This window comes from Arachis hypogaea, chromosome 18 (genome assembly GCF_003086295.3).
Source record: "Arachis hypogaea cultivar Tifrunner chromosome 18, arahy.Tifrunner.gnm2.J5K5, whole genome shotgun sequence".
In the NCBI taxonomy this organism is placed as follows: Eukaryota; Viridiplantae; Streptophyta; class Magnoliopsida; order Fabales; family Fabaceae; genus Arachis; species Arachis hypogaea.
The window spans coordinates 55,861,137-55,933,225 of record NC_092053.1 but is presented as its reverse complement, the minus strand read 5'-3'; the positions used below and the strand labels follow the sequence as shown (position 1 = coordinate 55,933,225).

General features: G+C 37.7%; 1 protein-coding gene, 1 long non-coding RNA gene, 1 other non-coding gene and 1 pseudogene across 5 annotated transcripts; all 4 read left to right on the top strand.

Annotated features, from left to right (window-relative positions):
* Positions 1-6,662: 6,662 nt before the first annotated feature.
* LOC112773384 (small nucleolar RNA R71) lies at positions 6,663-6,770 on the top strand. The gene has a single exon (XR_003187936.1). It is a non-coding gene; the product is annotated as a small nucleolar RNA R71 (small nucleolar RNA).
* A 45,816-nt stretch (positions 6,771-52,586) lies between these two features.
* On the top strand, positions 52,587-53,184 carry LOC112772239 (novel plant SNARE 12-like). Its single transcript, XM_025817142.3, has 4 exons — positions 52,587-52,664; positions 52,740-52,796; positions 52,884-52,976; positions 53,065-53,184. The coding sequence occupies exons 1-4, from the start codon at positions 52,587-52,589 to the stop codon at positions 53,182-53,184; spliced, it is 348 nt and encodes a 115-aa protein (XP_025672927.1).
* Positions 53,185-59,413: 6,229 nt separating this feature from the next.
* LOC112772440 (uncharacterized) lies at positions 59,414-62,493 on the top strand. Of its 3 annotated transcripts, none has more exons than XR_003187496.2 (7): positions 59,414-59,524; positions 61,220-61,282; positions 61,366-61,454; positions 61,537-61,622; positions 61,733-61,892; positions 61,976-62,096; positions 62,271-62,493. It is a non-coding gene; the product is annotated as an uncharacterized lncRNA (long non-coding RNA). The 3 variants fall into 3 exon arrangements; XR_003187497.3 differs by having other exon boundaries at positions 59,427-59,524; positions 61,216-61,282; XR_003187495.3 differs by lacking the exon at positions 59,414-59,524 and having other exon boundaries at positions 61,145-61,282.
* Positions 62,494-64,002: 1,509 nt separating this feature from the next.
* Positions 64,003-64,753, top strand: LOC112770027 (receptor-like protein 35; annotated as a pseudogene).
* The last annotated feature ends 7,336 nt before the right edge of the window (positions 64,754-72,089 follow it).

Here is a 72,089-nt window from a genome sequence, read left to right as displayed (position 1 = left end):
GATCTCAGGCAACGGTGCCAAAAACTCTGTACGCACGTCTTAATAAATCGTTTTTCATTCACAACTTCGATACAACTAACCAGCAAGTGCACTGGGTCATCCAAGTAATAAAACCTTACGTGAGTAAGGGTCGATCCCACGGAGATTGTTGGTATGAAGCAAGCTATGGTCATCTTGTAAATCTCAGTCAGGCGGATAATAATTAATTATGGAGTTTTCGAAAAATGAAAAATAAATAGACAGAAAATAAAGATAGAAATACTTATGTATATCATTGGTGAGAATTTCAGATAAGTGTATGGAGATGTGTTCATTCCTCTGAACCTTTGCTTTCCTGCTGTCTTCATCCAATCAGTCTTACTCCTTTCCATGGTTGGCTTTATGTAAGGACATCACCATTGTCAATGGCTACTTTTCATCCTCTCTGGAAAATGGTCTGATGCGCTGTCACTGCATGGCTAATCATCTGGAGGCATCACCGTGGTCAATGGCTACATCCTATCCTCTTGTGAAAATGGTCTAAATGCTCTGTCACGGCACAGCTTATCATCTGAGGTTCTCGATCATACTGGAATAGGATTTACCCTCCTTTTGCATCTGTCACTATGCCCAGCACTCGCGAGTTTGAAGTTCGTCACAGTCATTCAATCCCTGAATCCTACTCAGAATACCACAGACAAGGTTTAGACTTTCCGGATTCTCATGAATGCCGCCATTAATCTAGCTTATGCCACGAAGATTATGATTAAGAGATCCAAGAGATACTCATTCAATCTAAGGTAGAACGGAAGTGGTTGTCAGGCACACGTTCGTAGGGGAATGATGATGATTGTCACGTTCATCACATTCATGTTGAAGTGCGAATGAATATCTTAGAAGCGGAATAAGTTGAATTGAATAGAAAACAGTAGTACTTTGCATTAATTCATGAGAAACAGCAGAGCTCCACACCTTAATCTATGGAGTGTAGAAACTCTACCGTTGAAAATACATAAGTGAAAGGTCCAGGCATGGCCGAATGGCCAGCCCCCAAAACGTGATCAATAGATCAAAAGATGTTCTAAAGATCATAAGATGTCTAATACAATAGTAAAAAGTCCTATTTATACTAAACTAGTTACTAGGGTTTACAGAGATAAGTAATTGATGCATAAATCCACTTCCGGGGCCCACTTGGTGTGTGCTTGGGCTGAGCTTGAATGTTACACGTGTAGAGGCTCTTTCTGGAGTTGAACGCCAGGTTGTAACGTGTTTCTGGCGTTCAACTCTGGTTTGTGACGTGTTTCTGGCGTTTAACTCCAGACAGCAGCGTAGAACTGGCGTTCAACGCCCTTTTACGTCATCTAAACTCGGCAAAAATATGGACTATTATATATTGCTGGAAAGCTCTGGATGTCTACTTTCCAACGCAATTAGAAGCGCTCTAGTTTGAGATCTGTAGCTCCAGAAAATCCACTTTGAGTGCAGGGAGGTCAGAATCCAACAGCATCAGCAGTCCTTCTTCAACCTCTGAATCTGATTTTTGCTCAAGTCCCTCAATTTCAGCCAGAAAATACCTGAAATCATAGAAAAACACACAAACTCATAGTAAAGTCCAGAAATTTGAATTTAACATAAAAACTAATGAAAACATCCCTAAAAGTAACTAGATTCTACTAAAAATATACTAAAAACAATGCCAAAAAGCGTATAAATTATCCGCTCATCACAACACCAAACTTAAATTGTTGCTTGTCCCCAAGCAACTGAAAATCAAATAGGATAAAAAGAAGAGAATATACTATAAATTCCAAACTATCAATGAAACATAGCTCCAATCAGATGAGCGGGACTTGTAGCTTTTTGCCTCTTGAATAGTTTTGGCATCTCACTTTATCCATTGAAGTTCAGAATGATTGGCATCTATAGGAACTCAGAGTTTAGATAGTGTTATTGATTCTCCTAGTTTAGTATGTTGATTCTTGAACACAGCTACTTTATGAGTCTTGGCCGTGGCCCTAAGCACTTTGTTTTCCAGTATTACCACCGGATACATAAATGCCACAGACACATAACTGGGTGAACCTTTTCAGATTGTGACTCAGCTTTTCTAAAGTCTCCAATTAGAGGTGTCCAGGGTTCTTAAGCACACTCTTTTTTTGCTTTGGACCTTGACTTTAACCGCTCAGTCTCAAGTTTTCACTTGACACCTTCACGCCACAAGCACATGGTTAGGGACAGCTTGGTTTAGCCGCTTAGGCCAGGATTTTATTCCTTTAGACCCTCCTATCCACTGATGCTCAAAGGCTTGGGATCCTTTTTATTTACCCTTGCCTTTTGGTTTTAAGGGTTATTGGCTTTTTGCTCTTGCCTTTTGGTTTTAAGAGCTTTGGCTTTTTCTGCTTGCTTTTTCTTTTTCTTTCTATTTTTTTTTCGCTATTTTTTTTTTTTGCAAGCTTTGTTCTTTGCTACTTTTTCTTGCTTCAAGAATCATTTTTATGATTTTTCAGATTATCAAATAACATTTCTCCTTGTCATCATTCTTTCAAGAGCCAACATATTTAACATTCTTAAACAACAACTTCAAAATATATATGCACTGTTCAAGCATTCATTCAGAAAACAAGAAGCATTGTCACCACATCAATATAATTAAACTAAGTTCAAGGATAAATTCGAAACTCATGTACTTCTTGTTCTTTTGAATTAAAACATTTTTTTTAAGAGAGGTGATGGATTCATAGGACATTCATAACTTTAAGACATAGTTACTAAATACTAATGATCATGTAATAAGACACAAACATGGATAAGCACTTAACATAAAGAAAACGAAAAATAGAGAATTTAAGAACAAGGAATGAATCCACCTTAGTGATGGTGGCATTTCCTTCTTGAGGAACCAATGATGTCCTTGAGCTCTTCTATGTCTCTTCCTTGTCTTTGTTGCTCCTCCCTCATTGCTTTTTGATCTTCTCTAATTTCATGAAGGATGATGGAGTGCTCTTGATGTTCCACCCTTAATTGTCCCATGTTGGAACTTAATTCTCCTAGGGAGGTGTTGATTTTCTCCCAATAGTTTTGTGGAGAAAAATGCATTTGAGGCATCTCCGGGATCTCATGGTGATGAGCTTCATGCGTCTCTTGAGCTCCATGAATGGGCTCTCTTGTTTGCTCCATCCTTTTCTTAGTGATGGGCTTCTCTTCCTCAATGGAAATGTCTCCTTCTATGTCAATCCCAGCCGAATTGCATAGATGGCAAATGAGGTGAGGAAAAGCTAACCTTGCCATAGTGGAGGACTTGTCAGCCACCTTGTAGAGTTCTTGAGGTATAATCTCATGAACCTCCACCTCTTCTCCAATCATGATGCTATGGATCATGATGGCCCGGTCTATAGTAACTTCAGACCGGTTGCTAGTGGAAATGATTGAGCGTTGAATGAACTCCAACCATCCTCTAGCTACAGGCTTAAGGTCCAATCTTCTCAGTTGAACCGGTTTGCCTTTTGAGTCAATCTTCCATTGAGCTCCTTCCACACATATGTCCATGAGGACTTGGACCAACCTTTGATCAAAGTGGACTCTCCTTGTGTAGGGGCGTGCGTTCTCTTCCATCATTGGCAAGTTAAACGCCAATGTTACATTTTCCGGACTAAAATCTAAGTAATTCCCCCGAACCATGGTGAGATAATTCTTTGGGTTCGGGTTCTTACTTTGATCATGGTTCCTTGTGATCCATGCATTAGCATAGAACTCTTGAACCATTAGAATTCCGACTTGTTGGATGGGGTTTGTTAGAACTTCCCAACCTCTTCTATGGATCTCATGTCGGATCTCCGGATACTCATTTCTCTTGAGTTTGAAAGGGACCTCGGGGATCACCTTCTTCTTGGCTACAACATCATAGAAGTGGTCTTGATGAGCTTTGGAGATGAATCTTTCCATCTCCCATGACTCAGAGGTGGAAGCTTTTATCTTCCCTTTCCCTTTTCTAGAGGATTCTCCAGTCTTGGGTGCCATCAATGGTAATGGAAAAACAAAAAGCTTATGCTTTTACCACACCAAACTTAGAATATTGCTCGCCCTCGAGAAAGAGAAGAAAGAATAGATGAAGAAGAAGAAGAAAATATGGAGGAGAGGAGGGAGAGGTGTATTTGGCCAAGAAGAGAAGAGAGGGTTGTGTTGTGTGAAAATGAGGAAGAATGGAGGGCTATATATAGGGAAGGGAGGGGGTAAGGTTCGGCCATAAGGGTGGGATTTGAGTGGGAAATTGATTTTGAATTTTGAAGGTAGGTGGAGTTTATGAGGTAGGTTTATGGGGAAGAGTGGATGGATGTGAGTGGTGAAGTGGTGATAGGGAAGAGAGATTGAGGTGATTGGTGAAGAGTTTTAGGGAAGAGTGTTTATTGGGAAGAGAGGATGAACATTTAGAAGAGGGAAGAGAGTGAGTGGTGGTAGGTGGGGATCCTGTGGGGTCCACAGATGCTGAGTTGATCCTGTGGGGTCCACAGATCCTGAGGTGTCAAAGAATTGCATCCTGCACCCATTAGGCATGTAAAATGCCTTTGCATGCAATTCTGGCGTTTAAACGCCGAATTGATGCTTGTTCTGGGCGTTCAACGCCCAGATGCAGCATATTTCTGGCGTTGAACGCCAGCCAGATGCTTGTTTCTGGCGTTCAGCGCTAGCTCTTCTTCACTGTGCCTTTCTGGCGTCTGAACGCCAGGATGCTGCTTGTTTCTGGCGTTCAACGCCAGAAACATGCTCTGTTCTGGCGTTGAACGCTAGACAGATGCTCCTTACTGGCGTTTAAACGCCAGTGAGATCCTCCTCCAGGGTGTGATTTTTCTTCTGCTGTTTTTGATTCCATTTTCAATTTTTATATTTATTTTGTGACTCCACATGATCATGAACCTAATAAAACATGAAAAACAATGAAAATAAAAATTAGATAAATAAAAATTGGGTTGCCTCCCAACAAGCGCTTCTTTAATGTCAATAGCTTGACAGTGGGCTCTCATGGAGCCTCACAGATGTTCAGAGCATTGTTGAGACTCCCCAACACCAAACTTAGAATTTGGTTGTGGCCTCCCAACACCAAACTTAGAGTTTGACTGTGGGGGCTCTGGTTGACTCTGTTTTGAGAGAAGCTTACTGTGCCTCTTTTCCATGTTTATAGAAGGATGACCTTGTGTTTTAAACATAAGGGAGTCCTTATTCATTTGAAGGACTAGTTCACCTCTGTCAACATCAATCACAGCTCTTGCTGTGGCTAGGAAGGGTCTTCCAAGGATGATGGATTCATCCTCATCCTTCCCAGTATCTCGGATTATGAAATCAGCAGGGATGTAAAGGCCTTCAACCTTTACTAATATGTCCTCTACTTGTCCATAAGCCTATTTTCTGGAATTGTCTGCCATCTCTAATGAGATTTTAGCAGCTTGTACCTCAAAGATTCCTAGTTTCTCTATTATAGAGAGTGGCATGAGGTTTATTCCTGACCCCAGGTCACACAGAGCCTTCTCAAAGGTCATGGTGCCTATGGTACAAGGTATCAGGAACTTTCCAGGATCCTGTTTCTTCTGAGGCAATCTCAGTTGATCCAATGCATTCTGTTCATTGGTGAACAGGGGAGGTTCATCTCCCCAAGTCTCATTACCAAATAAATTGGCATTCAGCTTCATGATTGCACCAAGGAACTTGGCAACTTGCTCTTTAGTAACATCTTCATTCTCTTCAGAAGAGGAATACTCATCAGAGCTCATGAATGGCATAAGGAGGTTTAATGGAATCTCTATGGTCTCTAGTTGAGTCTCAGATTCCTTTGGTTCCTCAGAGGGAAACTCCTTATTGATCACTGGACGTCCCAGGAGGTCTTCCTCCTTGGGATTCACGTCCTCCCCTTCTTCCTTGGATTCGGCCATGATGGTTATATCAACGGCCTTGCACTCTCCTTTTGGATTTTCTTCTGTATTACTTGGGAGAGTACTAAGAGGGATTTCAGTGATCCTTTTACTCAGCTGGCCCACTTGTGCTTCCAAATTTCTAATGGAGGACCTTGTTTCATTCATGAAACTTACAGTGGCCTTAGATAGATCAGAGACTAAGTTTGCTAAATTAGAGGTATTTTGTTCAGAGTTCTCTGTCTGTTGCTGAGTGGATGATGGAAAAGGCTTGCTATTGCTAAACCTGTTTCTTCCACCATTATTAAAGCCTTGTTGAGGCTTTTGATCCTTCCATGAGAGATTTGGGTGATTTCTCCATGGGGAATTATAGGTGTTTCCATAGGGTTCACCCATATAATTCACCTCTGCTATTACAAGGTTCTCAGGATCATAAGCTTCTTCTTCAGAAGATGCCTCTTGAGTACTGTTGGATGTAGCTTGCATTCCATTCAGACTCTGAGAAATCATATTGACTTGCTGAGTCAATATTTTGTTCTGAGCCAATATGGCATTAAGAGTATCAATTTCAAGAACTCCCTTCTTCTGAGGCGTCCCATTACTCACAGGATTCCTCTCAGAAGTGTACATGAACTGGTTATTAGCAACCATGTCAATGAGTTCTTGAACTTCTGCAGGCGTTTTCTTTAGGTGAATGGATCCACCTGCAGAAGTATCCAATGACATCTTAGCTAATTCAGACAGACCATCATAGAATATATCCAGGATGGTCCATTCTGAAAGCATGTCAGAAGGACACTTTTTGGTCAGTTGCTTGTATCTCTCCCAAGCTTCATAGAGGGATTCACCTTCTTTCTGTTTGAAGGTTTGAACATCCACTCTAAGCTTACTAAGCTTTTGAGGAGGAAAGAACTTGGCTAAGAAAGCTGTGACCAGCTTATCCCAAGAGTTCAGGCTATCTTTGGGTTGAGAGTCCAACCACACTCTAGCTCTGTCTCTTACAGTAAAAGGGAAAAGCATGAGCCTGTAGACTTCAGGATCTACTCCATTAGTCTTAAAAGTATCACAGATCTGCAAAAATTAAGTTAAGAACTGAAAAGGATCTTCAGATGGAAGTCCATGGAACTTGCAGTTCTGTTGCATCAGAGAAACTAATTGAGGTTTCAGCTCAAAATTGTTTGCTCCAATGGTGGGGATGGAGATGCTTCTTCCATGTAAATTGGAATTAGGTGCAGTAATGTCACCAAGCATCCTCCTTGCATTATTATTATTTTTGGCTGCCATATCCTCTTCTTGTTCGAAAATTTCTGTAAGGTTATCTCTAGATTGTTGTATTTTAGCTTCTCTTAGTTTCCTCTTCAGAGTCCTTTCAGGTTCAGGGTCTGCTTCAACAAGAATGTTTTTATCCTTGCTCCTGCTCATATGAAAAAGAGGGAACAGAAAAATAATAATAATAGGGATCCTTTTTACCCAGGTATAGAGGTTCCCCTGTGTGAGTAGAAGAAGAAAAGAATGTAATGTAAAGAAGAGAAGAGGAAAAACTCGAACACAGAGAGGGAGGTAGTGTTTGAATTTTTGGATGAGAGAGAAGTGTTAGTAGATGAATAAATAAATAGAAGGAGATGAGAGAGAAAGAGAATTTTCAAAAATAAAATTTTGAAAAGAGGTTAGTGATTTTCGAAAATTAGGAATGAAATCAAGTTTAAAATTAAAAATTGAAACAATTAGTTAATTAAAAAGAATTTTTGAAAAAGAGGGAGATATTTTCGAAAATTAGAGAGAGAGAGTTAGTTAGGTAGTTTTGAAAAAGATAAGAAACAAACAAAAAGTTAGTTAGTTAGTTGAAACAAATTTGAAAATCAATTTTGAAAAGATAAGAAGATAAGAAGTTAGAGAAGATATTTTAAAATCAAATTTTTGAAAAAGATATGTTTTAAAAAGATATGATTTTGAAAAAGATAAGATAGAAAGATATTTTTGAAAAGATATGATTGAAATTAATTTTGAAAAAGATTTGATTTTTAAATCACAATTAATGACTTGATTCACAAGAAATCACAAGATATGATTCTAGAACTTCAAGTTTGAATCTTTCTTAACAAGTAAGTAACAAACTTGAAATTTTTGAATCAAAACATTAATTGTTGATGATATTTTCGAAAATTATAAGAAAAAATTAAGAAAAGATTTTTGAAAAATATTTTTAAAATTTTCGAAAATAAATAAGAAAAATGAAAAAGATTTGATTTTTGAAAAAGATTTTGAAAAAGATAAGATTTTTAAATTGAAAATTTGATTTGACTCATAAGAAACAACTAAATTTTGAAAAGTTTTGAAAAAGTCAACTCAAATTTTCGAATTTATGAGAATAAAAAGGAGAAGATATTTTTTTGATTTTTGAATTTTTAATGATGAGAGAGAAAAACATGAAAAAGACTCAATGCATGAAAATTTTGGATTAAAACAATGAATGTATGCAAGAATGCTATGAATGTCAGGATGAACACCAAGAACACTTTGAATGTCAAGATGAACATCAAGAACTTATTTTTGAAAATTTTATATGCAAAGAAAATATGCAAGACACCAAACTTAGAAATCTTTCATGTTCAGACACTATGAATGCAAAAATGCACATGAAAAACAAGAAAAGACACAAAACAAGAAAACATCAAGATCAAACAAGAAGACTTACCAAGAACAACTTGAAGATCATGAAGAACACTATGAATGCATGAATTTTCGAAAAATGCATAAAAATTTTTAGAAAAAATGCAATTGACACCAAACTTAAAAATTGACTCAAGACTCAAACAAGAAACACAAAATATTTTTTTTTATTTTTATGATTTTATGATTTTTTTGGATTTTTCAAAAATTAATGTAAAAAAGAAAAATAAGGATTCCAAAATTTTTAATATGAATTCCAGGAAACTTGTACTCTTAGTCTAAAGCTCCAATCTGAGGGTTAGGCATGGCTTAATAGCCAGCCAAGCTTTAGAAGATACAAATCAGGCATGCAACAGCTGATGTTCAAATTAACTTGCCTCTATGCTGATGGTTGGAAGCCCCTATCCAAAAGAATTAGACATGGCTTTACAGCCAGCCAGGCTCCAACATTTTTCATGAAACTCTAAAATTCATTCTTAAAAATTTAGAATAATTTTCGAAAACAGATGAGAAATTTTTGAAAGATTTTTGAAAAATTTTTGAAAATATTTTTTTTTCCAAAAAATTTTTGAAAATAAAACAAAAAGAAAATTACCTAATCTGAGCAACAAGATGAACCGTTAGTTGTCCAAACTCGAACAATCCCCGGCAACGAAATACAGAGTATCGTACTTAGGTCATCCTCGGAAGCAGAATACAGAGCCTTAGCTGCAACCACATGCCAACATCAATGGCTGTCCTTTGTGATGAAAGATTGGTGCACGAAATTGTGATCTTAGGCAACGGCGCCAAAAACTCTGTACGCACGTCTTAATAAATCGTTTTTCATTCATAACTTCAATACAACTAACCAGCAAGTGCACTGGGTCATCCAAGTAATAAAACCTTACGTGAGTAAGGGTCGATCCCACGGAGATTGTTGGTATGAAGCAAGCTATGGTCATCTTGTAAATCTCAGTCAGGCGGATAATAATTAATTATGGAGTTTTCGAAAAATGAATAATAAATAGACAGAAAATAAAGATAGAAATACTTATGTATATCATTGGTGAGAATTTCATATAAGTGTATGGAGATGCGTTCGTTCCTCTGAACCTCTGCTTTGTTGCTGTCTTCATCCAATCAGTCTTACTCCTTTCCATGGCTGGCTTTATGTAAGGACATCACCATTGTCAATGGCTACTTTTCATCCTCTCTGGAAAATAGTCCGATGCGCTGTCACTGCATGGCTAATCATCTGGAGGCATTACCGTGGTCAATGGCTGCATCCTATCCTCTTGTGAAAATGGTCCAAATGCTCTGTCACGGCACGGCTAATCATCTAAGGTTCTCGATCATACTAGAATAGGATTCACCCTCCTTTTGCATCTGTCACTACGCCCAACACTCGCGAGTTTGAAGTTCGTCACAGTCATTCAATCCCTGAATCCTACTCGGAATACCACAGACAAGGTTTAGACTTTCTGGATTCTCATGAATGCCGCCATCAATCTAGCTTATACCACGAAGATTCTGATTAAGAGATCCAAGAGATACTCATTCAATCTAAGGTAGAACGGAAGTGGTTGTCAGGCACGCGTTCGTAGGGGAATGATGATGATTGTCACATTCATCACATTCATGTTGAAGTGTGAATGAATATCTTAGAAGCGGAATAAGTTGAATTGAATAGAAAAATAGTAGTACTTTGCATTAATTCATGAGAAACAGTAGAGCTCCACACCTTAATCTATGGAGTGTAGAAACTCTACCGTTGAAAATACATAAGTGAAAGGTCCAGACATGGCCGAATGGCCAGCCCCCAAAACGTGATCAATAGATCAAAAGATGTTCCAAAGATCATAAGATGTCTAATACAATAGTAAAAAGTCCTATTTATACTAAACTAGTTACTAGGGTTTACAGAGATAAGTAATTGATGCATAAATCCACTTCCGGGGCCCACTTGGTGTGTGCTTGGGCTGAGCTTGAATGTTACACATGCAGAGGCTCTTTCTAGAGTTGAACGCCAGGTTGTAACGTGTTTCTGGCGTTCAACTCTGGTTTGTGACGTGTTTCTGGCGTTTAACTCCAGACAGCAGCGTAGAACTGGCGTTCAACGCCCTTTTACGTCATATAAACTCGGCCAAAGTATGGACTATTATATATTGCTGGAAAGCTCTGGATGTCTACTTTCCAACGCAATTGGAAGTGCGCCATTTTGAGTTCTGTAGCTCCAGAAAATCCACTTTGAGTGCAGGGAGGTCAGAATCCAACAACATCAGCAGTCCTTCTTCAACCTCTAAATCTGATTTTTGCTCAAGTCCCTCAATTTCAGCCAGAAAATACCTGAAATCACAGAAAAATACACAAACTCATAGTAAAGTCCAGAAATGTGAATTTAACATAAAAACTAATGAAAACATCCCTAAAAGTAACTAGATTCTACTAAAAATATACTAAAAATAATGCCAAAAAGCGTATAAATTATCTGCTCATCAAAGATCTTAGTATGCTATTAATTGAACCATCACCCTTTCTTATGATAATTGTTCTGCCATTCACCTTGCTACTAACCCCATATTTCATGAACGTACAAAGAATATAGAAGTGGATTGTCACATTGCTCGAAACTAACATTTGTAAGGTCTTACTCATTTGATACCAATTTCTTCTAGTAATCAACTTGCTGATTTCTTAACCAAGGCCTTGGCTCCAGGTCCTTTTACAGTGAATGTTTCCAAACTAGGTCTTTTAGACATTCATATTCCTAGTTTGAAGGAGGGTGTAACTTGAGTAATTGTAACTGCAAGTTGGTATTTAAGCTTGCCGTGATTAGCTAGGAAGTTGTTAGACTGTTGATGAATGGAAAATTGGTTAGTAAGGAATTTCACAAATGAAATCTTGTTGCAAGTATAATTTCTAAACCAACAAATAATCTTCTCATGCAAAAAATTGTTTGTCACAAGTACAAATCCCAATAAAAATAACCGAAGTATTCAAACCTCGGGTCGTCTCTCAAAGGAATTGCAGGGAAGTGTTCTTGTTATTGGTTATGAGATGTATATTTTGGGGTTTTGAATAAGAGACATGAAGGATAAATGGCAAGAAAGTAAAGGTAAACTCATGATAAAAAGATCTTGGCAAGGAACGATGGTCAAGGATCTATATCCTTGCTACTAACCACAACATGATAATTGTAAGGATTAATCCCATTAAGTCATCCTCTAACGAATAAAGGAAAGTCAAATGAGTTACACCAATCCTAATCCATAAGTCCTAACCTTCTCACTAATTAATTTAGGGAAGGCTAGAGTCAATGGACACCAATTATCAAGACTTGGACATTAGTAAATCAAGTTCACCTAAGTTACCATCCCAAGCCAAGAACACAAAAATCTACTCTAACATCCTTCCAAGCATTTTATCAAACACTTGGAAGACATAAAAGGAAACCAAAATAAGATTGCAAGAAAAGTAAATTTACAACTATCAATTGCAAGAAAATTAACAACAACAACTCAAATCAACAATAAAAGAAATCAAACATAAATTGCATTAAAGAAAAATAAGAGAAACAAAAGTGCATCAACAAGGTAAAGAATTTCAAGAAATAAAAAGCTAAACTAGGAAAGCAAGGGTAGAAGAAGAAGAAATTGTAGAGGAAAAGTAAATCAAAGCATGAGATAAACCTAGATCTAAGAAATCCTAATCTACCTCTAACCTAATTCTAGAGAGAAGAGAGAGCTTCTCTCTCTAGAAACTATATCTAAATTAAACTATGTGATCCCCCCCCCCCCGATACACGCGGAAACTTGTCTCTCAACAATTTTCCTTCGGCAAGTGTACCGAATTGTCGTCAAGTAATAACTCACAAAAGAGTGAGGTCGAATCCCACATGGATTAATGGATTAAGCAATCAATGGTTAATTGATTATCCTAGTTAGATGAATCAGATTGGAGTGATAAGCAACAAGGAAATGTAAATGGCATAAAAGTAAAGAAAGCAATAAAGTGCAGAAAAGTAAAATGGCAAGAAAAGTAAATGTAAGAACTAAAAATAAAATGAACATTGGGATCAAGAGATATTGCAATCCTCCGGATCAAGTTCATTCTCATCTCTTCCTCAATCAATGCGTTCATTGATCTCCTTGGCAATCTTAAGTGATCGAATTACAATTCCTTGTAATTCAATCTCTCAAATATTGATCAATAGCCAATTCCTTGGTCAATTGCTCATGAGAAGAGATGAAGTATGGTCACTGATTATACCACATGCATTCCCAAATCAAGTGTTGGAGGATTATAGTCACATATCCTTCCAAACCCAATTTGGTACAACATGAGAAAGCATTTCTAGCATGATCTCTTCATTCCTCTTCCAAGGTTCAGAAGAGATCCAAGTATGAATAGCTTCTTTTCCAAGATAGCTACCCAATTGGATGAAGATCGAAAGCTCTCTAGTAAAATCAAGAGAAAAGAAAGAAGAAGAAGAATAAGAACTACACTTAATCCATTGAATCACAATAGAGCTCTCTAACCCAATGAAAAGAGTTAGTTGATCATTGCTCTACCAAAATAGAAAAGAAAGAAAGTGCAGAAAAGTAAAGATGAAGATTGAAACTGAAATTGAAACTTCAAAATTCATAAATGAAAATTACAACTAAAATGAAACTACACCTAAGGAAGAAAAGAAGAGAAAAGGAAGAAGAGTGGTTGAGGGGAGGGGTCCGAAGACCCACTCCCCTTGGAGTGTGCCAATTCACAGACGTTCGAATTGGTCTTCACTCTCTCCCTCTTCCTTCAATTCTCCAGAATGCCTTTAATGTAAAAACTAAGGCCTTTATATAGGCTCTCCTAAATTACAAAATGAAATTAAAAGAAAATTACAATTAAATGAAAATTCCTATTCTAGATGCTTCTTGTGGCCTTGATTGGTTGACAGTTGTGGGCTTGCTTGCTTGAGCTTTGAAGTGGACTTGAGAGAGAAGTGAGTTAAGTTGAGGTCCAGGTGCTAAAGTTAGTGCTAAAGTTAGCCACACTAACGCTACAAGTGTGGCGTTAGTACTAAAGTTATTGTGGCTAACATTGCACTTGCTGCCCAGTTGGTGTTTTTGGGGTTTAACAGATGCCTCTTGTTTGTGCTCCAATTTCATGCCCACTATAGAGTATTATATATCGTTGGAAAGCTCTGAATGTCAGCTTTCTAACGCAACTGGAATCACCTCAATTAGATCTCTATAACTCAAGTTATACGCCTTTGAAGTGGACATGGTCGCTGGCGTAGTTGCTAGCGTTAATGGAAAACGTGAGTCCCGATAACGCTAGCGACCAGGGGCTTAATATTTCCAGATTCTGGAGCTCAAAATCAATGTCCACCCCATACTATTATATATTGTTGGAAAGCTCTGGATGTCTACTTTCCAACACCTTTGGAAGCGCATCATTTGGAGCTCTACAACTCGAGTTACACTTCTTGGAAGGTGAAGAGGTCAGCTGGCCTTACTACAGGTTGATACCATGTTCATCTTTGCACTTTCGGGGCAGGTTTTCTCCCTCAAATTTAGTGTCCACCATGTAGTTCCATATATGCTTGGAAAGCTTTGGAATCCTACTTTCCAATTCCACTAGAATCACCTCATTTGGAGCTTTGTGGCTCAAGTTATTCTTGTCTGAAGAAGGCATGGTCAGGCTGCCGGGTGAGATTTTTGCCTACGTTAATGTCCACGTTAACTACACTAACGTGGCCATTAACGTGGGTCTTCCTTTGCTTCGCCAACGTTAGTGGCACTCACCTTTTCCACTAACGTTGGCGTTTCCCTTTCCTTCCACGTTAGTCCCCACGTTAATGTAACTAACGTGGAAGCTAACGTGAGTCTTCTAGCCTTCGCAAACGTTAGTGGCACTCACTTTTACCACTAACGTTGGCGTTTCCCTTTCCTTCTTCAAAGTTAATGCCATTAACTTTCTCACTAACGTTGGGGCTTCTCTTTTCTTCCATGTTAGTGCCCACGTTAGTGAAGCTAACGGGGTCGCTAACGTGGGTCTTCTTGCCTTTTGCTAACGTTAGTGGCGTTAACGTTCTCACTAGCTTTCCAAGCTTTCCTTCCTTCCACTTTAATGGCCACGTTAGTGGTGCTAACGTAGCCACTAACGTGTCTCTTCTCTGCTTCTTTTGGTCTGGAATCAAGCAAACAAAGTGTATCAAAGTAACATACAAGATAAACTTTACTATACTAAGTGTGCTAATAATGCTCAAAATCATACTTTCACTTAGTGTGATCTATTTCATCATATTTACCATGTATATTAACTAAAATTCACCTATGCTTGGGATTTTGTTTCATGCAGAGATTTATCATGCTTTTACTCTTTTATCAGTAGAAATTGTATGAAAATTGAATTAAAATCTACTGAAAAAGCATAGAAAAATAGGCCATGATGCCCTGGCATCACAACACCAAAATTAAAGCTTGCTTGTCCTCAAGCAAGAAGAGAATCATACAATAAGGTTTGAAATCCAAGGTAAGAAGAGTAGCAGTGTAAATGGTTAGCTAGCTTTCTATGCATGCAACAATCACAAAAGAAATTCAGATGATTGATGCATCTATCTAGCTCATTTTATGAAATCTTTTCTGTATGTTTCTTCCTTGAACAAGCTTGTCATTCTCTTTTTATCTTATCTTCTCAGGTGCTTTGCACCATGATTTGAAAGCTACGACTCTAAGTGCTTTGTTTTCAAGTATTACCACTTGATACATAAGCACCACAAGCATTTAATCAGAGGACTCTTTTAGCTCATTTTGTTTTCTTGTCTTCTTGATTCTCTAATCATTGATGCTCAGAGCCTTGAGCTTTGAGGGAGTGCTTTTGCACTTGAGCCTAGCCTTGACTCTAAATGTTTTGTTTTCAAGCTTTTTGCTTGATACATAAATACCACAAGCACTTAACAATTGAATTGTCATTGGTACTCAGAGCCTTCAACTTTCTCATTCTCTCCCTTTTTCTTTCCTTGCCTTATTTGTAATTTCTTTTTCAAGGTTTTCATGATTTCAAAAATTTCATAAAATGTCCTAGATGAAAACTTCAATTAAATAAATTCAAATATAATTGAGCAACAATAGTCATGCTAGCTTCCCAATACTTATATGCTCATGCTAACTTCTTCTTAAATGACCTTGTTTGTTTATGATCATGAAACTTCATTGCTTTGGACTCACAAAAATTCAAGGTGGCAATCATAATGTCACAGCAACATATTGTAATTCAAAAATCAAACTATGCTTATTCATAAGGAGCTAGCACACATACATACAAAGAAATTAGAAGACAATCATGTAATTGAATGTACTGGAAATAAGTAAGAGGAAAAAGGAACTTTACCACCTTGTAGTTCATTTTCATTGTTGTTGCCCTTTTTCTCCTACTTTTCTCCCTTCCCATACCAATTTAGACTAATTGCTTGTCTTCAAGCAGCAAATAAAACAGTGGTGGTGGGGTCTATGATGGGTCATGAACGTCTTACATACTGAATTGTAAGTGATGTATGCGGTTAAGCAAGCAAAAATTAAGGATAACACTGCAGGCCAAACAAGCAAAGGCATTATGATTGTACAAACAAGTGGTGTTGCTGGATACATTGCATAGAAAAATAAGTGGCACACCAAACTTAGTGTGACACTTTCTCTTGGAATCGATGCAAGTATCCAGAAAGATTGAAAACAGATTGTTGCAGGGCAACACCAAACTTAGAATATGATCATATGCCAATTTTATTTGAAAAGAAGCTAAGTAAAAGGAACTGTTGTATTAATAACAAAATCACCAAGAGCCAGAGCTGTCACGAACAGGGGCTTCTTGGTGAGGCATTAACACAAACAGTTGCAGAGCATAGAAAACAAAGAACAAAAATAATTACATGAACAAGCCAAAACAAAAGAAAATGTCTAATCTAGGTAATCAATTAACCGGTAGTTTGTTAATCACAACTAATCCCTGGTAACGGCGCCATAAACTTGATACACGCGGAAACTTGTCTCTCAACAATTTTCCTTCGGCAAGTGTACCGAATTGTCGTCAAGTAATAACTCACAAAAAAGTGAGGTCGAATCCCCCAGAGATTAACGGATTAAGCAATCAATAGTTAATTGATTATCCTAGTTAGATGAATCAGATTGGAGTGATAAGCAACAAGGAAATGTAAATGGCATAAAAGTAAAGAAAGCAATAAAGTGCAGAAAAGTAAAATGGCAAGAAAAGTAAATGTAAGAACTAAAAATAAAATGAACATTGGGATCAAGAGATATTGCAATCCTCCAGATCAAGTTCATTCTCATCTCTTCCTCAATCAATGCGTTCATTGATCTCCTTGGCAATCTTAAGTGATCGAATTACAATTCCTTGTAATTCAATCTCTCAAATATTGATCAATAGCCAATTCCTTGGTCAATTGCTCATGAGAAGAGATGAAGTATGGTCACTGATTATACCACATGCATTCCCAAATCAAGTGTTGGAGGATTATAGTCACATATCCTTCCAAACCCAATTTGGTACAACATGAGAAAGCATTTCTAGCATGATCTCTTCATTCCTCTTCCAAGGTTCAGAAGAGATCCAAGTATGAATAGCTTCTTTTCCAAGATAACTACCCAATTGGATGAAGATCGAAAGCTCTTTAGTAAAATCAAGAGAAAAGAAAGAAGAATAAGAATAAGAACTACACTTAATCCATTGAATCACAATAGAGCTCTCTAACCCAATGAAAAGAGTTAGTTGATCATTGCTCTACCAAAATAGAAAAGAAAGAAAGTGCAGAAAAGTAAAGATGAAGATTGAAACTGAAATTGAAACTTCAAAATTCATAAATGAAAATTACAACTAAAACGAAACTACTCCTAAGGAAGAAAATAAGAGAAAAGGAAGAAGAGTGGTTGAGGGGAGGGGTCCGAAGACCCACTCCCCTTAGAGTGTACCAATTCACAGAAGTTTGAATTGGCCTTCACTCTCTCCTCCTTCCTTCAATACTCCAGAATGCCTTTAATGTAAAAACTAAGGCCTTTATATAGGCTCTCCTAAATTACAAAATGAAATTAAAAGCAAATTACAATTAAATGAAAATTCCTATTCTAGATGCTTCTTGTGGCCTTGATTGGTTGACAATTGTGGGCTTGCTTGCTTGAGCTTTGAAGTGGACTTGAGAGAGAAGTGAGTTAAGTTGAAGTCCAGGTGCTAAAGTTAGTGCTAAAGTTAGCCACACTAACGCTACAAGTGTGGCATTAGTGCTAAAGTTATTGTGGCTAACGTTGCACTTGCTGCCCAGTTGGTATTTTTGGGGCTTAAAAGATGCCTCTTGTTTGTGCTCCAATTTCATGTCCACTATAGAGTATTATATATTGTTGGAAAACTCTGAATGTCAGCTTTCTAACGCAACTGGAATCACCTCAATTGGATCTCTATAACTCAAGTTATGCTCCTTTGAAGTGCACATGGTCGCTGGCATAGTTGCTAGCGTTAATGGAAAACGTGAGTCCCGATAACGCTAGCGACCAGGGGCTTAATATTTCCAGGATCTGGAGCTCAAAATCAATGTCCACCCCATACTATTATATATTGTTGAAAAGCTCTGGATGTCTACTTTCCATCGCCTTTGGAAGCGCATCATTTGGAGCTCTACAACTCGAGTTACACTTCTTGGAAGGTGAAGAGGTCAGCTGGCCTTACTACAGGTTGATACCATGTTCATCTTTGCACTTTCGGGGCAGGTTTTCTCCCTCAAATTTAGTGTCCACCATGTAGTTCCATATATGCTTGGAAAGCTTTGGAATCCTACTTTCCAATGCCACTAGAATCACCTCATTTGGAGCTTTATGGCTCAAGTTATTCTTGTCTGAAGAAGGCATGGTCAGGCTGCCAGGTGAGATTTTTGCCTACGTTAATGTCCACGTTAACTACACTAATGTGGCCATTAACGTGGGTCTTCCTTTGCTTCGCCAACGTTAGTGGCACTCACCTTTTCCACTAACGTTGGCGTTTCCCTTTCCTTCCACGTTAGTCCCCACGTTAATGTAACTAACGTGGAAGCTAACGTGAGTCTTCTAGCCTTCGCAAACGTTAGTGGCACTCACTTTTACCACTAACGTTGGCGTTTCCCTTTCCTTCTTCAAAGTTAATGCCATTAACTTTCTCACTAACGTTGGGGCTTCTCTTTTCTTCCACGTTAGTGCCCATGTTAGTGAAGCTAACGGGGTCGCTAACGTGGGTCTTCTTGCCTTTTGCTAACGTTAGTGGCGTTAACATTCTCACTAGCTTTCCAAGCTTTCCTTCCTTCCACTTTAATGGCCACGTTAGTGGCGCTAACGTAGCCACTAACGTGGCTCTTCTCTGCTTCTTTTGGTCTGAAATCAAGCAAACAAAGTGTATCAAAGTAACATACAAGATAAACTTTACTATACTAAGTATGCTAATAATGCTCAAAATCATACTTTCACTTAGTGTGATCTTTTCATCATATTTACCATGTATATTAACTAAAATTCACCTATGCTTGGGATTTTGTTTCATGCAGAGATTTATCATGCTTTTGCTCCTTTATCAGCAAAAATTGTATGAAAACTGAATTAAAATCTACTGAAAAAGCATAGAAAAACAGGCCATGATGCCCTGGCATCACCCCCCTTGACTCTTCTTGATTTCTGCATGTAATACGCTCAGAATTGAGTTGGATTTGGGCCTGGGAAGCCCATAATTTGCCCCCAGCATTTTCACTTTAATGGAGTCACGTGCGAGCATCGACGCGTACGCGTGGGTCACGCGTACACGTCGCTTGGCAATTTTACTTTCCATGTGTACGCGTCATGTACGCGTACGCGTCGCCTGGCAACTTCAATTTCACGTGCGCATGTCAATGAGTGCATCCCAAATCCTTGATTTTCCATAATTTCTCCATTTTGCATGCTTTTTTCTTCATTCCTTTGATCTATTCCTAGTCTTTTGAATCTAAAATCACTCAACAAACGTATCAAGACATCTAGTGGAATCAAAGGTGAATTAAAATTAGCAAATTAAGGGTCTAAAAAGTATGCTTTTACACTTAAGCACAAATTAGGAGAAAACTATGAAACCATACTATTTCATTGAATAAATGTGGGTAAAGTGGATAAAATCCACCTAAATTAAGCACAAAATGTACCACGAAATAGTGGTGCATAAAATCTCCCCACACTTAAACCAAGCATGTCTTCATGCTTAAGCAAGAGAGAGGTAAAGGGTACTATCATTTATTCAATGCAAAGAAACTATATGCAATCTACCTACATGCAACTACTTGGCCAAAATAAATCAATTTCCAAGTAAACATATATGCACATGAGGGCTAAAGGTCTTAGCGACCAAGACAAACCACAATTGAATTGAGTTATTAAAGATTTTGTACAAACTTGCGAGAAAAGTGATGATTCTAGGTGAAAATATGTAATTGAGCATTGAACCCTCACCGTACATGTATCCGCTCTAATCGCTCAAGTGTATAGGGTCGATTCACGCAATTCTCCTCTAATCATGCTTTCTAAGATTTTTTTTTCATCTAATAATCAACAATTATTTCATGCATGCATACACATATCACGAGGTCTTTCTCATAGGTTGTAATGGGGCTAGGGTCAAGGAAGGATGCATATGGTCAAGTGGACTAGAATTTGAATCTTTGATTAACTTAAACTTCCCACCTAACCTATGACAACCTATACAATTTCAAAGCTAACCTAAGTACCCATTCTTCACTTTCTAACATACTCATTCATTCTTTTTTTTTTTTATTACAACTCATATGCATTGATTGTTATTGAGCTTCACTTTGGGGCATTTTGTCCCCTTTTTATTTCTTTTCTGTTTTTTCTTTTTTTTTCTATTTTTTCTTTTTCTTTTGTATCTATTTTTTTTCCTTTTTATTTTCTCATTTTTTTCTTTTTTCAATAAAGTATATACAAAAGTATCAATGCATATGGTTTTACATTTAATTAACGCATGAGTATGTACCCAATTCACATGATTTTCAATAAAGATACAACACACCTTTTCCCAACCAATGTCCCAAGTGTCCCCACACTTGAATGATATACACTCACTAGCCTAAGCTAATCAAAGATCCAAATAAAGGACATTTATTACTTTTCGCTTTAAGGCTTGTAATGTGTTAATATTAAGAACAAGTGGGTTAATCGTAGTCTCAAAGTTGGCTAACAATGGAAGATAAAAGGTAAGGCTATTTGGGTGAGTGAGCTAATTGAAATGATGGCCTAAATCATATAAATACATGTATACAAGGAATAATGGACTTAAAGAATCAAACAAATCAAAGATTACAATGATATAAAGAGAATAAGGCACACAAGAAGCAAAATAAGTGGTTATAAGATGTAACCACACAATTAGGCTCAAAACTCACAAGCTTGTGTTCTTAGCTCAAAACATGTTCCACAAGATATAATTCAAGCAAGTTCAATGAAAATTTTTTACTCAAATCAATTGAGATATAAATGCCCTTTAGATATAATTCTTGAAAATTTTCATTATTTTGACAAAGCTTATTATGTATATATATGCAAAATAAGAAAATGCAAGTAGAAATCCTAAAAGACCTAGAAATAAAATGCAAAAGTGTTGGGATTAGAAATTTGTCACCCAAAAATGCCAATTGGTCGGACGACCTCCCCACACTTAAAAGTTTGCACCGTCCTTGGTGATCCAAAGATGAGCAAGGGGTATAGCGACTACATGGGTTGCCACCTTTAGCTGGTGGATCAACTGGTGCTGCGTGTTCTTTTTCCCGCTTCCATTTTTGCTTATAATGGCTCATCCTGAAAAGAGAGAAGGCAGGATAGTAAGAAAAGTAAATGCAAAAGCAAGGAAGCATATATTGTTGGAATGAGGTAATAATCACTAGAATGAAGTGAGTGACCCAATGTGCGACATGGATAAAAGTAAGTGTGCATTCTAAGTTGCGCGCGGTTTAGAACACACACACCAATATAAAAAGCTATGCCATAGTTACACAAAAAGGAACATGCACTTCACTCATTCTATTGTGCTTGAGATGCTCTAAACTTGTGGCTCAAGACAACCAAACAAGCAATAAAGAAGCATGAAAGCATTCAAGCCAAAAACATATGGATGTATATGATTAAGAAACACAATGCATTAAGGTAAATGCACAATATCCATCAAGAGATTGCCTAATCAAAGAATAGGATTCAAATCACATGGTGGCCAAAACATGCAAATCAAAAGATTTAAGGTGCTTTGAGGGCAATGTCATACACTTGGTATTCACAAAATTAAGCATGAAGAACTCAAAACCCTAAACCCTAAAGGAAATGGTTATAAATGGTGTTTGGTAGTGTTGGACGATAATTGAAGGGTGGAAAGGAGAGAGGAGAAGAAAGAAGAAGGAAAGAAATGGAAAGAAGATGAGAAATGAAAATGGAAGAAACAAGGCGATCCACGCGTACGCGTCAGGTGACGCGTGCATGTGGGATGGTGAAATGTGGCGCGACATGTACGCATGCCCCACGCATACGCGTGGGTGGGGGTCGCGCTCCCAGCACAGTGTTCGCGCGAAGTTCGTGCAACTCTCGGGTTTTCGTACCAGGAGTGGCATGCAGCACAATCGACGCGTACGCGCATAGCACGCAGACGCGTGGATTTCAAAAACGACGATCGATGCGTACGCGTCGTCCACGCTTACGCGTGCGTCGCCTGGCACAAAATAGGCATAAAGTGGGCATAACTCTCGGGTTTTTGGCTGGGAGGTAGAAATTTGGGATCCACGCGTACGCGTGGGTCACGCGTGCGCATGGATGGTCGAAAAAACTTAGATCAAGCCTACGCGTGGGTTGGTGCTCTGTTTTTCAAAATTTTTCAAGCTCTTGCACCAAACCAAGCATTCCAAACCTCCAAACAGCTACCAAAACACCATAAAACCTTATTTAACATACTAAATTACCAAATAAACTCAACAAACCAATCAAAACACGAAATTAAACTAATTCTACCAATATTTACAAAAGAAAAAAAGGAAGTATGTTACCGTGGCGGGGTGTCTCCCTCCTAGCACTTTTGTTTATTGTCCTTAAGTTGGACTTATAGGGAGCTCCTCATCAAGGTGGCTTGTGCTTAAATTCATCTTGGAACATCCACCAATGCTTGGACTTCCAATAAGCTCCATTCTTCAAAATTAATGTCTTCAAGCCTTGATGGAGTTCTACACAAGCTAAGGGCTCCCAATATTGATTCTCCTTGTGCGATCCGGGGTCCCACACTTTGTTTTGACATCCGTCTTCAAGTTGATCATCATTATTCTATCCGGGTGGTAAGCAAGATGAATTCTCAATGAAGTGCCAAATCTTGCTTCTAGACCCACCAAATTGAGCACTAGCCATACCTTTGTCCCTCATTTTTGATGTGTCAACCAAAATGAACCTTGATTTACAACGCCAACCACGAAACATCCTTTTCTTACGCTTCTCTCATAAAGTTATCTAAGTTGACCATTGTAACACCCTAATTAGTCTAAGCTTTACCTCATGTCGTAAAGCAAAGGTTAATCAGAGATTACGACAGTTCTAAGCTCATACATAATATATATTTATATATATAGAAAGAATAATATAATCTAGAAGCCCGATGAAAGATATAGCTCAAAGTTAGGATTTGAAAAGCGAAAAACGTACTATCAAAGCGTCTAACTTAATGCATAAGAAACAGATAAGATATAACAAAAGATAAGTATATAATATCATAGGAAACTAGTCATGACTCACAGAGTTTAAGCCAGCTAGCCATATACAGATATATAGAACCAGACAGTAAAAACAGCTTATACAAGTTTTGTTCTCTCAAATGCAAGCCTCTACGCAATACAAAATATAAAAGGAGAGATGTATAAACAAAATAAACCAAAAGAGACTCCAAAAGAATCCAAGATTCTCCGCTTCTGTCACCATCCAAAGCAACTCACCGAGGTGGGTTGCGACCTGCATCTGAAAACACAACAGAGATATGGTATGAGAACCGGAGGTTCTCAGTATGGTAACAGTGCCCAATGATGTAGGATATAAAGCCCCGGGACGCCAAAGGCAATCCTAAGCTCCATATCCATCACAAGATTCAAACTTACACCATTCTAAAACAATTAAGCATAATTATATCAACCTTAACTTAAAATAAACCGGGTAATCTATCTTAGGGATTTCTACTCTAACCAAACACTGCTGTCCCACAGCCTTCACCAACCGATCCTCCATGCGATCCCATCGCCACCGCCTTCCAAACCTCCTCAATCCCAGTAGAAAACACAGATAATATACAATGCAAGTAAAACACAAGTATTGACATTTAAGGCAATTAATTCAAATATCAATTAGGTATGTTATACAAATAGGCAAGCCATTACAAGTAATCAAAGCATACAAACAGATAGAAAATGCATATGATGAATGCCTGCCCTACTGGCTGTGATATCACATTGTCGGTTCAACTCCCAACCCGACACATCTCCCTGGAGACGTTTGATAAACCACTATTTTATGGTTTATCTTGTGTTTAATTGAGTGGTTTTATCAAGTCCTTACCCACTTATTCATATGATTTGCATGATTTTACAATTCCTTCCTAGTTTAGTTCTATGGTTGAAAACTTGCTTCCTAGAAGTCTTTAAATGGTATATTTTAATTCTCCTTTATACCATTCGATGCCGTGATCCGTGTGTTAAGTGTTTCAGGCTTCATAGGGCAGGAATGACTTAGAGAATGGAGAGGAAGCTTGCAAAAATGGAAGGAATACAAGAAACTAAGGAGATGACCAGTGAGCATCGACGCGCACGCATGGCTCACGCGTGCACGCGAAATGAAGAAATTTGCAGTGACGCATGCGCGTGCCTGACGCGTACGCGTGGATTGGAGTTCTGCAAGATGACGCATGCGCGTGCTTGACGCGAACGCGTGACACGCCAAAATGACCAGTGATGCGGACGCGTGATTGACGCGTACGCATGACATGCGCGATCTGCAGAATTAACAGAAAATACTGGCGGTGATTTCGGGCTGTGTTTTGACCCAGTTTTCGGCCCAGAAATACAGATTATAGCCAGGGAACATGCAGAGACTCAAGAGACATTGACACATTCTCATTAGGATAGTTTTTAGTTTTTAGATCTGAATCTAGAGAGAAACTACTCTTCCTCTAGGTTTTCTTTTACATTTATAGTTTGTGCTTTTGCTTTTGGATTTGGATATTGAAGAGTCATCACCTTCGCTGAAGATACTATTCTAGTTTGTTTCCTTACTTACTCCTTTATTTATTCCATATCCTGTTTCTTTGTTTAGAGTTACGATTGGATTATTTTCATGGATTGTTGATGGAAAGGATTACTTTTACTTTTAATTAATTTTTAATCTCTATTTTATTTAATTTATTATGTCTTCTTCTTATATTTTTATGAGTGTTATATTCATGTCAATAGAGTATATTTTCTACTTGACATGGTGGTTGATTAAGAGGAGACACTTGAGTTGGAATGCTCAAGTGCTTAGTTAAATTGGAAGTTGTTGGCTAATTCTGTATCTACTAACGCTAGACCTTCCCAAGGGAGAGGACTAGGATTTGCGGATAAGATTTAGCTCAATCACTTGACTTTCCTTTATTTAGTAAGGGTTAACTAAGTGAAAACAACAACCTCTTTACACTACACTTGAGAAGATTCCAACAAGGATGGAACTTCCAATTAATCAATCCTCCAGTCAAGGCTTTTTAATTAGAATATAATTTTCTTTTAATTAAAATTATTTATTTTTCTATCATTCAACTCTCAAAATCTCTCGAAAATTCCGGATTAATAAATTAGCACCCTTTCCTGCAATTCGTTGGGAGACGACCTGGGACTCATACTCCCAGTATTTTATTCTAAACTTTTGTGACAACTTTTCTAAATTGATGAGGCAAATCTTAGCTGGTTAATAACTATACTCACAACGTATTCCCTATTTTGATTTCTTAATTAGCCGACTTCTGCCCTCTCATCAATTTTTGGCGCCGTTGCCGGGGAGTTGCAATAGTGTGCTAGATTATTAATTAGTGTACATATTTTTATTTTTATTTGCATATTTTATTTTTATTTTTATTACCATGAGCTATATGTTTTTCTCATTGAATGACACGTTCACTGCCTGCTCCGAGCTTAGCCGCATTTGATCCTGAAATTTAAAGAACTCTTTCACGTATTAGGCGAGCTTGACGTTGGTTAGCCTCTAAGGATGGTGAAGTGATTGTTATCGATTCACCAATCTCATCTGAGGGCGAATCTGAACCGCCATCTGAGAGCGAAACAAGCTCCTTTACTACTGATTCAGTTAATTCACGTGCAGATAACATGGCAGCACCTAGGAGGATTACTCTCCAGGAAGCAGGAGCCCCAGATTTTACACTGCAGCCGTATCAAGTGCATCACCCAACTCTGGCTACAGATTTTGAACTAAAGACTGCACTAATCAACTTGATGCCCAAGTTTCATGGCTTACCTGCTCAGGAGCCTATCAAGCACCTTAGGGATTTCCAGACATCCTGTTCTACTGTTAGGCGTAATGGTGCAAATGAAACTTCTATTCTGTTAACCGCCTTCCTGTTTTATCTTAAGGGAAAGGCGAGGGAGTGGTACTACTCCCAACCTGAAGTGACTATTACCAACTGGGATACACTCAGGAGAGAATTTTTGGAAAAATACTTTCCAGCTGAAGTTACAGATAGACTGAGGAAATAGATCTCCTGCATTGTTCAAGGTGAATTGGAGACTCTCTATGAGTACTGGGAGCGTTTTAAGAACCTTCTAGACGCATGCCTCCATCACATGATTTATAGGCTAGTGTCGATCAGCTACTTCACTCAAGGCATGAAGCCTCAGGATAAGACTATACTGGATGGTGCTAGTAATGGTTCTATGAAAAAGTACAAGACCGCAGATGAAGCATGGCAACTGATCAGCGACTTACCTGAGTTCACTAGGAATCACAGGCACAGGCACAGCCACTCAAAAGCTGTTGCAGAGATTTCCTCTAGTAGTGAGACTACTGCTCTTACACAGAGTATATGTGAAATGACCAACCTACTGAAGCAGATGCAGTTAAATCAATAACAAGCACAACAAGCTCAGCCTCCCCCACCACAACAAAGCCAACAGTTGGTCTCACAAAGAGTATGCAGAATCTGTGCTGATTATAGTCATTATACTGATGAATATCCTCAGCTCCAACAAGAAGACAATACTGTGGCAGCCACTCATAACTTTTATGACCGCCTGAATCAAGGATACAATCAATAAGGCGGCAACTACAACCAAGGTAGGAACTATAACCAAGGATGGCAGGACAACTCCAACCAGGGTTGGAGAGATAATTCTAACCATGGCTGGAGGGACAACTATAACAGAGGAGGCAGAGATAACAATGGAAACCAGAGGTGGAATAACAACAACAGACAGTAGAATCAGAACCAATCTTATAGAGCACCTCACCTAAGACAGTCCCAAGGACCCCAGCACAACCAACAACAAGTTCCTCAGATTACCTATCCTAATTCCTCATCAAATGACGAGATACTCCGTTCTCTTGCACAAGGACAACAAGACATGCAGACACAGCTGAACTCTACTTTAAATAGTCTGAGTGCCACTTTACAAGCTCTAGTCTCCCAAATAGATTCATTACCTAATTCCACCAACCAACCTTCAAGCTCTAGTGGAATTTCTTCTCAACCCCTACCTAATCCCAAGGGTGGCATCAATGCCATCACTTTGAGGTCCGGAACCACATTGCAAGAGAGGAACCATGAGGAGCCAAGCCCACCAGAACATGCCCCAGCTGAGGATGTGGTGGAAGTGGAAGACGCTGAAGAGGAAGAGGACGTACAAGACATGGTTGCAGAAGAAGAGGCTCAACCACGGAATGAAGCACCAAAGGATGCAGAAGCTGCAAGTAGTGCCCTCCCTATCCCATTTCCACAACTTGCAAGGAAGCCCAGAAAGCAGATGGAACTTGATCCCAAAATGGTAGAAATATTCAAAAAGGTTGAGGTAAATGTTTCCCTTTTTGATGTTATTCAGCAAGTACCTAAATATGAAATGTTTCTAAAATATTTGTGCATACATAAGGATAAGATTAATGAATTAGAAACTATTCCTTTAGGTAGTTCTATATCTGCTTTAATGGGAGGTATACCTGAAAAATGTAGTGATCCAGGTCCATGTATGGTTAACTGTACCATTGGAGGTGTAATATTTTTTGACTGCATGTGTGATTTAGGAGAGTGTGTTAGTATAATGCCATTGTCTATATATGATACTTTGAGGCTCCCTCCCTTAAAAAGGTCGGCAGCTCGTTTTGTGTTAGCAGATAAAAGCATTATTACAGTAGTTGAAATTGCTGAAGATGTATTAGTGAGCATTAAGGGGCTCACATTTTCTATTGACTTCTATATCCTAGAAATTCCCCCTAATGACTCAGGAAGACCATCATCAATCCTGCTTGGAATTCCGTTCCTGAAGACTTCAAAGTTCAAGCTGGATGCATTCTCAGGAACTTACTCCTTTGAGATAGATGGCAGAGCAGTGAGTTTCAGTTTAAATGAAGCTATGAAGCACCCTCTGGAAGATCATTCTATCTTCCAGTGTGATATCATTGATGAAACTGTAGCTGAAGTTCACCAAGAAGAAATAGAAGATAAGCACTTAGAGCAAGGTCCAAGTGTGGGGACACCCTCTGAACATAATGAGGACACTTTGCCATTACCACTAGCCTCGGATGATCCAGAACCTAGCCATGAGAAGAAATTGGAATTAAAGCCCCTTCCTCCGCACCTCAAGTATGCTTACCTTAAGGATAATCAGAAGTTCCCAGTTATCATTGCAAGGGAACTCACTTTCCAACAGGAAGAACAACTGCTTAGTGTGCTGAGAAAACATAAGAAAGCAATTGGGTGGAGCTTGGCGGATATAGTAGGCATCAACCCTCAAGTTTGTGAGCACAGAATATTCTTAGAAGAGGGAGCAAAGCCTGTCCGTCAGCCTCAAAAAAGATTAAATCCCACCATCTTAGAAGTTGTCAAGAAAGAAGTGACCAGGCTACTTGAAGCAGATATCATTTACCCCTTCTCAGACAGTGAATAGGTCAGTCCAGTACAAGTGGTGCCCAAGAAGTCTGGAGTTACAACAGCAAGGAATGAGCATGGAGAGCTCCTGACAACTAGAGTGCAGAATTCATGGAGGGTTTGCATTGACTATAGGCGTCTCAACCAAGCCACTCGCAAGGATCATTACCCCTTGCCATTTATTGATCAGATGCTTGATTGCCTGTCAGGTAAATCCCATTATTGCTTTTTAGATGGTTATACAGGCTATTTTCAAATTCATATAGCTCCTGAAGATCAGGAAAAGACTACTTTTACATGTCCTTTTGGGACTTATGCTTATAAGAGAATGCCCTTTGGCTTATGCAATACACCAGCCACTTTCCAAAGGTGTATGATGAGTCTTTTCTCTGATCTCATTAAGAACTGTATGGAGGTTTTTATGGATGATTTTAGCGTATATGGTGATTTATTTAACCTTTGCTTGGATAGTTTGGCTAGAGTATTAGACAGGTGTGTTAGTTCAAACCTTGTATTGAATTTTGAAAAATGTCACTTTATGGTAAAACAAGGAATTGTACTAGGACATGTTGTGTCTAATACTGGTATTTCTGTAGATCCAGCAAAGGTAGATGTCATTTCTAGTTTACCTTACCCCTCCTCTGTGAGGGAAGTCCGTTCGTTCCTTGGCCATGCAGATTTCTACAGGAGATTCATTAAGGACTTCAGTAAGGTAGCATTGCCTTTATCCAGATTGCTGCAGAAAGATATTGAGTTCGAGTTCAGTGAGGATTGCATGAAAGCATTTGATAAGCTGAAGATCGCCCTGACTCAAGCTCCAATTGTGAGAGGACCAGACTGGAGCCAGCCATTTGAGATTATGTGTGATGCCTCCAACCATGCAGTAGGAGCGGCGCTGGCTCAGCGCGAAGGTAAGGATCTTTTTGTAATTGCTTATGCGTCTAAGACCTTGGACGCTGCTCAGTCTAATTACACTACTACTGAAAAAGAGCTTCTTGCTATTGTCTTTGCTCTGGATAAATTCCGAGCCTATTTACTTGGTACTAAGGTAGTAGTGTACTCAGACCATGCAGCTCTAAAATATTTATTAGCTAAAAAGGAGTATAAACCAAGGCTAAGACGTTGGATACTGCTGCTACAAGAATTTGATTTAGAAATTAAGGATATGAGTGGTAACCAGAATTTAATGGCAGACCACTTGAGTCGCCTTGAGCACATTAAGGATGACTCCACTCCTATCAATGATACTTTCCCATTTGATAGCTTACATGCAGTATCTGAAGTAGTTCCTTGGTATGCACCTGTAGCTAATTATCTAGTTAGACACACTTTCCCTCCAAATTTTACTAAGCATCAAAGAGACAAGCTGAAAAGCGAGTCCAAATACTATATATGGGATAACCCATATTTATGGAGGTGTGGTGCTGACCAGGTAATTAGACGGTGTGTACCTCAATCAGAATTCCAGTCCATTTTAGAGGCCTGCCACTCATCTGAGAGTGGAGGACATTTTGGCCCTCAAAGAACAGCTAGAAAAATCTTAGACTGTGGATTCTGGTAGCCTACTCTTTTTAAAGATGCTGCTGAATTTTGTAAATCCTTTTCCCATTGCCAAAGGTTTAGTAATATATCCAAGAGGGATGAGATGCCTTAACAGATTATGCTTTTCTGTGAAATTTTTTATGTTTGGGGCATTGACTTCATGGGTCCATTTCTAAACTCTAATGGTTACTTTTATATACTGTTAGCTGTAGATTATGTTTCTAAATGGGTGGAAGCAATTCCTACCCATACTGATGATGCTAACACTGTTGTTTCCTTTGTTAGAAACCATATTATTTGTCGCTTTGGATCACCATGAGCAATCGTGAGCGATCAAGGCACCCACTTTTGTAACAGGAGACTAACAGGATTACTGAAGAAGCATGGGATAGTTCACAAAGTAGCAACAGCTTACCATTCCCAGACCAATGGGCAAGCAGAAGTCTCTATCAGAGAGATTAAGCGTATTCTGGAGAAGATAGTAAAGCCTCATAGGAAGGACTGGAGTGCCAGGCTACAAGATGCACTCTGGGCATACAGAACAGCATACAAGGCACCCATTGGGATGAGCCCTTCCGCTTAGTATACAGAAAGGCTTGCCACCTTTCAATAGAGGTAGAACACAAGGATTTCTGAGCTGTGAGGGAGTGCAACATGAATTTTGAGGAAGCTGGTGCTGAACGGAAGCTGCAACTAGCAGAACTAGAGAACCTTCGCCTAGCAGCATATGACAACTCCAGGCGATACAAAGAAAAGATGAAGGCTGTCCATGACAAGCACATAAAAAGGAGAGAATTTAGACCAGAGGAGTTAGTTCTTCTTTATAACTCCAGACTGAGGCTCATGCCAGGTAAACTAAGATCAAGATGGGAAGGTCCATACAGAGTAGAAAAAGCAAAGCCATATGGAGGTTTTCACCTGCGTCATCCTTCTAGCTCTAAATTCATCAAGGTCAATGGACATTGCCTAAAGCTTTATCATGGTGAGAAGATGAAGGATCACAAAGAACTAGAGGTCTTCCTCTTGGAAGACTGATGAGCGGATAATTTGTACCCTTTTTGGCATTGTTTTTACATAGTTTTTAGCATGTTTTAGTTAGTTTTTATTATATTTTTATTAGTTTTTATTCAAAAATCATACTTCTGGACTTTACTATGAGTTTGTGTGTTTTTTGTAATTTCAGATATTTTCTGGCTGAAATCGAGGGACCTGAGCAAAAATCTGATGTAGAGGCTGAAAAAGGACTGCAGATGTTGTTGGATTCTAACCCTCCTGCACTCGAAATAGATTTTCTGGAGCTACAAAAGCCCAATTGGTGCGCTCTCAATTGCGTTAGAATGTAGACATCCTGGGCTTTCCAGCAATATATAATAGTCCATACATTGCCCGAGATTTGATGACCCAAACTGGTGCTCAAAGTCAGCCCAAGGAATTCTGGCGTAAAACGCCAGAATTGACACCTATTTCGGCGTTAAACGCCTATTTTGGCACCCAGGGTGGCGTTTAACGCCAACTTTGGGCATATGCACGTGAAAGCTTGAAAGCTCAGCCCAGGCACACACCAAGTGGGTCCCGGAAGTGGAATTTTGCACTATATGCACTTAGTTACTCATTTTCTGTAAACCTAGGTTACTAGTTTAGTATAAAAACTACTTTTAGAGATTCATTTTGTACCTTATGACATTTTTACACTTCATATTGTATTTCTGACAGCATGAGTCTCTAAACCCCATAGGTGGGGGTGAGGAGCTCTACTATGTTTCAATAGATTAATGCAATTACTACTGTTTTCTATTCAATCACGCTTGATTCTATTCTAAGATATTCACTCATACTTCAATCGGAGAAGATGATGATCTGTGATACTCATCATTATTCTCATATCTATGAACGCGTGCCTGACAACCACTCCATTTTATTTGAGCTCAACGTAGTCATTGGGCGACAACTTGAGTGTGTATCTCTTGGGTTTCTGATCCACGGACCGAGTCCGGAGGTTAGAACCTTCGTGGTATAGGCTAGAACCATTGGTAGCATTCCTGCGATCCGGAAAGTCTAAACCTTGTCTGTGGTATTCCGAGTAGGATCTGAGAAGGGATGACTGTGACGAGCTTCAAACTTGCGAATGTTGGGCGCAGTGACAGTGTGCAAAAGGACAATGGTCCTATTCCGACGCTAGCGGGAACCGACAGATGATTAGCCGTGCGGTGACAGCGCCTGGTATTTTTCATCCGAGAGGATCATACAGCCTGCCATTGAAGGAAGCCATGCGTGTTTGGAGAAGAAGATAGTAGGAAAGCAGAGATTCGGATGACAGAGCATCTCCGGAACCTCAGCCTGTTTCTCATTACTGAATCACAAGTACCTTTTATTTTATGTTAATTGCCTTTCATAAAAAAACCCTTTTTATCATTAACATCCGGACTAAGAGTTACAAAATAACCATAGCTTACTTCAAGCCGACAATCTCCGTGGGATCGACCCTTAGTCACGTAAGATATTACTTGGACGACCCAGTGCACTTGCTGGTTAGTTGTGCGGAGTTGTGAAAGTGTGAATCACAATTTTGTGTACCAAAGACCCACCAACAGAAGCAGAATGAGCCTGAAGACCGTCCAACTTAAGGATGTAAAAGCAAAGTGCTAGGTGGGAGACAACCTACCATGGTATGATCGTTCCGTTTCAGTCTTAGTTTTATTTTACCTTATTCTATTTTGTTTTTGTTAATGACTCTTCTCATAATCTCTGCATATAGTCTGTATTCACATTTGCATTCGCATTCTGCATATAAAAAAAAGGGGGGAAGCACACGACGCGTAAGCGTCGCTGACGTGTCCGCGTCATAAGTGCATGAGCGAAAAAAGGGAATTAAACAGAGAGTCATGCAGGAGCGTGGATGGAGGCGTGCCTTAGGCACCAACGCGTCCGCGTCAATTGTGAAACCAGCACTCCACGCGTGCTCGTCACCCACGCGCACGCATGATCCCGTGGTGTGCGAAATTGTGATCTAGATGTGAAATTGTTGTTCAAAATTGATTCCCTGGCAATGGCTCCAAAAATGTGTGCACAATACCATGGTCCAAACATAACTTCACAACTTCACGCAACTAGCTAGCAAGTGCACATGGGTCGTCCAAGTAATACCTTACGTGAGTAAGGGTCGAATCCTACGGAGATTGTTGGTCTGAAGCAAGCTATGGTCATCTTGTAAATCTCAGTCAGGCGAATTAAATTGTTTTAAGAAATTATAGTGGATGAAAATAAATAAAATATAAAATAGGATAGTGGTACTTATGTAATTCATTGGTGAGAATTTCAGATAAGCGTATAGAGATGCTCTCATCCCTCTGAACCTCTGCTTTCCTGCTGTCTTCATCCAATCCTTCCTACTCCTTCCCATGGCAAGCTGTATGTAGGGCACCACCGTTGTCAATGGCTACTTCCCATCCTCTCTGTGAAAATGATCCGATGCACTTTCACTGCATGACTAATCATCTGGAGGTTCTCGATCATACTGGAATAGGATTCACCCTCCTTTTGCGTCTGTCACTACGCCCAGTACTTGGGGTTTGAAGTTCGTCACAGCCATCCCTTCCCGGATCCTACTCGGAATACCACAGACAAGGTTTAGACTTTTCGGATCTTAGGAATGGCCATCCATGGGTTCTAACTTATACCACAAAGATTCCAATATCTCAGACTCGGTCCTTTGTATTAGATATCCAAGAGATACTCATTCTAGCTTGTTTGCATGTAGAACGGAAGTGTTTGTCAGGCACGCGTTCATAGGTGAGAATGATGATGAGCGTCACATAATCATCACATTCATCATGTTCTTGGGTGCGAATGGATATCTTAGAATAGGAATAAGCTTGAATTGAATAGAAAAACAGTAGTACTTTGTATTAATTCATGAGGAACAGCAGAGCTCCACACCTTAATCTATGGAGTGTAGAAACTCTACCATTTGAAAATACATAAGTGATAATGGTCCAGGCATGGCCGAATGGCCAGCCCCCATGAAAGTCTAAGATAGCATAAAACTAATCAAAGATCCCTTACAAAGCTAGCATAAAGTCCTATTTATACTAAACTAGTTACTAGGGTTTACAGAAATGAGTAAATGATGCAGAAATCCACTTCCGGGGCCCACTTGGTGTGTGCTTGGGCTGAGCTTAAATTTTACACGTGGAGAGGTCATTCTTGGAGTTGAACGCCAGTTTGTAACGTGTTTCTGGCGTTGAACTCCACTTTGTAACTTGTTTCTGGCGCTGAACGCCAGACTGCAACATGGAACTGGCGTTCAACACCAGTTTGCGTCGTCTAAAATTGGGCAAAGTATGGACTATTATATATTGCTGGAAAGATCTGGATGTCTAATTTTCAACGCAATTGAAAGCGCGCCATTTGGAGTTCTGTAGCTCCAGAAAATCCACTTTGAGTGTAGGGAGGTCAAAATCCAACAGCATCTGCAGTCCTTCTTCAACCTCTGAATCTGATTTTTGCTCAGGTCCCCTCAATTTCAGCCAGAAAATACTTGAAATCACAGAAAAACACACAAACTCATAGTAAAGTCCAGAAATGTGATTTTTAATTAAAAACTAACAAAAATATACTAAAAACTAACTAAATCATACTGAAAACTATGTAAAAACAATGCCAAAAAGCGTATAAATTATCCGCTCATCACCCCGCGAAATCGACGTAAATGGGTGTATGGCAGAACGTTATGATGGAGTGGGGCTGGAATTGTGCAAAAATCACAAAGCCCTATCACGCGAACGCGTCCCCCACGCGTCCGCGTCATTTTTAAAAGTAAGGCCATTCACGCATGCGTGTCACCCACGCGCACGCGTCACCCTAAATTTTGGCAATATGCATTTGAGACAGAGAGTTATGCGTACGCGAGGCTGCTCTCGCGCCACTAGCACAAATCAATTCACGTGTTCGCGTGACCGACACGTCCGCGTCACTTGAAAATATCGCAACTCACGCGAACGCGTGACCCACGCGTCCGCGTCACATGCGACGCACAGTTTTACCAGAACAGCGCCAGATATCTTATCTTTTCCCCAATCCTATTTCTCTCTTATCCCTTCTTATTTCTTTCTTCTTCCTTCTTTCTTCTTTACTCCTCACTTTTTACTTTCTTTTCCCCCTTCTTTCTTTTTCACATTCATCATCAAAGTTCTTTTCTTTTCTTCTTCCCTCTTTACTTTTCCATTATTATTATTTTTATTTATGTTTTCTTCTTCTTTTTCTTTTTACTTTCATTATCTATGTTTTTTTATCTTTCTTTTTCTTTTTAAACCCTTTTAATTGGTGTTGGAAATTTATTTGGGTGATTATTTTCTATATTTTGCTTGTGGATTATTAAGGAATTGTTTGACAATTATATATTACTTCTTAAAGGGTTGTTTGCATGTTCAAATTTAATACTTTTAACAACATCTTTACCATGCATGCTAAGTATTTGTGAAAAAGCCCGTATGGCATTGTGCATTATTTTTATATTATTCTATTCTACTACTCTAATATCTGTTTTTTACAAAAACCCTTTTTATTTATTATTAATTGAATATAATTGTCAATACAAACAGATTGTTAGTTTCAAAGACTTGATAATCAAATTGGGCATTTAATGCTTGATTTATGCTACTCATGCCTTTGCCAGCATGCCAATAAACATCTTGCATCTATTTGCCATCACATGAACTTGCTATATTTCTATTGATGAACTTTTCACATGTAGTCGCGACCATGTGTTAACGACATCCTTCTTTACCGTGCATTGATTATCACTTGTCATGTCCCCTCCCTTGTTTTAACTCTTAAGCTTTACATGTTACTTTCTTTTTCCTCCCAACCTTGATGCATATCCTCATTGAAGCTTCTATTTCCTACAACATAATTATAACCACACTCATAGCCAAAGTGTTGAGAATTCATAGTAGTAAGAGCAAATGCAAACAAAATCAAATAAGAAACAAAGAAAACCAAATCCTAAAACTAGAAAAAACCAATAAAGAGACAAAAGGCAAACATATTCACAATATTCACATATATACAATAACCAATAACAAGGCACACATTTGCAATTCCCCAACAACGGCGCCGTTTTGATGAATGGAAAATTGGTTGGTAAGGAATTTCACAAATGAAATCTCATTGCAAGTATAGTTTCTAAACCAACAAATAATCCTTTCATGCAAAAAATTGTTTGTCACAAGTACAAACCCCAATAAAAATAACCGAAGTATTCAAACCTCGGGTCGTCTCTCAAACGAATTGCAGGGAAGTGTTCTTGTTATTGGTTATAAGATGTATATTTTGGGGTTTTGAATAAGAGACATGAAGGATAAATGGCAAGAAAGTAAAGGGAAACTCAAATGATAAGAAGGTCTTGGCTGTAACACCCTACCATACAAAGTCTTATGCTTAAGTCATAATTCAGAGATGGCAAGGTATTACGACCTCTAAAACAAAAATTTAGTACGTATAGTAGTATGAATAATTGATTATAACTAGGAGCCTTTGTAGAAAAAGGGGGTAAACAAAAACCATAACTCGAACGGGCAACACTCCGATCGATAACGTAACGAACCGGGATAAGCTAACGCGAGATCATATATATAAAGAGTGTCAAAAACAAGAATATCAAGACTCAAAACCCGGCTGCGAAGAGAACCGGTCCGAGCATAGCAATATATACATATGATAAAATAAGGAAACCCAAAGGGACACAAATACAGAAAACCTATTCTCCAAAAATCCCCTCTAGAAGGAGTCATCACAGTTTGTATTATTTAATGGAGATAAAAGTATCTAAACAAGATATATAACCCAAAACAGAGTCCCGAGAACAAAGGATCTTCGCTAATCCAGAAGTCTCCAGCATGCCTCAACGAGAAGCCTCGCGTCTTGCATCTGAAAACCACAAAATCCGCATGGGTGAGAACCAGAGGTCCCCAGCACGGTAACAGCTTCCACATATATAATACATAATAATAGAGGAAAGCCGAAGGCAATCCTAGAACTTCCTTCAGATAATATCAAAGCTTATAAACAAGCTAAACCGTAAGTGGCAACTGACTAAAGATTCTTCAGTCTAACTAATACTTCCCTTTCCAATTCCTTCAGACCTCCCAACCACCAGCAGGAGTATAATATAGCAAACACAGTTATATCAGACAAGAGATTTACAAATAGGAACAGATAAGGCATTTAGGCAATTAGCAAGTAATATGCAGTCAAATAGGCAATCTCAAACAATTCATGTAGTATGCTTATGATGCATGCCTGTCCCTAGTGGCTGATGATATCATCTGTCGGTTATAGAGCCAACCCGACAAGTCCTGGTAGCTAGCCATTGGACTGTCCCTTTGTCGTGCATCCCTAACTCGAGTTATACTCATCATAAACTTGATCATAATCATGATCCATATCCATCACCCTCACTAGTGAATATTTATCCATCACCATCACTGGTGAATATTTATGGGGGCGAGCTCATCCGGGCCTTTCACAGTGCCCGGCCACACTTACGACATTGGGTTAACAGAGCTTCAAGTCTCAACTTGGAGCACATGGTGGCTAGCCATTGCTACTACCCAGGGAAACCCTCATCTCCAATGGTGGAAGTGCAACATTCACAATTCATTCAACAGCATATATGCATTTATACTTAGCCATAAACATGGCTCCGCTGTCACACGACAATAATCTAGCCTTCCGGCTCACGGTTAAATCCATAACCAGCCAATTCATTAACAATTACGGCCATTCGGCCCATGGCATAACAAGCACTTCCACCGCCATCCTCCACATCTCACATAATCATCTTTGATCCTCATGGATCATTCATTTTTCCCTTGCTTCACTCGCAAGTTACCACATTCACTAGCCCTTTTTCTCATGCTAGGCATATCATAATGATTTAAGACATAAGTGGTGAGATTGGAGGCTTAGAAGTATGAAGTTTGGCTTTTAAAACTCAAAAATCAACTTTGGGATGAAAACAGGGCCACGCGTACGCGCACTCCACGCGCACGCGTGGATGGCCTTAAAACTCATTGACGTGCAAGCGTCATATGCGCAAACGCGTGGGTTGAAAATTAGCCAAACAGCGAGCACGCGTCAGCCACGCGTACGCGTGGGTACTCTTGCGCCCCAGGCACAAAACTGGCACAACTTTGGCACAACTCTCGGGAAAATGGCTGGGCATTGGGTGCAGCACATTCGGGGCGCCTGCGCACATCACGCGCATGCGTGGATGGCGCTTCCTGGAAGAACGGCGCGTACGCGCCAAGTGCGCCTACGCGCGGGGGGTCATTCTGCTAAAAATTTTCTAAGTTAAAAACTGCAGAATTCACAGATTCAACCCCCAATCTTCCGACGGTCATAACTCTCTCATTTTAAATCATTTTTCACCCGTTCTTCGAACGGCATGGACATCCCAGATCCAATTTCATTTCTAAACAGATTTGGCACAAATCAGAGATCCGTAGTCCAAGTTATGTCCCGTCAAAGTATGCCCAAAAACTATGTTTTCATTCAAAACCACAAAGTGCCATTTTCAAAACAAGCCACTTTCAACTCTTTTCAAAATCAATCAAAACATGCCAATTTCAACCCTTCTCTTTGAAATCATTCAAAATATACCAAAATCAACAACAAGCCATCCTCAACTCACACATTGACATTTTACCAAAATTCCCAAAACCACATCCAACCATTTTAACACTTCTCTATCAAATGGCTAAAGGACAAACACAATATCATGTCATACATCCTTTCTCATCCCAATTTCCAACAATACCATTTCCAATCAACAATCACTATACACAATCAACATCATACTCACCATCAACATGGTAGCACCCACCAATTCAACCTTAATCATCCATCAAGCATATATCACAACATGCATTTCTTATATATCACACAATCAAGGCATCAATATTCATAATCACATATATGAACACATCATATATCTCAACCATTCAACAACACTAACAATTCAATGCCTATCTTAAGGCCTCTAGCCTAAGTATTTCCTACCACATTACATATTAGATACGGGAAACCGAAACCATACCTTAGCCGATTTCCCAAGCTCAACCGGAGCACTTCCAAACCACTTGTCCTCAAGCTCTCAAGGTCTCAACACCTCCAAGAACAGATTTTATCACACAAAACCCTCTTCCAAGCTTTCCAAAATCACCAATCAAGCTCCAATATTCACATATACACAACCTAAGCCACAATCATCATACCCATACACAACATCTCAATACCCAAACCTCATAGAACAACAAATTACACTAGGGTTGAGAATCTTACCACACCCAAGGTCCAAGGAGACAAGATTAACCTTCTCCTTCAAGAGAGTTGGGTCCTATAACATCAAAGAACCCAAAATCTCAACATTTTTGCTCATGAAACTCGAAATCAAGGGCTGGAATTTCGTACAGTAAAACGTGGCTTACCTCAAGATTGATTGTATGGGTTTTGTAGAGCTCTCCGCGGTAAACGTGTGGCCACAAACGGAGCGGCAATCAGAGCTCTAGATCAAAAGTTATGGTGGTTTGAAGATCAACCAAGGGAGAGAACTTGAGAGAGTGTTCTTCCCTCCATAGCCTCCATTTCAGCGTGTTTAGTGTGTTGTGAGGAGAGAGAGTGCTGAAAACTAGGGTTTTAGTTTAGTTTAGTTGGGCCAAGGGCCCACTTTGGGTCCGGTTGGACCGGTTTAGCCCGTTCGGTCCAATCTTGGTCCGTTTTCTATAAAATTGGTACCGAAATTCTCATCTCAATTTCCTCTATCATATTAAGCCATAAAAATAACATTTTTGGCTTTCTAGAATAAATTCTCATTTATGGGTTAATTCGCCGTTAATTAACCGGGTCTTACATTCTACCCACCTAATTGGGAATTTTGCCCACAAAATTCAAAATTCAAATTCAATTACCTGAGAATAAGTGCGGATAATCCGTTCGCATCTCCGACTCAAGTTCCCAAGTGTGTTCCTCAACACCGCCTCGACTCCAAGCCACTTTGACTAATGAAACCTCTTTTTCACACAACCGTTTGATACTAGTATCATCAATTCTAACTGGAGCCACTGGAAGCATCAAATCTTCCCTTAACTGAACCGATTCAGGTTCTAACACATGGCTAGCATCAGGAGTGTACTTCCGAAGCTGCGACACGTGAAACACATCATGCAGGTTCGAAAGATGAGGTGGTAGAGCCACCCGATACGCCACCGGCCCAATCCTCTCCAGGATCTGAAATGGACCAATGTATCGATGATTCAACTTCTTTGCTTTAATCGTTCTACCTACTCCTGTGGTCGGAGTAACCTTCAGGAAAATATGATCTCCTCCCTCAAATTCCAAGGGCTTCCGCCTTTGATCGGCGTAACTCTTTTGGCGACTCTGCGCCGTAAGCATCCTCTCTCGGATTTTCTTCACTTGTTCAGTGGTCTCAGCTATCATCTCCGGCCCCAACAAGCCTTTCTCTCCAGCTTCATACCAACATAGCGGAGATTGACATTTCCTCCCATACAATGCCTCATACGGAGCCATTCCGATGCTCGCATGGTAACTGTTATTGTATGGAAACTCCACTAATGGCATATATCGATCCCAACTCGCCGGTTGATCCAAAGCACAAGCTCTCAATATATCCTCTAGGGTTTGGATCGTCCTCTCGGATTGACCATCTGTTTGAGGAAGGTAAGCTGTACTCAAGCTTAATCGGGTTCCAAAAGCTTTCTGAAATGCACCCCAGAATCTCGAAGTGAAACGAGGATCTCTATCAGAGATTATAGTAGCAGGTACACCATGGAGTCTCACAATCTCCTTTATGTATAACCGAGCTAGCTCCTCGAGGGTGTAAGTTATCCGAATGGGCAAAAAGTGAGCTAACTTCGTCAGTCGGTCCACAATCACCCAGATAGCATCAAAACCAGTCCTAGTCCTTGGCAATCCCGACACAAAGTCCATCGCAATACTCTCCCATTTCCATTGTGGAACCTCTAAAGGTTGCAACATCCCGGAAGGTCTTTGATGTTCAATCTTTACCTTTTGACAAGTTAAGCACTTTGAAATATGTTCCGCCACATCATTCTTCATACCCGGCCACCAAAACATCGCCTTTAAATCATGGTACATCTTAGTACTTCCCGGGTGAATGGAGAATCCACTTTTGTGTGCCTCCCTTAAGATATCTTGCCTCAAAGTACCAACATCTGGCACAATGATCCTACCCTTAAATTTCCATAACCCATCTTTTTCTTCCGACACTCTCCACTGTTTTTCTTGCTCGATAGCCGGTAACACCTTCCATAACGCTTCATCATTTTCATGAGCCTTTAGGAGTTCGAACTTAAAGTCACTCGAGATTTCTAATCGGCTCAAGCACAAGGTTCCGGATACTTCTCGAACACCAATTTTTAGACTCTCGAATCCTTTGAGCAACTTCTCCTCTTGAAGCATCATCCAAGCCGTATATAACGATTTCCGACTTAACGCATCCGCCACTACATTTGCCTTTCCCGGATGGTAATTCAACTCAAAGTCGTAGTCTTTCAATAATTCCATCCACCTCCTTTGCCTCATATTAAGCTCTTTCTAATCAAAGAGATATTTCAAGCTCTTGTGATCGGAGAAGACTTGGAACTTAACCCCATAGAGATAATGCCTCCACACCTTCAAGGCGAACACAACCGTAGCGAGTTCCAAATCGTGCGTAGGGTAACTAACTTCGTGAGGTCTCAACTGTCGTGAGGCATACGCCACCACATTATGATGCTGCATTAGCACGCATCCTAGGCCCTTTAACGATGCATCACAGTACACCTCAAAAGGCTCGTTCGGCTCAGGTAACACTAACACAGGTGCAGTGGTCAACTTTTTCTTCAATGTCTGAAAGCTCTCCTCGCACTCAGGAGTCCAAACAAACGGAGTGTCTTTGCGAGTTAACTTTGTCAACGGCAAAGCTAATTGCGAAAAGCCTTTGATGAACCTTCGGTAATAGCCAGCTAAACCCAGAAAACTCCTTATCTCAGTTACTGTGGTTGGTTGCTTCCAATCCATCACAGCTTCTACCTTGGTTGGATCTACGGCTATTCCCTTCTTACTCACCATGTGACCCAAAAACTTCACCTCACTCTTCCAGAACTCACACTTAGACAGTTTCGCATAGAGTTTCTTCTCCTTTAAAATCTGCAACACGGTCCGCAAGTGTTCCGCATGCTCTTCTTCAGTCTTGGAGTAAATTAGTATATCGTCAATGAAGACAACCACGAATTTATCCAGAAACGGACGGAACACTCTATTCATGTAATCCATGAATACTGCAGGAGCGTTCGTCAACCCAAAGGACATTACAGTGTACTCGTAATGACCATAACGAGTCCTGAAAGCGGTCTTAGGGATATCCTCACCCCTCACCCTTATCTGGTGATAACCGGATCGCAAATCGATCTTAAAGAAAACCCCAGCTCCTTGTAACTGATCCATGAGATCATCAATTCTCGGCAATGGGTACTTATTCTTTATGGTGACCTTGTTCAGCTGCCTGTAATCCACACAGAGCCGCATACTTCCATCTTTCTTCTTTACCAGTAACACTGGAGCACCCCACGGGGAAACACTTGGTCGGATAAAGTTCTTACCCAACAATTCCTCTAACTGAGACTTTAGCTCGGCCATCTCTAATGGTGACATTCTATAAGGAGCACTTGAGATTGGTCCCACCCCAGGCACCAATTCAATAGCAAACTCGACCTCTCGGTTAGGTGGAAATTCCTCAATATCATCGGGAAACACTTCCGGAAACTCACACACTACCGAAATCTGATCCAACCTTTGATCATCACCCGAAACACCCGCGGTTAACAATAGGATACTCTGACATTCAATTCCAGAACAGTTTACCATCATCGAATTCAAGTAATAATCATTTACCACGATTGGCCCTTCTGTATCTTCCGGCATAAAGTACACCGACTTTGTAGAACAATCAAGCAGGACATGGTCCTCAGATAACCAGTCCAATCCCAAGATAAGATCAAGACCGATCATCGGTAAGCAGATTAAATTATGGACAAAATCACGCTGCTTGAACCTAAACGAAACTTTCGGGCATCATAGCCTAGTTACCATGGCTTCATGGGTAGCATTATATACTTTTAGGTCATAACCTAAGGTTACGATCTTCAATCTTAACTCATGGGCTTTCCCGAATGCAATGAATGAATGTGATGTTCCCGAATCAAATAAAGCATTTAAAGTTTGACCAGCCATTTCACAGTTACCTCGAATGAGTGTCTCGGATCCTTCTGCACCCACAACTAAGGTGGTGAACACTCGACCAGTTTGTTGTGCTTTTCCAGCACCTTGCTTCTGCCACTCCGGACACCATGGGAGCTTATGTCCTGCCTTTCCACAATTGTAGCACAAACCCCACCCGGCCTTGCATGGTGCTCTCGGATGGTGACTTCCAAACCTAGTACAAACTTGATCATTCTGAGGTTGCTTCCCAAACCTTTTCCCTTGGGAGTTGTTGTTGTTGGGCCTCCTAAAGGAACCTCTTCTCTTGAAAGACGGACCTCTAGGTGAAAAGCTCTTCCCTCGGTTCTGTGGAAATGATCCTTTGTGACTTCTCTTCTTAGCGGCTGCCCTCTTCACACACTCTTCAGCAACCCCACACTTGTTCACCAACACAACGAAAGTCCTGATCTCCATTGGTCCCTGAGCTCCATTTCTGTCATTGCCATGGTTGTTCATCTGTTGACCAAGAGCCTCAGCAGTGGCTTGCATAGCGGCAGCCATGTTCTCCAACGCAGTCATAAAGTTCACCGGGTCATTAGGGTTATTCTCCGGCGCACGAGCATTAGTACGACCTCTCCCACGGCCTCTACCGCGTACATGAGACGCCATCTGGTTCCTATACACACCAAACAATCGATATTAAGTTGATCAGTCTCAATATCGGAAGTTTAGTGCTTCAAAGTCCCAAATGCATGCTCATGAACGTTTATGCCAACTATATCAAGTAGATATACTAACAGCACATAACACACATACAGTGAATAAACAGAAGCATAGTCAGTCCATTCCTCAGGCTCTACAGGAACGAACTGCTCTGATACCATACTGTAACACCCTACCATACAAAGTCTTATGCTTAAGTCATAATTCAGAGATGGCAAGGTATTACGACCTCTAAAACAAAAATTTAGTACGTATAGTAGTATGAATAATTGATTATAACTAGGAGCCTTTGTAGAAAAAGGGGGTAAACAAAAACCGTAACTCGAACGGGCAACACTCCGATCGATAACGTAACGAACCGGGATAAGCTAACGCGAGATCATATATATAAAGAGTGTCAAAAACAAGAATATCAAGACTCAAAACCCGGCTGCGAAGAGAACCGGTCCGAGCATAGCAATATATACATATGATAAAATAAGGAAACCCCAAAGGAAACCCAAAGGGACACAAATACAGAAAACCTATTCTCCAAAAATCCCCTCTAGAAGGAGTCATCACAGTTTGTATTATTTAATGGAGATAAAAGTATCTAAACAAGATATATAACCCAAAACAGAGTCCCGAGAACAAAGGATCTTCGCTAATCCAGAAGTCTCCAGCATGCCTCAACGAGAAGCCTCACGTCCTGCATCTGAAAACCACAAAATCCGCATGGGTGAGAACCAGAGGTCCCCAGCACGGTAACAGCTTCCACATATATAATACATAATAATAGAGGAAAGCCGAAGGCAATCCTAGAACTTCCTTCAGATAATATCAAAGCTTATAAACAAGCTAAACCGTAAGTGGCAACTGACTAAAGATTCTTCAGTCTAACTAATACTTCCCTTTCCAATTCCTTCAGACCTCCCAACCACCAGCAGGAGTATAATATAGCAAACACAGTTATATCAGACAAGAGATTTACAAATAGGAACCGATAAGGCATTTAGGCAATTAGCAAGTAATATGCAGTCAAATAGGCAATCTCAAACAATTCATGTAGTATGCTTATGATGCATGCCTGTCCCTAGTGGCTGATGATATCATCTGTCGGTTATAGAGCCAACCCGACAAGTCTTGGTAGCTAGCCATTGGACTGTCCCTTTGTCGTGCATCCCCAACTCGAGTTATACTCATCATAAACTTGATCATAATCATGATCCATATCCATCACCCTCACTGGTGAATATTTATCCATCACCATCACTGGTGAATATTTATGGGGGCGAGCTCATCCGGGCCTTTCACAGTGCCCGGCCACACTTACGACATTGGGTTAACAGAGCTTCAAGTCTCAACCTGGAGCACATGGTGGCTAGCCATTGCTACTACCCAGGGAAACCCTCATCTCCAATGGTGGAAGTGCAACATTCACAATTCATTCAACAGCATATATGCATTTATACTTAGCCATAAACATGGCTCCGCCGTCACACGGCAATAATCTAGCCATCCGGCTCACGGTTAAATCCATAACCAGCCAATTCATTAACAATTACGGCCATTCGGCCCATGGCATAACAAGCACTTCCACCGCCATCCTCCACATCTCACATAATCATCTTTGATCCTCATGGATCATTCATTTTTCCCTTGCTTCACTCGCAAGTTACCACATTCACTAGCCCTTTTCCTCATGCTAGGCATATCATAATGATTTAAGACATAAGTGGTGAGATTGGAGGCTTAGAAGTATGAAGTTTGGCTTTTAAAACTCAAAAATCAACTTTGGGATGAAAACAGGGCCACGCGTACGCACACTCCACGCGCACGCGTGGATGGCCTTAAAACTCATCGACGTGCAAGCGTCATATGCGCGAACGCGTGGGTTGAAAATTAGCCAAACAGCGAGCACGCGTCAGCCACGCGTACGCGTGGGTACTCTTGCGCCCCAGGCACAAAACTGGCACAACTTTGGCACAACTCTCGGGAAAATGGCTGGGCATTGGGTGCAGCACATTCGGGGCGCCCGCGCACATCACGCGCATGCGTGGATGGCGCTTCCTGGAAGAACGGCGCATACGCGCCAAGTGCGCCTACGCGCGGGGGGTCATTCTGCTAAAAATTTTCTAAGTTAAAAACTGCAGAATTCACAGATTCAACCCCCAATCTTCCGACGGTCATAACTCTCTCATTTTAAATCATTTTTCACCCGTTCTTCGAACGGCATGGACATCCCGGATCCAATTTCATTTCTAAACAGATTTGGCACAAATCAGAGATCCGTAGTCCAAGTTATGTCCCGTCAAAGTATGCCCAAAAACCATGTTTTCATTCAAAACCACAAAGTGCCATTTTCAAAACAAGCCACTTTCAACTCTTTTCAAAATCAATCAAAACATGCCAATTTCAACCCTTCTCTTTGAAATCATTCAAAATATACCAAAATCAACAACAAGCCATCCTCAACTCACACATTGACATTTTACCAAAATTCCCAAAACCACATCCAACCATTTTAACACTTCTCTATCAAATGGCTAAAGGACAAACACAATATCATGTCATACATCCTTTCTCATCCCAATTTCCAACAATACCATTTCCAATCAACAATCACTATACACAATCAACATCATACTCACCATCAACATGGTACCACCCACCAATTCAACCTTAATCATCCATCAAGCATATATCACAACATGCATTTCTTATATATCACACAATCAAGGCATCAATATTCATAATCACATATATGAACACATCATATATCTCAACCATTCAACAACACTAACAATTCAATGCCTATCTTAGGGCCTCTAGCCTAAGTATTTCCTACCACATTACATATTAGATACGGGAAACCGAAACCATACCTTAGCCGATTTCCCAAGCTCAACCGGAGCACTTCCAAACCACTTGTCCTCAAGCTCTCAATGTCTCAACACCTCCAAGAACAGATTTTATCACACAAAACCCTCTTCCAAGCTTTCCAAAATCACCAATCAAGCTCCAATATTCACATATACACAACCTAAGCCACAATCATCATACCCATACACAACATCTCAATACCCAAACCTCATAGAACAACAAATTACACTAGGGTTGAGAATCTTACCACACCCAAGATCCAAGGAGACAAGATTAACCTTCTCCTTCAAGAGAGTTGGGTCCTATAACATCAAAGAACCCAAAATCTCAACATTTTTGCTCATGAAACTCGAAATCAAGGGCTGGAATTTCGTACAGTAAAATGTGGCTTACTTCAAGATTGATTGTATGGGTTTTGTAGAGCTCTCCGTGGTGAACGCGTGGCCGCAAACGGAGCGGCAATCGGAGCTCTAGATCAAAAGTTATGGTGGTTTGAAGATCAACCAAGGGAGAGAACTTGAGAGAGTGTTCTTCCCTCCATAGCCTCCATTTCAGCGTGTTTAGTGTGTTGTGTTGTGAGGAGAGAGAGTGCTGAAAACTAGGGTTTTAGTTTTGTTTAGTTGGGCCAAGGGCCCACTTTGGGTCCGGTTGGACCGGTTTAGCCCGTTCGGTCCAATCTTGGTCCGTTTTCTATAAAATTGGTACCGAAATTCTCATCTCAATTTCCTCTATCATATTAAGCCATAAAAATAATATTTTTGGCTTTCTAGAATAAATTCTCATTTATGGGTTAATTCGCCGTTAATTAACCGGGTCTTACATTGGCAAGGAACGATGGTCAATGATCTATATCCTTTCTACTAACCACAACATGATAATTGCAAGGATTAATCCCATTAAGTCATCCTCTAACGAATAAAGGAAAGTCAAATGAGCTACACCAATCCTAATCCATAAGTCCTAACCTTCTCACTAATTAATTTAGGGAAGGCTTGAGTCAATGGACACCAATTATCAAGACTTGGACATTAGTAACTCAAGCTCACCTAAGTTACCATCCCAAGCCAAGAACATAAAAATCTACTCTAACATCTTTCCAAGCACTTTATCAAACACTTGGAAGGCATAAAAGGAAAGCAGAATAAGATTGCAAGAAAAGTAAATCTACAATTATCAATTACAAGAAAATTAACAACAACAACTCAAATCAACAATAAAACAAATCAAACATAAATTGCATTAAAGAAAAATAAGAGAAACAAAAGTGCATCAACAAGGTAAAGAATTTCAAGAAATAAAATGCTAAACTAGGAAAGCAAGGGTAGAAGAAAAAGAAATTGTAGAGGAAAAGTAAATCAAAGCATGAGTTAAACCTAGATCTAAGAAATCCTAATCTACCTCTAACCTAATTCTAGAGAGAAGAGAGAGCTTCTCTCTCTCTAGAAACTACATCTAAACTAAACTATGTGATCACCCCCCTTGACTCCTCTTGATTTCTGCATGTAATAGGCTCAGAATTGAGTTGAATTTGGGCTTAGGAAGCCCAGAATTCGTCCCCAGCATTTTCACTTTAATGGAGTCACGTGCGAGTGCGTACGCGTCGCATGTCAATTTTGCTTTCCACGCGTACGCGTCGCCTGGCGACTTCAATTTCACATGCGTGCGTCGATGAGTGCATCCCAAATCCTTGATTTTCCATGATTTCTCCATTTTGCATACTTTTCTCTTCATTCCTTTTATCCATTCCTATTCTTTTGAACCTGAAATCACTCAACAAATGCATCAAGGCATCTAGTGGAATCAAAGGTGAATTAAAATTAGCAAATTAAGGGCCTAGAAAGCATGCTTTTACACTTAAGCACAAATTAGGAGAAAACTATGAAACCATGCTATTTCATTAAATAAATGTAGGTAAAGTGGATAGAATCCAACTAAATTAAGCACAAAATGTACCACGAAATAGTAGTGCATCAACTGTTAGACAAAAGTGTTAAATAATTAGTGAATTAGTTATCATTATTACTTCTATTCTACAAATACAACAATTATACAGTGTATTACAATTTTGTAACTTCTGATTGAGAATCAATGAATATATAATTCAACTTTACTCTTTCATTCTCTCTTTTTTCACTACAAGAAAATGAAATATTTGTAACAAAAAATTTGTATCAAATTTAAAATTGTTACAAAAAAATAGTATTTTGTAATAATAATTAGTGATTGTTACAAAAGAATAATGTTTTGTAACAAAGGAAACAAGTTGTTACAAAACATGATAATATTTTGTAACAACCTGTTTTATTTTGTTACAAATTATGTTAGTTTTTGTAACGAGATGGTATTTTGTTACAAAATATTGTAATATTTTGCAACAAAAAAAAGTTGCAAAAATTCAAAATATTTTGTAACAAATTTTTTTTGTTTCAAAAACTCCAATTTTTTTGTAACAAAACAACTTTCTGTTTCAAAATCCCCAATTGTTTTGTAACAAAAAATTAATTTGTCACGAAATTCAATATTGTTTGTAACAAGTTAATTATTTGTCACAAAATATAAGTATATTTTATAACAATTTTTTTTTCAAAATGTTAAACACTTTAAGAGTAAAAAAAATTGTGTATATATTTTTTTTAAAATAATTTTATTTTGTTTCAAAAATTAAAACTTTTTACATAGTGTATGTATTCATTAATTTTTAAAATTTATAAATATTATTTTATATTCTTCTAAAAAAATAATATATAATTTTTATTAATTATCATACTTTTAAAATTAATTAAAAATTAATTCATGTAACTTAAAGAAATTTTATTAAATTATAAATATAAATAAAAGTAAATAAATATAAAAGAAAAAAAACCAAAATACTGAAAGCAAAAGTGTAAAAAGTAATAGAGTAGTGCAGTAAAAAATCCTAAGTCCCCACGTCCTCTGCTCCACGAACACTCTGCTGCGCCGTCTACCACTCCACGAAGCGCAATGGAGATCCTGCCGGAAGAAGAAGTACCGGTGTAGCCCTCAAAAAACGTTCTCCTCCTCGTCGTCTCATCTGCTATCTGTAACAGTCTGCATTTTTAAAAATCTAAATATGAATAGATTGTGATTTTATCTTATTGAGTTTAATCTTTATAATTTTAGAAATTATTTTATTAGAAATAATTAAATAGATTCGGAGATAACTTTATTTTAAATTAAATAAGATTCTTAAGTAATTTTATCATAATGGAATATTTTGCATAATTTTAGTAATTGAAAAATAAGAAAGAATTGTATAGTTTAATTTAAGTAACTTTTATTATGAATAAGTTATGACTTATTAATAATTTGAACTATTTATTTTATATACTGAACTATTAAGAGTAATTAAATCAATTTTATTAATATATGGAGTTAAGTTAATTAATAATCTTGTATAATTTTTATAATTGGTTATTTCATATAATTTCAAATTAGAATTCAGTAATGGAAGTATTATATAATTAAATTTAAGAAATTTCTATTATAAATACTTTAAGTTTAAGTTAATTAATGTTTATGTACAATTTTTATTGTAATTTGTTATTTTATATAAATTGGAATTAAAGTTACAGCAATAGAAAAATAATGGAAGGTCATATAATTTAATTTAGGTAATTGATATTTCGAATTTAACTGTATTTTATAAAATGTGATTAGTATGTTTACTTTATAATTTAAATTAAAAATAATTATTTGAGCTCGTTAATAGATTGATAGATAAAATTTTATGCGTTTTGAAAGTAATCTTTATAATATTATATTTGAATTCTAAATTGTTATACCTATCATAAATATTTTGTAAAATTGTTATATTACTCGTATATATTTTTTCCTAATTTATCAAATCAAAACCTAATTTAACTTAAAATCACAAATTTCCTAATTTATACCCTAAATTAGTCACACACACACACTCAGAAAAGGGAAGCTCGAAGGGGGGAAATAGAAGGAAAAGGGGGGAAGAAACAGAGAAGAGGGAAGAGGGACAGAGGAAGGAGACGCGATGAGGAGAGGAGGAGAGGGCCATTTCGTTCACCACTGAAGTCTCCAGTGCTGCCGTTGCCGTTGTAGACCTCGTCCCAGCCGCGAAGAAAAGGAGGAAGGGCGTTGTTTGTGCCTTCACCGCTGCCTTGCGTTGTCACTGTCGAGAAGTAGGACAAGATAGAGAGAGACGCGAAGGAGGATGCCGGAGGCCACCACCGCTGCTATTGCCGTCACTGGGATCGTCGGAAGCTGTCGTGACCACCACTGAGCTCTACGCTAGAATCACTGATGGAGGTGCCTTTGCTGCCCCTATTTTGGTTTAGGTCCTCCACTCCTTTAACTTGTTCTACTTCCACTTTTACTCTACTGTTATCCTACTTCTGCTATCTTGTTTCCGTTTCGTTGTTTGTTAGTTACCGAAACTGTGATTGTTGCTGCTGCTAAAGAGGGCTGCTGGGGGTTACTAATCGGGTTCCATAAAACTCGCCACGTTTCCATTTATTTCTGCCTATTGCTCAGCCATCACTAGAGCCCTCTGCCGCCACCGGGAGCCAATACTAGAGCTATTGCTAATAGTTTTTGTCTAATCTTTTCTTCGATTTTAGTTCATTTACATGTTTTCCTGTCTTTGCCACGCTTGTTCTGATTCGATTTTTGTATATGTCCTTGTCTTCGGTTTCTCGAAACTGTTACAGCCACTGCAATTGTAATTTATAATGACGTAGCTGCTGTACGAGGCATCGGAGCTGTTGCTGCTTTTGTGGAAATTAATGCTATCGCTGCTGCCTCGTCGTAACCTCGCCTTCGGTTTCTTTTAATTGCGACATCGAGGTAGGGGTTTAACTTAAACGATTTTAATTTAAGAATGCCCATAAAAATCTGTATCTGTGTTCTATTATTTAGGTTAAAAATCTGTATCTGTGTTCTATTATTTGGAGAGTTGACAGTTGATATTTGAGCTATAGTTTATTTGCAAAATTTAGTTTATTCTTATTTCAAGTTCATCAAATTCTTAACTGTTCTAATGGCCTCACACAGTATTTAAGAGAGGGGGGATTATAGACAAACAGTTACCGAGACTATACACCTGATTCACTGAAGTTCATCAATTTCATGATTATTCATGGTGGCATCCTTAAAGGCAAATGAATTTACTGGATGTATGCCTAATGCAATGGAAGGTGTATAAATAAGATGATCTAAACTCTCTATTGAGTTAGAATTCATATCTGTATTTTTTTCATTGTAACCTGTCTCCATCTATCATCTTTTCATTGTATCTGTATGCTAATTTTTGCATCGGCATAGCAGGCATCATCTTTATTGGCATGATACTTGAATTTTTGGGTTGGGGGTTGGGCACTTGCCCTTTCTCTGCATGTTTTTGTTCTCTTGTGTAGTGATCGAAGAATATATCTCACCAAATTGATCCATTTGTCTTGTTGTATTTAAATGTCTAATCAAGAACTTATCAATGCTGGGATGAAGCAAATGGATAAAACTGATCAGGCTATTGAAAGATCTAAACAGGTGTGACTTACATCAGATTCAAAATTAGACTTCGTTGCTTGTTTATGTTCATTCTTAAATTTATACAGAATGTAGGTTGTTCATCAAACAATCGAAGTAGGCACCCAAACTGCTACTACCTTGAAGGGCCAAGTAAGTGTTTTATGTCAAATTCACTTTAGGAAAAGGGAAATTATATCCTATCAAACATTTGATGTGTCTTGTCATCAAATTGTGCAGACTGAACAAATGGGTCGGATTGTTAATGAGCTTGATTCAATTCAATTTTCAATTAAGAAGGCCTTGCAGCTTGTGAAGGAGATTGGCAGACAGGTTGATTTTATTTTTGTTTGTTTGTATGCAATATAAACTTTTTAAACATTGGCCATGACTTATACTCTACGTTACCTCCTGTTATCAGGTAGCTACTGATAAGTGCATCATGCTACTTTTGGTGCTTATTGTCTATGGTGTCATTGCCATTATTGTTGTGAAGGTACTATCTTCATTCGATCTATTAATTTCATCAATTTGTCACTGATAGTTTCCCTTGTGAAATCCAAATACCTTGTTTTAAGGAAGAAAATAAAAATGTTAAACTAAATTATGAAGCTTTTTTACTTGTGAGAGTTGAGAAAAGTGGTGCAAGTTATGGCATAAAGGCTTCAAAATCTAAGTTAAGGATTCAAGCACAACTTCAAGAGGCAATGCAAGACCATAAGGAGCTAACAAAGGAAATAGATGTGCTCAAAGAAAAACTTGAAAAGCAATGAACATGGCAAGAGGAACAATTAGCTCAAATGAAAGTTCAATTGGAAGCTTAACAAGCCGTTGTGAACTCTTTCATAGCGCGCTTTGACAATGAAAGAAACTAGACAACTAAAGGTACTCCTAAAATTTCTTATGGTTTTAATACATATTCCTAGATGATTCCCATATTATTAGTATAGTTTAATTTGTATATGGATCTATTTATCAAATTTTACTTGTGTCATGGTTGAGAAATGACAAGTGTCCTATTATTTGGTTTGATAAATTTGGTTGTGTATTGGCTGAGAAATAAGTTGTGAATTGGTTGTTTTTGTTAGAACCGTAGACGGTGAAAATATCCAAGTTTTAGGGGAGGTTCTGCCAAAATTTTTCTAAACATTTTGGATAAAACTTAATGGAAAAAATTATAATTAGTGTTATATCCTATTTCTAATTTTTTATTTCGGTTTTTCTTATTTACAGGAGTGATAAAATGGTGACCACATGCTACTTTGAGGGCTCAAGAATATTTTGATTCATAGAGACACTAATTTATGTTAGAACTTTTAACTTTTGGTTGAACTTGTGTAAGAAATATAACTTGTAGAACTAATCAATGTACTCACTAATGTTATTTTGTTTTAAAACAATTTTAGCTAAATGAGGCATGTTTGAATTATGTATGTTTTTACATATTATATAAATTAGATTTGCTTAGTAAAATAGTTAATATATTAGTTAATTTAAAACATAATTTAGTAAATTATGCATGCAATTTGTATTAAAAAAATTGTTATAAAATAATTATTTTGGTTTTGTAACTAAAGAAAAAAAATGTTACAAAATTAAGTTACATTTTGTAACAAAATTTTATGATAGGAAAAATTATATTGTCACCAAAAATATTTTGAAGATCAAAATTTGTTACCACTTTTGTAATGACTTCTGATTTTTTGTATCAGAAAAATTTGTTACAAAATATCATTTTGAATTGTAACAGTTCCATTTATTGTTACAAAAATTTTTTGTAACGGGACATACTGCAACGGCCCCTTTTTTTGTTATAATATCCTTTTGTTTCAAAATTTCGATTTTTTGTAATAATTTTTTTTGTTATAAATATTACTTTTTCTTGTAGTGTTTCCTCTTTTTCTTTCTCCCTTCTCTCTATCGGATTCATCTTTCTTCTTTTTGCTTTCTTCTTCTTTAAACTCTGACTTACACAATAGAACTTGATGAGAGTGCAACTTCTCCCTTGTTATTTTCACAGCTTCTCCCTGGTAGCTCAGCCACAAACGCGAAATCATGATTGTGGAATGAGTTTTGTATAGTAGGGTCTTTTCAAGCTAAATCACCATAGGCTTTTAGGTTTAGTTAGATAGTGTCTTCTCAAGCCTAATCGTGGTTGTGGAACGAGTTTAGTAAAATATGATAATCTCAAGCTAAATTGCTATAATCTTTTAGATTTTCATAGGACAGTGTCTTTTTGAATTAAATTATGGTTGTGAAATGAGTTTAATTTTAGTAGAATATGGTCTTCTCAAACTAAATCACTACAAACTTTCAGGTTTGAGTAGGATAGGGTCGTCTTTGCAAGCTAATTAAATTATTGCGGGGGATAATATATTATATACAAATTGTCAAATATGAATATTTTGTATTCTACCATGATTTACATTGATTAAAAGAAGACTAATTTATAACAAGTAGAGTTGTTCATTTTAGAATAATTTAGTTATTTTGCTTGTGAATTATTTTTGAGTAAAAAACTTTCGTAACTTAATAACGTGACTGTTTATTGTTTTTTTGTTGTGAAAAAATGAAGAATAAATTTTATAAAGATGATAATAAATTGGTTTACTGATTGAAATAATTCTATAAAAAATAAAATTTGTCTTACGGCAAATTAAGATAAAAACATATTTCTATGTTCTAAGTTCTAACCAAGAGTTTATACGGGATTGATTGTGATGGCAGCACATCAACATCACTGATTAGAATAGCATTTGTAATTGTGCCGCAACAACAATAATATGAACGCAATTATTGCAATCGTAGATCACAAAAGGTTAGATTTTTTCTAAATTTACTTTTTAATAGAGTTAACTTTTGAAACCCTAAACCAACAATAATGTGATGCATTCTACGATTGATTAATCATTTCTGTATTATTGATTCTTCTCTAATATATATTTGTTAGATAATTTTAATTTTCAAATATTTGAAGTTAGTGTTGTTAGTGATAAAATTGTGAAAGAATAGGAAAAGCAAAGAAAAGAACTTTTATTGATTGTTGATTGATTGAATTGTACTGAAGTGTGTTGTAAACTATGAGGGTAAAACTAAATATATATAGAGCATTGTCCTATGAAAGATAAAAGCAAATAAAGATAAGATAAGAACAATTAAAGATAAGATAAAGATAAGATAATAAAGACTAAAATTAAAATTGAATTTTTGTATTCTGTTGGGCTGAATTTGTGGGCCACGATACTTCTTTATTGTTGTCATGGGCTAAAGTAGAAGAGTAGTTTAATACGCCCCCGCAAGCTGGTGGATGGAAGATGTCAATAATCCACAGCTTGGATAAGTTCCGATGAAATTGTTGAGAAAAGCGCGTCTGACGTGGTGACGCGGAGGAAGATGCGTGCGGCAGAGCTTGAGCTGCCTACTACAAAAATATAAAAGGAGATGCTGTGCTTGAGCAGTGATCTTTAAACAATTGCGTGCGGCGGAGCTTGAGCTGCCGACGACAAAAATACATAAAAGGAGATGCTGTGCTTGAGCAGCGATCTTTAACCAATTGCGTGCGGCGGAGTTTGAGCTGCCGATGGCAAAAATACATAAAAAGAGATGCTGTGCTTGAGCAGCGATCTTTAAACAATTGCGTGCGGCGGAGCTTGAGCTGCCGACGGCAAAAATACATAAAAGGAGATGCTGTGCTTGAGGGAGAGAGAGCAAGCAGCGATCTTCATAAAAAAAAGAATGAAAAAATAAAAAATAAAAAAATAAAAAAATAAAAAATAAAAAAATAAAAAAAATAAAAAAATAAGCGTGTAAAACGCAACAAGATTGATCTTTAGAGGGCGCGTATGGCGCAATAAGAGTGGTCTTCAAATGGCGCGTAGAGCGCAATAAGAGTGCAGATGGAACTGCTAGAACAGATGCACATTGAACTGCTAGAACAGATGCAGATTGAATTGCTGAAACAGAATACTGACGAAACTCTCGGAAGAAGTTGCAGATGAAATGCTAGAAGAAGGCGCAGACGGAATTGCTGGTAAAGAACCGGGATAACCAACACTGTGGTAAGATTTTCACTTGGATGCATGTAACTAAATCTATGATTATTTATTGTGGGAGGAGGTTGAAAAAGAAGTACGGTAATTTCTTACCGAAAAGATGATAACTTATATATCCTCCTCAAGGAGGATACCATGGCTCTGATACCATGATAAAATTGTGAAAGAATAGGAAAAGCAAAGAAAAGAACTTTTATTGATTGTTGATTGATTGAATTGTACTGAAGTGTGTTGTAAACTATGAGGGTAAAACTAAATATATATAGAGTATTGTCCTATGAAAGATAAAAGCAAATAAAGATAAGATAAGAACAATTAAAGATAAGATAAAGATAAGATAATAAAGACTAAAATTAAAATTGAATTTTTGTATTCTGTTGGACTGAATTTATGGGTCACGATACTTCTTTATTGTTATCATAGGCTAAAGTAGAAGAGTAGTTTAATAGTTAGGTCAAGTTAGGTTTGGTTATATCAAGATGATGTACAATTTTACTATGAAAGATAGCTAAAATAACGTCCAAATGAAATGTACGTGGCAGACAATATCCACAGATGATATATTGCACTATTGATGTCTTGATCTTCTTTTCCTGCTATAGGATTTGATCTTTATACAAGCTAGATTGCGATGATCAATCGTTGCTGTTTCTAGAGAACCCATACATACAATTATATTTGTTTATTATATTTAGGATTTTATATAGAAAAATACTAAAAGATTATAAAAAAATATTATTTTTAATTATTAATTAATTATTAATATTTAAAAGTATGAGATAAAATATATTATTAGAATATTAGATTAAAGAACTAGACTAAAGAAATTAAGTTAATGACTAAATAATAACCAAAAATAATAAATTTTAATAGTTTCTAATATTTTTCTTTTATATAATAACCGTATATAACTTCATTTTATTTAGATGAATTTATATTTTTATTTAAACAATTATTAAAATTACTTGAATTCTTTAAATTCAAAAAAAATTTATATATTTGTCATTTTATGGATTGAGTCTATAAAAATTAGTAGATAGGACTTACACCAATATTCGTATTTATCGATATCCAATTTGAAATGGATTGGCAATTTGATTCGCAACAGTTAAAGTCAGGTTTAGATGACGACCAACTCTACCTGTTCAACTGCATTTTTAATATGCATACTGTCATATTCATAAAAAAATATATTTACATATAATGTGAACAAATAGAGATTTATATTCATTTTTTTTTACAAATGCTTAGTATTACCGAGCTAATAATATATAAATAACATGAATTATAGAATGATTCACTATTATTTTTTACTGGATTTTTTTTTTTTGCAGTGTTGAATCGAATATATAGGATCAAACTAGATCGAGAAGAATCAAATCGAAAAATTTACGTTGCAAAGAGTTGAATTGATGAAAAATTTACACCTATAAATTGAATAATTAGCTAGGTTGAGACTTAAACCTTATTCTATCCTCTTTATTGTCATCCTAATGATAGAATTATTGTCGACACTTTATCTCACCTGTTATGCCTCTAAAATATGCCAAACGATAATACTAAAAAGATAATATCTAAAATTACATTATATAATATAACATTCATAATTATATATATATATATATATATATATATATATATATAACGTAGTTATATATTTATTATATTTAAGATTTTATAATTATTTTAATAATAATTAATAAATATTAAATAAAATAATTTTAAATGGTTTAAATTATTTTTTATCATCTCAAAAACATTATTGTATGTCAAATCAGTAAATTGGGGCATGCTGCCGGTAGGTCCCCTTTTCATCTTCGTTCTTCTTTGAATCATGTGTGTTTTGGAATTAAAGTAATTGTAATGATTACTTAAAAAAAAAAATCCGAAGAGTTAGGGTGTAATAAGCAGTAATTGAATCCTCCTATACTTTCTAGTGTTATATATATAGGACTTCAAATACTGCTATGTTATGTATTGATGATGTGATTTTTTTTTTCAAAAAGTTAAAATATCGGTTTAAAATACAAGCAAGCATTAAATAAAAATTGTGAGCCTGCAAAAATCAAATGAACCAAAATAAATTATTATCCATGAACAACATATTATGAAGTTAATAAGTGTTGCAATAGCACAATCAATTTGTCTCATTATTTATCACGAACTTCACGCAATAAATAATATATCTTCCAAAACACATGAAATGTATGAGAAACTCAATATAGCCACACACCACTCACCAGTTACTATTGTAATCAACTTTGAGTGGAAACTCATATTCGACCAAAGTGCAAATAGGGAAAGCAAATTGGTTGATACCATGCAATGATGCAAATATATTATATATAGAAAGGGCACGTGAAACTTGCTTGTGACCACGTGTATATCCCATCATTGTTTAATGCTGATGAACAACCCACATGAAAACTGAGGCATCAGTCACATATGGATTTTAAATATATTTTTTAGTAATTAAAATTCAATACATATAATTGATTAAATTGTATTATTTTTGTCAAAATTAAATCACAAATTGATTTGGTCGAAAAATCAATAAACCAAATCTTGACACTACAAGAAAAAAGATTTTTGGCGACAAATTTTTAGCGGCCATAATATTATTGCCATAATTTCCCTTTTTAAAATCATTTTTTAATGGCAATTATATATTTACCATTAATACCATAAATTATAATGGCAATTTAAACTATAACCACTAAAAAAAACTAAAATTTTAAAAATAAAAACAAACTTAAACGATTAAACCAAAAATATCTCTACTCTACCTCACTGTATTGGTGCCTCGCCCCTCTACCTCACAGTTATCAGGTACGAGTTCTTTAATCTTTCTCTCAATTCTGATTTTTGTGCTCCCAATTTGTGTTCTATCACAACCTGGTGCTTTTTCTCAATTCTTTTTGGTTCAATATACATTGCTAAAATTCAATTGTGACTGTTATTCTGAAATATTATTTGATAGGATGAATTAGGATTATTAGATACGAAATTGAGCTTTGCTTTTTCTCCTTTATTTAACGGTTATAGATAGAAGTAGGAGGTGATTCTATTTTGAGTGAAGTTAGAAGTAAAGTTATACCTAAGGCTGCAACATTTGTTAGACAGAAGTTTCATTGGTTGGATTAGGTTTGAGATTTATAGCTATTATACATTTATAAAACTGTTTTGACATGGATGAATTAAGATTTTTGTTTATATTTGATGTAAATCTTGTATTGCCTTTAATTTTCTATATTTAGTGAGTTAAATGTAATCTTAGCTGATTGAATGTTAAGGATCTTATCTTCTTCTAATTAGGTGTGGTTTTAAATTGTATAATTTTTATTTTTTGGCTCTGTTTTAATTTTTATGGTTTAAAGCCTTATTCAAATCGAATATATGTTTGATGAAGTGAAAAAAAGCCTCTGCATCTTGCATTCCTTACGTCAAAGCCTTCTTGTTGATACTGTCTCTGAGTCCTTGCTCTATTCCTTCTTATACATAACTTCGGGTAGGTTGTAGGCATGGTTAGATTTGACATAGTTATTCTAATGAATGGTTGTAATTAGGATTTAGGTATTATTAAATTGATAAAAATTATTAGTAAACACATGTTAAGTAGTTAAATAGTTAATACACACATGTAGAGCATCAAATTGAGGAATTGAGATACAAACAATGAAGCCACCAACACGCAGTGCCAAACTGACCCTTATTACCATCCAACATGTTTCTCTAATTTTGGCATTTGCCACACATTCTACTATTACCCGGAATTAAATAATGAGCTGTATTCACCAAGGTAGTGAACGTGATCATGATCATCATCATAGATACCGTGCACATTATATATATCTATGTTGGTAGTTAGCAACAGTAACTTTTTTGATATCTTGGGGTAGGGGGCTAAGATGAAGGACAGGATACCTGTATATATATCATATAATTTTCCCTTGCTTTCTCATCAATTCTTCCCCCGCCATGCACTCACTTTTCATGAACAATAATGTTCCAAATATACATACAAATCACTTGTCATATAATCAGAGAAAAGGTTTATTAAGGCATGATTAAATATAATTAAATTAATTCACTTGATCAACTAATATTGCTGTCCAAATTAAAGTGGCAATCACTACGTATCTCCCACCTGCAATGAATTTGAATTATCTAAAATTGTTAATTTTAAAAATTAATTTTTTTCAAGTTTAAAAATTTCTGTGTTTTCTTGATTTATCCCTCCTTCTCAAGGTTTAGAAAAGCCTTTAAAAATGAATTATCTAAAGTTAAACTACTTGATAATCAGAAATGCGATAACAGATCAAACATATATCAACAGGCATACATACGCATTATTTGACAGTAAAATATATGGGCTTTTAGAACTGCTATCAAATTAATTAATTACTTTGATATGATGGTACTTAGAATAGAATGTTAAATTCGAATGCATATCAATTTTGTGTGATACTTTCATTTGTCTAACCTCAATTTTTCTTTCATTTATAATTGGTTTCTTTGAGTTAGAGGATCTTGCAAAGCCCTCACCTGAAGAAGATCTGTTTCCCCTTGTAATATGTGCTGAAACAAGTATGAGAACTTCACATATATCTTATTTTTATTTGTTCTTTTGTGACTTGTGCAATTTTATCTTACATTTACAAATGCTGCAGGGTCTTTTTCCTTATGAATTATTTGTCAAGATTTATAACTCGAACAAGGGGGAGTTTAGCCCATTTGGTTTTATAAATTGTGGGAACAGGTAATTTAAAATGATTTGTTTACTAGAAACATTTGATAAAATAATTAGTTCAAAGAGCTTGTCTGTTCATTTATTTTTGCAGCTGTTATGCCAATACTCTACTCCAGTGCTTAGAATTTACACCATCTCTGACTGTATATTTTCTTCGAGGACTACATTCTAAAACATGTATGTAAGCAAATCAGTTTTTTCATTGGAATCATCTACATGTCATATTTCTTGAATATTATCTTCTGTAACCCGTTGGTATGGTTAAACAATTTTATGTGAATTTTCAGGTGCAAATAAAAAATGTTTCAACTATGAGTTTGAAAGTTTGATTTTGAAGTCAAAGGATACAAAATATCCACTCTCTCCTAATGACATACTCTCCCAACTAAGGAGTACCGGAAGTCAACTTGGTAATGGCAAAGAAGAAGATGCACATGAATTTCTAAGGTAAACCCTTTTGTAAGTATAACCACGTAATTCTTGTTCTGTAGATCATTTCAGATTAAGAAATCTGGTGTTATACTCAACAGGCATGTCATTGACACAATGCAATCTGTTTGCCTTATGGATGCTGGGGTTGATGTATCTGGCTCATTAGAAGAGGACACTACTTTAATTGGTCTAACATTCGGGGGCTAGTTTGGATCAAAGGTAATTTATGTTTATATATTGGAATTTACTAAATCATTATGTTTTCCCCCCTTTCCTGTGTTATAATGCACCAATACAGTGTTGCTATGCTTTTGCAATACATAAATTCCTATCATTTTAAGATCCATTAATGCAAATAATATGGAGAGTAAAGATGCACCTCATACTTTGCAGATAAAATGCATGAAATATGGAGAAAAATCTCAGCGTTAAGAAAGGATAATGGATCTTATCGTTGAGATAGAAGGGGACATAGCAAGCCTGCAGGAAGTTCATTTTGAGTTTATAGGCTTGTAGTACCTTTTGTTGTTTAATTTTATAACATGATTTATTATTTTTCAAGAGAAATTTGTGTATTAATATTTTGAGTTTAATAAAATATCTCATTTTGTAGTAATTAATTTTAGTATATTTATATTATGCATAACAATAATAATTATTGGAAAAAATAATTGAGATTCTAAAAAAAAAGGTAATCCGTCGTTTCTAAGAAAATGAGTATAATATAGCTAAAAAAAGTCTTAAGATTTTAGCAGCAATAATAATGGCCGGTAAAAGTGAATAACATTACAATTTTAGAATTATTTTTAGTGGCTACATAAATTGCCAGTAAAATGGATTTTGGCGGCAATAGTAATGACTGCTAAAAATAAATAACATTGCAATTTTAGAATTACTTTTGGTGGCCATATAAATTGCCAAGAAAATAGCCGCTAAAAATTATATACTTTTTGTGGCCATTAAAAAAGTCTTTACCGGCAAATGTTATAATTGCCGCTAAAACTTTTTAGCGACAAAGCATAAGATGGCTAATGTCTAATTGCCGGTAAATGTATTAGCGGCTATTTTTATTGCCGCTGAAAGCAAAATAAATAGCTGCTAAAAGTGATTTTTCTTGTAGTGTGAATCGGTCTAAATTAATACTATTTTTATAAAATAACCATAATATTCCTATTATAGAAAACGACTAAAATACTCTTTTATATATATATATATATATTAATTTAGAGAATTCTAAATCCTAGCCCTTCTCTTCTCTTTATGTCATCGTAGAATTAAAATTTAGGGTTCTCAAAATTAATTATAAGAGTATTTTAATCATTTTCTATAACAAAAGTATTGTAATCATTTTTTATAAAAAAAATATTAATTTAAACAAATTTAAAATTTGATTCATCGATTTTTTGGCCAAATCAATTTATCCGATCTAATTATAATGAAAATAATCTAGTTTAATTGATTACATATGTGAACTTATAATTGCTAAAAAATATCTTTAAAAAAAACGTTTTAGATATTTTTATCTAGGTGGCTCCCAAATTTTATAACATTATCGGTGTTCAAAATCCAGCTTGATTCAAAATTTGAAATATATTTTATAGGGTTTAAATTTGTTACTTTTATTCAACATAATTTTTGGATGGATAGTTTAATCTGGCCTTATAATCATGACTAAAATACATATTTTATAAATAAATTAATAATAAAATATTATATTTTATATTTTAATCAATATTTTTATTTAAAATAATTTATTTTAATATAATTGTTACGTGATATTTATTAAATTTAATTTTTAAAAAATAAAATTTTATTATTTTGTTATACAAAATTTTAAAAATTTACATCAATCAAATTACTAGCTTAGTTTATTTGCCGTCGAATTCAATTCTTTGTAATTGACCTGATAAAACATTAGAATTGACCCGACCTAATCCAACCACGTACTATACTATTACATATTTTTATTTTCAATTTTTATTTTCATATAGTGAAAATATATATTATAGAATGGTGTTACGTAAATTTTATAAATGGTCCTTGAGATTGACGAAATTATTCAATTTGGTTATTGAGGTTCTAATTGCACTATAATGGTCTTCCAGATTCAACTTCGGGCACCATAATGGCCCTTAGACATATTTCCAACGATGAGTCACCCATTTCAGTGATGACATGGCTACAGTGTGCCATGCTGGCACCTGCAACGACATTGTACCTTATTTGGTCCCTCCATCTCTATTTAACCCTAATTCTCTTTGCTCCTTCCTTTTTTATGGTAACTTCTAGTGCTTTTTCCTCTTTTTTGTCATTCTTCCTCGATCACAATAACCTCACCGAAGCTATCCCTGTCACCTTCAACGGTCTTAAGAACTTGAAGAGGTTGGAGCTTCTATCCAACAAGCTCCAGGGTTTGGTTCCTCCATACATGAGTCTCCTTAACAAACTTAATTATCTCCACGCTAGCGACAATTTTCTGATAGGAGAATTGTCAATGCTGGCTGCTGGCTTCCCAGGTTCTGATTTTGATGAGGAACAACAAATTGAGCAAAGTAATAAAACTAGGAGTGTTGAAAAACCTGCAGCATTTGCAGGTTTTGGCCGGATTTGAGTTCGAACAAGCTGAGTGGGCCAGTTCCTTTTGCTCTTTTCGAGCTTTCACCGCTGCAGCAATTAACGTAACGTTCTCTTTCAATGAGTTTTCTTCAGTGAAAAAATTTTTTGCAGGATTTGAGAAGAGCGGATTGATCGCGGTAGACATAAGCAACAATAAGCTTAGGGGTACTTTGCGATGGTTCATGGCGTGGATGCCTAAGCTTTCAGCATTATTGCTAGAGAACAATAAGTTGAGTGGCATGATACCAAGGGAATATTAATCATTGATATGAAGAAGAAGAAGAAGAATAAGAAGAAAAAAAAGGAGGAAGAAGACGAAGGAGAAGGTAACATTCACAAAGGGACCAATGAATGTTAGGGTTTAATAGAGAAGGAGGGACTAAATCGGGTACAAATTGTAATCTACACTATGAGAAAAATGTCCTGCCGGCACACTTTCTTCTTGTCACACTTTAAACGCGTAGCCAAAAGTGGTCAATGGTCACGCTTTTATGAGGGTGGCGACTGATTTATGATTTGGCCACGCTTTCTGGTGCACGAATTGTAACTCACACTTTTCACAACTCGTACCACTAACCAGCAAGTGCAATGGGTCGTCCAAGTAATACCTTACGTGAGTAAGGGTCGAATCCCACAGAAATTTTTGGCTTGAAGCAATCTATGGTTATCTTGTAATTCTTAGTCAGGATATCAATTATAATTATCAGTTTGGATTGCGAAAAATAAAAGAGCATGAATTAAATACTTGTTATGCAGTAATGGAGAATATGTTGGAGTTTTGGAGATGCTTTGTCTTCTGAATCTCTGCTTTCCCCCTGTCTTCTTCTTCACGCACGCAAGGTTCCTCCCATGGCAAGCTGTGTGTTGGTGATCACCATTGTTAATGGCTACCATCCGTCCTCTTAGTGAAAATGGTCCAAGTGCGCTGTCACCGCACGGCTAATCACCTGTCGGTTCTCACTCATGCTGGAATAGGATCCATTGATCCTTTTGCGTCTGTCACTACGCCCAACCCTTGTGAGTTTGAAGCTTGTCACAGTCATTCAATCCCTGAATCCTACTTGGATGGTAGCCTACTCCAGTTCCCTTACGAAACTTTCGTTATTGGGTTAGCCATACACTTCACATGTTTCTAGCGATTCACATGGCATTATCAAATGATACAAGTCTTAGATAAGGTCCGAGTCAAATAGCAATGATTCGAAGCACTTTACACTATTTCGGAAATCCAAGGAACACATACAAGATTCGTCACCACAATAGGGGTAACCCCGCCGTTAACTACTTCAATTTTATAGTAAAATACATGCCCTTCTACCTCCACGCGGCATTGCTCCGTCAGGCTTTCGCCCATTACGGAAAATTCCCCACTGCTGCCTCCCGTAGGAGTCTGGGCACCACAGACAAGGTTTAGACTTTTCGAATTCTCAAGAATGCCGCCAATGGATTCTAGCTTATACCACGAAGATTCTGATTAAGGAATCTAAGAGATTCTCATTCAATCGAAGGTAGAACGGAGGTGGTTGTCAGGCACGCATTCATAGGTTGAGAATGGTGATGAGTGTCATGGATCATCACATCCATCATATTGAAGTGCAAATGAACATCTTAGATAGAAACAAGCGTGTTTGAATAGAAAACAGAAATAATTGCATTAATTCATCGAGACACAGCAGAGCTCCTCACCCCCAACAATGGAGTTTAGAGACTCATACCATCAAAGAGTACAAAGTTCAGATCTAAAATGTCATGAGATACAAAATAAATCTCTAAAAGTAGTTTAAATACTAAACTAGTGACCTAGGTTTACAGAAAATGAGTAAACTAAGATAGATAGTGCAGAAATCCACTTTTGGAGCCCACTTGGTGTGTGCTGGGGCTGAGACTTGAGCTTTACACATGCCTAGACTGTTTCTAGAGTTAAATGCCAGGTTGTAACTTGTTTCTGGCGTTTAACTCCAACTTGTAACCTGTTTCTGGCGTTTAACGCCAGAATGCAACATGGAATTGGCGTTGAATGCCAGTTTACATCATCTATCCTTGAACAAAGTATGAACTATTATATATTGCTGGAAAGCCCTGGATGTCTACTTTCCAAAGCAATTGAGAGCGTGCCATTTGAATTTCTGTAGCTCTAGAAAATCCAGTTTGAGTGCAGGGAGGTCAAAATCCAACAGCATCTGCAGTCCTTTTTCAGCCTCTGAATTAGAAATGTAATGTTTATTTAAAAACTAATAAAAATATAATAAAAATTGACTAAAAAATATTAAAAACTACCTAAAAACAATGCCAAAAAGCGTATAAATTATCCGCTCATCACAACACCAAACTTAAATTGTTGCTTGTCCCCAAGCAACTAAAAACAAAGTAGGATAAAAAGATGAGAAGATACAATGAATTCCAAAAACATCTATGAAGATCAGTCTTAATTAGATGAGCGGGGCTATTAGCTTTTTGCTTCTGAACAGTTTTGGCATCTCACTTTATCCTTTGAAGTTCAGAATGATTGGCATCTATAGGAACTCAGAATTCAGATAGTGTTATTGATTCTCCTAGTTCAGTATGTTGATTCTTGAACACAGTTACTTTATGGGTCTTGGCCGTGACCCTAAGCATTTTGTTTTCCAGTATTACCACCGGATACATAAATGCCACAGACACATAACTGGGTGAACCTTTTCAGATTGTGACTCAGCTTTGCTAAAGTCCCCAATTAGAGGTGTCCAGGGTTCTTAAGCACACTCTGTTTTTGCTTTGGACCTCGACTTTAACCGCTCAGTCTCAAATTTTCACTTGACACCTACACACCACAAGCACATGGTTAGGGACAGCTTGATTTAGCCGCTTAGGCCAGGATTTTATTCCTTTGGGCCCTCCTATCCACTGATGCTCAAAGCCTTGGATCCTTTTTATTACCCTTGCCTTTCGGTTTTCAGGGCTATTAGCTTTTTGCTTTTGCCTTTTGGTTTTAAGAGCTCTTGGCTTTTTCTGCTTGCTTTTTCTTTTTTTTTTTCTTTTTTTTTGCCATTTTTCTTTTCTTTTTCTTTTTTTTTTCTTCAAGCTTTGTTCTTCACTGCTTTTTCTTACTTCAAGAATCATTTTTTTTATTTTTCAGATTATCAATAACATTTCTCCTTTTCCATTATTCTTTCAAGAGCCAACAATTTTAACATTCATAAACAACAAATTCAAAAATATGCACTGTTCAAGCATTCATTCAGAAAACAAAAAGTATTGCCACCACATCAAAATAATTAATCTATTTTAAAATTAAAAATTCATGTACTTCTTTTTCTTTTTCAGAAAACATTTTTCATTTAAGAAAGGTGATGGATTCATAGGACATTCATATCTTTAAGACATAGACACTAGACACTAATGATCATGTAATAAGGATACAAACATAGATAAAACATAAAGCATATAAATCGAAAAACAGAAAAACAAATAGACAAGGAGATTAAGGAACGGGTCCACCTTAGTGAGGGTGGCATCTTCTTCCTCTTGAAGAACCAGTGGTGCTCTTGAGCTCCTCTATGTCTCTTCCTTGCCTTTGTTGCTCCTCCCTCATGGCTCTTTGATTTGCAGTCAAATGCTCTACTACTGAACTATGGACCCTTGAGATGAACCTCTCCATCTCTCATGACTCGGGGGTGGAAGCAACTGCCTTCCTTTTCCTCTTTCTAGAGATTTCTCCGGCCTTAGGTGCCATAAATGGTTATAAAAAAAAAAGCAACGCCTTTTTTCCACACCAAACTTAAAAGGTTTGCTCGTCCTCGAGCAAAAGTAGATAAAAAGGAGTAGAAGGAGAAGTGGAGGAGAAGAAGGTGTGTGAATGGGTGGGTTTGGGAGGGGAATGGTTTGAATTGGAATGGTGAGGTAGGTGGGGATCCTGTGGGGTCCACAGATCCTGAGGGGTCAAGAACTTAGCATCCCTGCTCCATTGAGGCATGCAAAACGCCTTTAGTGTGCACTCCTAGCGTTTAATGCTAGACTGCTGCTTGTTTCTTGCGTTAAACGCCAGCTTTTCCCCTTTCTTGGCGTTGAACGCCAACTTGGTGCTTGTTTCTGGCGTTTAACGCCAGCTTGATGCTTCTTTCTGGCGTTAAACGCCAGTCTGATGCTTTTTACTGGCGTTTAAATGCCAGTAAGCTCTTCCTCCAGGGTGAGCTATTTTAATGCTGTTTTTGACTTTGCTTTGATTTCTGTGATTCCACATGATCATCATCCTAAGGAAAATATAAAATAAAAATGGAAAACAGAAAATTAACATAGATAAGGAAAAATTGAGTTGCCTCCCAATAAGCGCTTCTTTATTGTCTTTAGCTGGACCTTGCTGAGCTTTTAATCTAGCCTCAGCCTTCAGCACTCTTGCTCAATATTGCCTTCAAGATAGTGCTTGATTCTCTATCCATTAACAATGAACTTCTTATCAGAATCAATGTCTTGAAGCTCCACATAGCCATATAGTGACACACTTGTAATCACATATGGTCCCCTCCACCGGGATTTTAGTTTCCCGGGGAATAGCCTGAGCTTAGAGTTAAACAACAGAACTTTCTATCCTGGTTCAAAGACTCTAGATGACAGCTTTCTGTCATGCCATCTTTTTGCTTTCTCTTTGTAAAGCTTGGAATTTTCGAAAGCAGTGAGTCTGAATTCCTCTAGCTCATTCAGCTGGAGCAATCTTTTTTCTCCAGCTAATTTGGCATCAAAGTTTAGGAATCTGGTTGCCCAGTAGGCCTTATGCTCCAGTTCCACGGGCAGATGACAGGCCTTACCATACACAAGCTGGTATGGAGAGGTCCCTATAGGAGTCTTGAATGCTGTTCTGTAAGCCCACAGAGCATCATCCAAGCTTCTCGCCCAATCCTTTCTACGGGTACTTATAGTCCGTTCTAGGATTCTTTTTATTTCTCTATTAGAGACTTCAGCTTGCCCATTTGTCTATGGATGATACGGAGTTGCCACCTTGTGACTAATTCCATACCGAACCATAGCAGAGTAAAGCTGTTTGTTGCAGAAGTGAGTGCCCCCATCACTAATTAGTGCTCTAGGGACACCAAACATGCTGAAGATATGTTTCTGAAGGAACTTTAGCACTGTCTTAGTATCATTAGTGGGTGTGACAATGGCCTCTACCCATTTGGATACATAGTCGACTGCCACCAGAATATAAGTGTTTGAGTATGATGGTGGGAAAGGCCCCATGAAGTCAATACCCCATACGTCAAACAACTCAATCTCTAAGATTCCTTGCTGAGGCATGGCGTAACTGTGAGGCAGATTACCAGCTCTCTGGCAACTGTCACAGTTATGCACAAACTCTCGGGAGTCTTTATAGAGAGTGGGCCAGTAGAAGCCATATTGGAGGACTTTTGTGGCTGTTCGCTCACCTCCGAAATGTCCTCCATATTGTGATCCATGACAATGCCATAGGATCTTCTGTGCTTCTTCTCTAGGCACACACCTACGGATTATTCTGTCTGCATATCTCTTAAAGAGATATGGTTCATCCCACAGGTAGTACTTTGCATCAGTAATTAATTTTTTCTTTTGTTGCTTGCTGTACTCCTTGGATATGAATCTTGCAGCTTTATAGTTTGTAATGTCTGCAAACCATGGTGTTTCCTGGATGGCAAATAGTTGCTCATCCGGAAAGGTTTCAGAGATCTCAATAGAGGGGAAAGACGTCCCTTCTACTAGCTCTATCCGGGACAGATGATCAGCCACTTGGTTTTCTTTCCCTTTTCTGTCTCTTATTTCTATATCAAACTCTTGCAGAAGCAACACCCATCTTATGAGCCTGGGTTTTGAATCCTGCTTTGTGAGTAGATATTTAAAAGCAGCATGGTCAGTATACACAATCACTTTTGATCCTACTAAGTATGATTTAAACTTGTCAACGGCATAAACCACTGCAAGCAATTCTTTTTCTGTGGTTGTGTAATTTTTCTGGGCATCATTTAAAATGCGGCTAGCATAATAAATGACATGCAGAAGCTTGTTATGCCTCTGTCCCAATACTGCACCAATGGCATGGTCACTGGCATCACACATTAGTTCAAATGGTAATGTCCAATCTGGTGCAGAAATAACTGGTGCTGTGACCAGCTTAGCTTTCAGAGTTTCAAACGCCTGCAGACACTCTGTGTCAAACACAAATGGCGTGTCAGCAGCTAGCAGATTGCTCAGAGGTTTTGCAATTTTTGAAAAATCTTTTATAAACCTCCTATAGAATCCTGCATACCCCAGAAAGCTTCTGATTGCCTTAACATTGGCAGGTGGTGGTAATATTTCAATTACTTCTACTTTAGCTTGATCCACCTCTATTCCCTTGTTTGAAATTTTATGCCCAAGGACAATTCCTTCAGTCACCATAAAGTGACATTTTTCCCAGTTTAAAACTAGGTTGGTCTCTTGGCATCTTTTCAGAACAAGTGCTAAATGGTCAAGGCAAGAGCTGAATGAGTCTCCAAAGACTGAAAAGTCATCCATGAAGACTTCTAGAAATTTTTCTACCATATCAGAGAAGATAGAGAGCATGCACCTCTGAAAGATTGCAGGTGTATTGCACAGACCAAATGGCATCCTTCTGTAGGCAAATACTCCAGATAGACATGTGAATGCTGTTTTCTCTTGATCATGGGGATCTACTGCAATTTGGTTGTAGCCTGAATAGCCATCCAAAAAGCAGTAATAATCATGACCTGCTAGTCTTTCTAGCATCTGGTCTATGAATGGTAAAGGAAAATGATCCTTTCTGGTGGCGGTATTGAGCCTTCTGTAGTCAATACACATGCGCCACCCTGTAACTGTTCTTGTAGGAACCAGTTCATTTTTTTTCATTATGAACCACTATCATGCCTCCCTTTTTGGGGACAACTTGGACAGGGCTCACCCAGGGGCTATCAGAAATAGGATAAATAATCACAGCCTCCAGTAACTTGGTGACCTCTTTCTGCACCACTTCCTTCATGGCTGGATTTAGCCGCCTCTATGGTTGAACCACTGGCTTAGAATCATCCTCCAATAGGGTCTTGTGCATGCATCTTGCTGGGCTGATGCTCTTAAGATCACTTATGGACCACCCAAGAGCTGTCTTGTGTGTTCTTAGCACTTGAAGTAGTGCTTCCTCTTCTAGGGGATTTAAAGCAGAGCTTATGATCACCGAAAAGTGTCACCTTCTCTCAGAAATGCATATTTCAGGGATGGTGGTAATGGTTTGAGCTCGGGTTTAGAAGGTTTTTCTTCTTCCTGAGGAAGTTTCAGAGGCTCTTTCAATTCCTTTGAATCCTCCAGATCAGGCTGAACATCTTTAAAGATGTCTTCCAGCTCTGATTCGAGACTCTCAGCCATGTTGATCTCCTCTACCAAAGAGTCAATAAGATTAACTTTCATGCAGTCTTTTGGTGTGTCTGGATGCTGCATGGCCTTGACAGCATTCAACTTAAACTCATCCTCATTGACTCTCAGGGTTACTTTCCCCTTTTGGACATCAATGAGAGTTCGTCCAGTTGCTAGGAAAGGTCTTCCTAGAATGAGAGTAGCACTCTTGTGCTCCTCCATTTCCAACACTACAAAGTCAGTGGGGAA

Coding starts and splice junctions, on each gene's coding strand:
- LOC112772239 (XM_025817142.3), top strand. CDS start 52,587: ATGTCTAATCAAGAACTTATCAATGCTGGGATGAAGCAAATGGATAAA. Junction 52,665..52,739: donor CTATTGAAAGATCTAAACAG/GTGTGACTTACA, acceptor TACAGAATGTAG/GTTGTTCATCAAACAATCGA. Junction 52,977..53,064: donor TGAAGGAGATTGGCAGACAG/GTTGATTTTATT, acceptor TCCTGTTATCAG/GTAGCTACTGATAAGTGCAT.